This window comes from Nothoprocta perdicaria, unplaced genomic scaffold (genome assembly GCF_003342845.1).
Source record: "Nothoprocta perdicaria isolate Ctin4 unplaced genomic scaffold, notPer1 scaffold_78, whole genome shotgun sequence".
Classification (NCBI taxonomy): domain Eukaryota; kingdom Metazoa; phylum Chordata; class Aves; order Tinamiformes; family Tinamidae; genus Nothoprocta; species Nothoprocta perdicaria.
The window spans coordinates 844,788-916,876 of record NW_020456065.1 but is presented as its reverse complement, the minus strand read 5'-3'; the positions used below and the strand labels follow the sequence as shown (position 1 = coordinate 916,876).

The 72,089-nt window shown below is 39.6% G+C and overlaps 1 protein-coding gene across 1 annotated transcript; it reads right to left on the bottom strand.

Moving 5' to 3' along the window:
- Window positions 1–27,821: 27,821 nt before the first annotated feature.
- On the bottom strand, window positions 27,822–71,545 carry LOC112957877 (roundabout homolog 1-like). Its single transcript, XM_026051637.1, has 3 exons — window positions 71,420–71,545; window positions 32,178–32,504; window positions 27,822–28,153 (listed from the first exon to the last, which is right to left on the bottom strand). Exons 1-3 carry the CDS (start codon window positions 71,472–71,474, stop codon window positions 27,822–27,824), a joined length of 714 nt encoding a protein of 237 aa, XP_025907422.1. The 5' UTR covers window positions 71,475–71,545.
- Between the last annotated feature and the right edge of the window lie 544 nt (window positions 71,546–72,089).

Sequence of the window (72,089 nt, the reverse complement as noted above, 5' to 3'; positions counted from 1 at the left end):
GGAATCAGAAGGGCCTGGACCTGTCGAGGGTGAGAGCATGAGCCAGTAACGCTGTGCTCATGTGAGAAAATACAGACAAGAAGGGAGCTCTTGACAAGTATTTCATATTCCATCCTCTCGGTAAAAATACTTCCAGCCTTAGTCCAGCCAGAACCAGGTTTCACATGCACAGTGACAACTTCCTAACCTGATCTCTACTTTCCATACTAACCCACAGCTCCTAAGTGGTAACTTCTACCATTGGACTGAGTCACCCAAGTCTCTTCTCACTCACTCAGCTGTAAAAATCTAAAACAACTCTGCAGAGGTTCTAGCCTTATATCCTGTTCCATTTCCCCCGCTAAAGTAATTTCTACTCAGACAATCTGAGCAAAAACTCTAAAACTATAACCCTGGACAACATATTACATGGTTTTGTCAATAAATTATATATTATATACATTTTATTTAAGAGCTCTATAGAGTAGATGAAAACATGCAATACAGTCACCAGACGTATATTTACTTTTCCTCAGATATAACAGTGATTAAATTAGTATTTTTAAATTAATTTTAACAACATCAAAATTAATAGTAAGAGATATTTTATGATAGATTAGTGAGCAGAAAAATCAAATTTATTTCTGTTCTAATTTCTTTTCTAATCTCACTTTAATTATGTTTGTAACCTCACAGCTTATGCAAGCCTTCTCTAAATGCTGTTTTATTCAACTGTATTTCCTCTCAGTTATGCGGCAGTGCTCATGCTGGTTATTAGACATCTGCAAATCAGCCAGGCTGTCTGTCTTTCCCAGTACTTACTGACCAGAAGGCATCGCCCAAAAGCTAATGAGCTGCTAAACATTGCTGCCATTGGAGAGAGATGTATTGTGAATTTGCAATTTTGCAGAATACCATCCACATATCTGACGATTCCTGTCACTAGGTGCTGCGTGAGACTACGATTGACTCCTAGATAACAATTAAAATGGAATACATTAAATAACTGGTTATGGATAGGAGAACCATAAAGCCCGTCACTGACTGTGGCTACATTTCCCCCACACACACACTTCATGAAAACGTTAATGACTTGTCAGGTATCATAGATGATGAATTCACAAATAAAACATATTTGGAATATGCTATAGCTTTGTTCTACTTCAGCAAATCACTAATCTGACTTACTCTGAAATATAATCTTCTTTGGTCAGATGCATAAGTAGAAGAAATTGTAGAAGTAGAAGTGATTTCAAAGAAAAGTATTGCCAGGCCATCATTTCACTCAGTCTTGTACTCATGCAAAATTAAATATTTAATTTGCAATATTTTTAACACAATTTTTAGTGTACTCAGATTTCAAAATGGATTTCTTTGTCCTAAGCTTTCCATTATTTTGCTTCCCATTCCACCAAGGAAAAGAAAGAGCCAGCTCAGATCAGATTCACACCAAAGGAACTGTGCTCTTCGACTTCAGCTGTGCTCACACTGATGCTGTTTTCTGAATCTGGACTATCTATTTGCTAAAACTTCCACGGCAAAAGGAGGTCACTGAAAATAGAAAATGTTGTACAGGGTTTATGTGAAATCTCATCCTTTTAGTAACTTATGCAGATGACACACCAGTGAAATCATAGACCAAAACCATTTAGATTTAGGTAATGAAGGTTTCTCTTTAAAAAAGAAAGTGGGGATTCTCCCCAAATACAGCAACATTTGGAAATGTAGCTTTTTTGCATTCAACAGTTCAGCAGTCAAAGTTCTTGCCCATGTACTATCACATCCTTAGGGACCACCCCCATAGCCATCTGCACTGTTTTCAGGTGGTTGGAAGTGGGTTCAGTGATGAGTTATCTTATGTATTTATTACAAAATCCAGTTAACTCTTAGCTGGTGACCAAATGAAAAAGACATCTCACTTTGTTCCCTTTCACTGCATCTGCTTTTGTCACCTTTGAACTCTCCTCCACTTTCCTGACTATATCATTTCTAGGAGAAAATTGTTTATATTTTAGGTTTGTGAAAGTAAACACAGGTATTTCTGTTAACTCCCTGAATGAATGTGACTGTTGTTCGGTTACTGCCATGTTCCTTTACCAATAACAGTGGAGTAAGTTTTCACTGCCTGTGCTTTAAGTGGATACAGATTTGTGCACACTGACCAACTGAAATATAAGAATTAAAATAGCAGTAGCCTTGCATGTTCTTAAAATACACGAAGGAAACCTCTTCACTAAAGTACAATGATCACGATGTTCAGCAAAGCCAACCATCCTTTCAGCTAATTTTAAAAGTGAGCTACTACTCAAGTTTGCACTTCCAGCAGTGCAGGCCAAGCAATCCTATAACCAAAAATGCAGTAAGAAAAGCCCAGGACTATATGATCTTGTCACTGCAGATTATAGATTTCAATGTTTTATTCTAGTTATAACCTTCCATCTCTGTGATTTCTGAGTAGAGAACCATAAACTGAAGATAAAGTTGAATTAGTCAAAAGTTTAAGGTCCTCTGGAATAGATCAAATAAGGATGCTAGGCTAAAGGACAAATGAAAGCAAAAGCAAGACAGCATTGAAACTGGCCACATTCTAAACCACAATCGGAACATAAATACAGCAAAAGCTCTTTATACATTTTAGATTTCTGATGTCTTATTATATTCCTTACAATGGAACTGATAGGACTGGAGGCCTTCAAATTGTATTGTATTTTTGTTACTAGTTTGATAGGATTTGTCAGAAAAATTCCAACCTTGCTTTTCGCAACTAGCAAAGCATAAAGGACTAAATCTATCAATTACTGTTTTCGCTTTGTTCTCTCTTCTAAGGCCAAACCCTAGCTTTCCAGCAGCACTGAACATTATTAGCATCTAAGTGCAGTGGCTCATGGAATATTGGACATTAAAATCAATCAGAATTTATCTCAGGAGCCTAGACAAGAAAGATGTTTCTTTTTAAAAAAAGAAAAAAGGAGAGGAATTTCTGTCCTGATAGCTCATCATATACAGTAGAAACATGGACAGAGCAGTATAGATATTTTCACGCCAAGTGAAAAAAGCTGAAAAATGTGGATCTGGGAACAATAACCACGTGGGGAAGAAAGAAACAAAACAAAACAAAAATCCAGGAATTGCCCTGAAAGTTCTCCAAGAAAACATATGACTAACAAACTGGACCCAATTAAAGTGAAGTGAAATCCATTCGACCAGGAGATTCTCATGCCTCTACGCAGCCACAGACATGGCTGGATAGGACAATCACAATTAAAAAGACACCTAAACACTCTTATATCTGAGAAAGGATTGTGTAAGATAATTTATTTCCAAAAGTTTTAGAAGAATAGTCAATGCAATGTATCACTAAATTACACATCAAGCAGGTTGAAACTTAGGTTTAAAATTATTTATCACCTGAAAAACAGTGATACTACAAAAAGAAGTATATCATAAGTATATGCAGACACATTTTTAGTATGTTTAAAACCCCCAAATCTCTCTTTTGAGATATAGAAAAGGCCTGTATTTTCATTTATTTAATCAAACTAATTATAGTTATTATTTGAGGTAGACTCATGTTAAAGATGACAAGATAATATTTTTCAAATATTGAAAAACTGGAATCCATTCCTGATCTTGAAAACGATGTTGACATTTTCTAATTTAATTTATTCTGAAACCCATTCTGGAGAAAACTGTATGTACAATCATTTTCTTGAGTGAAAGTTAGTTTCAGTAGCTCTTTGCACTTAGGTTTCTTCAAACTCTAATTTATAAGAAAAAAACCCTACCTATTGGCAATTAACCAGGGAAAATGTTAGCAAAACTGTTAATTCTGTTGAGTAATTTAATTTTATCTCCTCCATTACAGATCTCCCTAGGTAATCGTTTTATTCCAAGTGAGGCCATTAGAGCACGTGTTTCAATTCTTTTATAAGAGATTACATTTGCCTGTTATTGAGAACTTCCAAAGCTGAGGCCACTTTCTTGATTAATATGGAAGCTTCCAGTCCTAAGGTTAATTCATCAAAATTTCTGAAGAATTTCTCCTTTTACTCTTCAAAGCTTTATTAGAAATTTAAGTCTTGATGAGCACTCTGCTTGTCAAGAGTCTGCTAGAATCTCCCAAAGTTAACGCTCCTATTCTATATTGAATTATTTTAAGTCCAGATCTAGTTTATAACAGTTAGCTATAGTATATAAAGTGACAACGCTCTGCAACTTTATGCACACTTCATCCTAAATACTACCATATAGTCAAGATGATATTCTATGGTTGGGAATGAACCAAGAATCTTTATGTATTTAGAAGTCTGTGTACTTATTTATTTACCAAAAAGAAAAAAAGTTTATGCCTTTATAGCTGTCTTTTTTTCTTAGTAATAAAAACTTGCATCTCTTGCAACTTGTTTCATCTTTGTATAGATCCTTCTCTTTCTCCTCCTTTCTCCACAGCTGCTGCTAGTTGCCTTTATTAATACAGTTCTAATATAACTGTAGTGATGATAGAAGTTGTACAAGCCTCTGACTGTGTGGCTCAATAAAAGCAAAGTTTCAGATCACCTTTATTGCATTTTGTGCATCTACTTCCTGCTTTTTCCAAATTACACGGACAAGAGAATTGTCACCAGGCATCCAAAAAAAGTCAAAATCCAAAAAAAAAGAAATAAAATAAAATTTTACCCTACATCTAAGCTAAATCTCAACACACCAATTAATGTAACGAGGTCATTAAGACAAGATGCGTGCAGCCCTGTACTGCCACAAGCACACTAAGGATAAATCACTTTACGTACAGGCAAGCAACCTGGCACTTCCCCCTTTGGGCAGTGCACAGGAGTGGATCTAAGGGTTAATGCACACTTTGCATTGCCCTGACAAGCAAGATATCAGCTGGTAGGTGAGAGCGTGCAGAAAAGCCCCGCTGAAGCGCAAGGAAAACAGCAGCTGTCTCCGCTCAGGGAAGACAGATTACCACCTGCCCCGTTATCTTCCACACACAATACAAGGCACGTTGGCCACTTTAACAGGGATAACTGTACCCATATGCTGTTTAATTTTGCGCGGCACTCTGCCTACTTGTAAATATTCGTGATGGATCGGTGTAAATTGTAGATTAGCTCGGCGGCGGTGTTTAGCTAGAGGCTAAGCCCACGCTTACTTCAGCTCCCCGAGGCCTGCATCTAGGGCACGCTGCGCCGGCACCAGCGCCACGCAAACAGGCCTGCGCCTGCTTGCGCTAAACGGGACCAGAAGTCCTCAAGATTTTAAGGGAGAATGGTTTTAAGCCACCATCTGGTGAAAAAGCACCGTCAAGCTTTGCTTTATATAGACTATATATACTTGCTGACATTTTAGGAGCTCACCCAGCGACATGGGTGTTCAAGACCATGCCTACTGGTGTAGCTTTAAAACAAAAGAAAAACCAGGTAAAAATATTTCTGTGTCCTATACTGCCAGCAAAAAAAAAAAAAAAAAAAAAAAAAAAAAAAAAAAAAAAAAAAAAAAAAAAAAAAAAAAAAAAAAAAAAAGTCCTGTTGCAGCAAGGTTCCCCCTGTTAGCAGAACACTTCAGTTATGATTTAAATACATGGTGAGCATGGTTTAAGAAAAAAAGAAACCATGTAATCAGAAATTCAGCAACAACTTTTTCTTGGTCTAGACACAGTGATTCTGACAAGTTAACTGAGGGATTTTTACATTTAGAATTTGGTTCCAAGCACCTAGCTTATAATACAGTCTGACATATATTAAGAAATATGCAAAAGAATCGTTTATAGCACAACTCTGCCATGTTGACAATCACAGCTCAGCCAAGAAAGCAGACTCAGACCAAATCTTTGCAGCCCAGAGGAACTGCAAATTTTAATATAATATGTTTGCTCTTCACATTGTTTTTTTCCGGACAATCTGTGTATGGAAGATTGGCAAAAAAAAAAAAAAAGGGCATCGCTGGCACCAAGTACAGCCAATTGTTGCCTGCCAGCCAGATGTTACTGGCTAAAAGTGGCCTCATTTGCAGGCAGTATCAAGGATGTCTGAGGAAAAGACAGGAAAACATAAATGAGGAGCAGGATGAAGGATCTCAAATCTTGAGTTTCTCTGAAATGTCAGTTATTTGAGGTAATGTCTAGTCAAGAGTTTGTCCTAGCAGCTGTTCAGATATTCGTTTGAACAAGCATTTTGAGAAATGTTGAAATGATTATTTTGTATGACACTGTTGCATTATGGTCAAAATAGCTTGTTATTGCAAGGCTCGGAGACAATGAGCTGCGGTTTGGACCCGCAACCAAGTACTCACATCTGCTGCTTCTAGTTTGGGGAAAAAAACAAACCAGCAGATTCCAGCTGTAAGAGAGAATTGGACATTTTCGGTGACAGTTCTGGTCACTGTTAGTTCAGGTGTGCCATTTGTGACAGCTGAGCAGAAACATAATACCGCGCTCATACCTAAGTTTAGGCCAAAATGCTGATACAAATGACAAACATACCATCTGGCCTTCTCAGTACTAGTACTGTGAAAGCTTCAAATGAGATATCGGTACATCTTTATTCCTAAAATATGTTAACTCCTTCATTGTTTGTGGTCATTTGACATTAAATTGCTGACTGAGCAGATGAAAAAGAAGAAAAAAACAAACAAACAAACAAAACACAAATCCACAAAAAAAGCATGATTTTCAATATGTAAAACCTTATTTCTTACTAGAAATCCCAAGAACCTATAGATTTTTTCTACACAGTAGAAATCAAAATCCTAATAAAATTAGACCACGGGAACTTTTAATTGTTTGCACATTTTATGGAATGTAGCTCCCTAAACATAAGAGATACACAATTTATTGACTATTCACTTCAAAATTAGCTTTTAGTCTTTTAATTAGCTTCTACTTCATTGAAGCTCCTAAAATTTCTTGTCTAAGGCAAGTCTAGGCTTTTCTTGTCTTGCTCTACATAGAAACAGCGAATCACATGACGCTCAAAAAACCCCTCAAATGCTTAGTAGACTATTACCTTATTTTGTAAAGAAACTTGATTTTAGATCTAAAATAAAACTGGTTGAAAAACAAAGTACAATTTCTCTATATGAACTTCAGATTCACTTTTTACCTTCATTCTTGCATGTGTGCATATTCAACTCGTGCAAAGGATCGTATACGAGCTCATTATATAGCTAGCACTACTCTATGTGTAACTGTTAGAGTTAGTTGTGCAGCTAACTTGGTCCCCAGCAGTACAACTGGGATGACATAGACAATATCAGTTCTCACACAGACCTAGAGCATACATGTGAATTTAAACACCTCTCCATTTTTTCATTTCTCCATTTTTTTAAACTGGTCACATCTAATGGTCCTGTCTGTTTCAAAAAAAAAAAAAACATCGTTTATTTAGGCAGTCATTTGCAGCAATGAGTTTCACCAATTCCATGAAGCATTTTTAAAATGATTTTTCTTTTCCCTCATTTTAACTTCCTGTAATTAATATTTACTTTTGTTTTCTTCAGGTGATGACTAACAAGATTGCAAACTATTGCATATTTCAGGATTTTGATAGGAAAAAAAGGACCTTCCTCTCTGTCTGGTTTTGCTTTGTGCAATTCTTTACCCTCTTGGCATCTCTGCTCTTAAATAAGCCAGCTAAGACCTAATTGCCAATATAAGGCCTGGCAAACATACTGTAAATAGAACACTGTGAACTTATTCTGAGTTGTTTCTCTTCTATGTTCTCCAAAAGAAATGTCTAACTTGGTTAATAAAGTATAACTTTGAGTTTTTACAACATGAATTTTTTAACTAACACTATTTCGTGCAGTATGTCACCCTGTCCATGTTCCCAGCCACATCTGCCTTGGAGTTAACACTTGGGTGTCAAAGACACACCTGCGCTTCAGCATCAACATGCCAACTTTTGCAGCTCCAACCAAGCAGAACCACAACAGCCCATTCAATGTTACCTGTAATACTTAACTGCACTCAGGTAGTGTTATAAACAAACCAAGAACACAGAAAACAGAAATAAACAGGACTCTTCAGGACTTTTTTTTTCAGAAATCAAGGAATGCATATTGATCCTTTACACATATGAATTCTTCTCGAGAACAAAAACATTCGGTTGACCTTTAGAATGTTATATTAATTGACAAGTGTTGTACATAGTAAGACCTTATTCCTTATAAAACAGGCTAATATTTTATCTAAAACCCTGTAGTAAGATGATATTTTATTGTATTAAGCTCTAAATAAAGTAAACATAAATTAAATGGGTCCGATATTAAATTAAATATTGAAGTTTTCTTAACAGAGTCAATTCAAATAAACTAACTTTCTAGGAAATCTCCTTAAAAATAAATTATTTTTAGTTTAGAAACTCTGACAGAATAAAGCTTCCATGCTGTCAGAATTGGATTTCTGATATTTGATCAGACCTTTCGTTCAAATTGCATAAACCAGCTAAGAGACAGAGACTCTTACTAGATACCTCTTCACTTAAACTGAGCATGAGCTGAAAATACTGAAATTTAAAAGTTCAATTGATTATTAGGTTAAAGGAAGTCAAAGAAAGAGAAAAAAATTAAAGACACAGATATGCTATATGAATGCGAAAGTAAGGAAAAGATGACAGAATCCTTCATATCTTCACCAAATACACACTTAGGAGATTGCCACCATCCTTCCCAAAGACTATGGTGGCTTTAGATCTGTGAGCAGGCCTAGTGCGAGCTACAGCAGAGCTGCTCCCTAAGGTAGTTCTGTGAGGTGAACTCTGCATGGTTTAAACTGCGCAGCTCAGCCGAGTGTTGCTCGAAATTCATTTCTGAATAAGGTGGCAGTATCTGCACCGGAGGAGAGGGCTGAAACCTCTCAGGCTGGAGTAGCTGCAGGCACATGGGCACAACTGAACGCGTTTGGCAGAAAACGGCCGCTTCACCCCAAGGTGGCTCCAACCTCTGGCGGCCGCGTGAAGGGACAAGAGGAGCTCTCAGGCCCTGCTGTCTGAGCCACTCAGCGACAACCTCACTCCACTGCCTGCCATAACAGTCATGGACTTTAGCAGCTGGCATCTGGACAAACGTATTCCACCGTATGGGAATGTATCTCCCCAAGCATCCAGAAGAGCCTGTGCTTGCTGCTCTCCTGGCTTCCCAGTTGGACACCTTTTCCCTGCAGAAGACTTCATCCAAAGAAGGAGCAAGCATATGAGAAAGAACAGTCATGTGTGTGTTGTTTTCATCCCAGTGTGTATATAATAACCTAAGCATCTAATTATCTCTTACTCTATGCAACTATTATATGGATTACCCTATTTTGTGGTTTCTACACCTTTGGGATGGATGTAGCAACTCAGAGCTATAAGAGGCTGGAGATTCTCCTCTATTAAAGGCAGGTTCTCTCAGCAGCGTTAACCTAGTGAGGAAACATCCAGATTGAGCTGCTGCAAATATAACTGGTCAGATGGTTGAGGTTTCTGGAGACATTCAGTCATACAAACATCCACGATGTCATCTTCTCATTTGTAAGAGTGTTGGTTAAATGTCCTTAGTAAAGCAGTAAACTACATGGTCACATGGCTTTATTTCCCTTGGGAAATTCTGTGAGCGCTTGCTTATCTGTGCGTGACTGAAAGGAGCTGTGGCGTAACCCCACCGCATCTGCAACCGTGGTTCACTCTGCATGTGCCCAGAGCTCTGGAGCATGACTGTGACCCAGTGTCAGCTCAGGCCGTTTCAGAGTAGATAACCAAGTACCAAATGCCCAAGTTGGGTAACTGCTCAACGGAGACAACGCCAAAGAGACTCAGCAGCTGGGACTTGCTCCATCAACACGTGGGGAAAGGCCATAGCAGAGCCCTGGTGGGATCCTCTCAGTCCTCCCCACCCTCTTCCTGTGCATTTACTTTTAGGCTGGGGTACAAGCACTTCTGCTCCTCCAAACAGTGGATTTTATTCTAAGATTAGTACAGAAAAGAGGGTGAAAACAAAGCAAGGTTTCTTACTGCCTTTCTGAGATGTATTCTGATTTTACAAAAGTATTACATAAGGTTAGGACAATCCCACTCTAAAAGAGAGGAAAAAAAGATAATAATGTATTGGGAGAAAGTTAGCCACAGTGATTTATATTTTCTTACTGAAGAATTTCCTTACCAAGGAAAGAAGAGAGGAATAACAGAGTTATTTCAGAAATCACTATGTGAAAATAATAAAGTGTATAGATATAAGCCAACAAACTTGAAAGTTTCACTTGCATCACTGAGATGTTATGGATAGAGCAGACTTTTTTTTTTTTTTTTTAAGTCTGTTAGGCTTTTCTTGGAACTCTAAGAAGACTATAAATCAGTTTTTAGCCAAACTTCACTAGAAATTGACTTTTAATGGAAATGGATGTTTAATGGAAAAAAATAATACATCATTTTCATTTGGATTCTTTCAGTACAGAATTTTCTGTGTTGCTTGGAATTGCATAGGCAGAACAAAAATATGTGCATAAATGGTTTAATACTTTCCTCTATTTAATTTCTTTGAACTTCTTATTGCAAGTCCTTGCTTGCGAATACAAAGAGTTCTGTTTAATTAACAGAAATGGCAAAGGGAGCTCATGGTGCCTTTCCTGGATTTTCACTCTCTTCCGCACAAGTGTATTCACAAAGAAACCACTATCAAAAGTCTGATGGAACACAGCTTTAAAAACACTTCTGCTGGATGGACACGGACTTTCCTCAGTGCCCCTCCTGAAATCTCCCTGCGGTAATAAAGTGGTGAAGTAAGAGCTGTACGAGCAGTTAAAAGAGATGCTGTATTTTTCGACTCTATAGCAACCTAAAATCTATTACTTTCCCTTACAACCCGAGACATGGTTAGCTTGGCATGGACATTTTGAACTCCTAGCTTACAAAAGATGGATGACCCCTCCCGACCCTGCTTGGAGCAGAGGGATTGGACTAGACAATCTCCAGATCTCCCGACCAGCCCCATGATTCTGACTGTATTTTGTCAGAGAGTCTGCTAAATTTACATCTCTGAATGGTTTTAAACTTCAGTAATTCAACTACTCTCCTCCTAAAATGAAACTTGTGGCAGCAGAACTTCACGCGCCCTACATGGCAGAATAGGGATAGATATCCAGAAAGGGAACAAACATATAAGGTCAGTGCCCATGGAAGGTAATGCTCACCGGCTCTAATAAACTGCACAAGCAACAAAGCCTCAGCAAGAGCACCTCTTTTATTTCAAGTACAAAACAAACAACTTGGAAATACTATTTCCTTTTATGTACAGCTTATGATGCCATTCATTTTTATTTTAGGTTCTGTATTTTTTGTAAGGCCCTAGGATGTTGCCACTGTATAAATAAACTGATATACTCCCAAGCAGTATCTTTGAATTGTCAAGATCAGGAATGCCATAACCAAGGCAGACCACCTGCCACTGGAGACCCTGCTTTCCTCTTAATAGTGACAGACATCTCAAAAATACTAAAATTTTCCCGAAGTTCCTCATTAAAAATATGAACTGGAAAATAAATGGTTGGAAATGAAAGAAAAATATCAACAACATTTTTCATGAGTCTGTACTTGAAAGTCCTGTTCACACTGGTAAGCCCTAATTACACTGTAGTCAATGAACGTGCAACTTTACTAGGGCTTTAAATTTTAGGAACATAACAGCTCTTGTCAGCACAAATTGTCTTATAAGAAATCTTGTATATTTTAATGTGGTTCAGTGGCTTTTTCACTGGCAGTGAAAGCAATGTTTATCTCTGTGGTCCAAAAGACATTCTTTTACCTTTCAAAATGCAAGCATCCAGATCATGTGAAGTTTAAAATAAGATAAAACAAAATGCTCCATTTTTGCTACATCAAAGTATCAAAAACTTGTTACATCGACATTCTTCTGATGGAGGCAATAATTTATTGTTACAATTCTGACCTAAATCTTACAAGGTTTATTATACTATACCATTTGTAAATAGGGATTTTTTTAATTATCTTGAATCAAAGTGTTAGTCCTTTTTTACCTACAAAAAAAAAAAAAAAAAAAAAAAGAGAGAAAAAAGCTTGAAGAAAATTATTCACAGAAAAATAATGCATTACTTTATTTTTAGTGAATTATTGTGGTTTTGCAAGTTGATCAAACTTGCTGTACTTTTGAAGGCAGAGAACAAACTGTTCACATGAATTTTACAATCTCCTCATCCAAGAATTTCCGAGTAAAATTTGATCCCTATTTCAGGCTCATTTTTGGTATTGCTACTTCACAGTTATTGGAACTACAAGGCATCTGTTGAGCTGACAGCCACCAATAAATAGTAAGTGCCAGAGAGAGACATTCAAAAGATGAATGTTAACTGAACCTGCTACAAGAATATCTAAGTCTGTCTTGAACTTTTCAAGTTACTTGGGTTTCTGTACAGCTCATCTAAATCTGGAACTACATCACTCTGGAAATTAAAATTCTTTCCTACCTTCAACAGTTTTTACCAATTCCAGTGCGAAAAAAATAAGTACATCTCTAAGTAACACACAGTCAGTTCCACTCTCACAGTTTTATTAGAAAACCTCAAGATATAGTAAAGGCTTCATTGATACAGAGCGATCTAAATAATTAAGTAGCTACAACACTCAACTGTAAACCTCTTATTTTTTTTAAATACAAAGAAGTTTGTAATCTTTTAGATAGCAGAGACAAATAACACTTGTTTTATGGTATTACTTTTAATTGGAAGAAATTTAATAACACATCTTTGAGGTTTTCTTTTTTTTTAGTACCATAACTTATACTGTATGCTCATACATGCAAATACTTGGTATGCTAAATTTTGAGTAAATTGTTTTGAGTCATACATATACGTCTTCTAAAATGAATGAAGAACATGTCAGAGAGATTCAGTACGCAGTGCTAAGCCATACTGGATATATGAATTTATTTATACTGCTTCACATTTGTACCAGCTGTTCACAAATCACAGGCTAGACCAGCACTGACCACTCTGACAACATGGAATAATGAGTAGCTGGAAGGATGCTTCTCTTTCTCCCTAGTATCTAAAATGAAGGATGTCATCGTTAGTTGGCCTGTTCAACACTCAATGATTTTATCAAATAATGCACCCACCATGATGTAGACAACCAAGCAAACAAAACAATTTAGCAATGGATTGGGGAAATGGTTTGTCAATATGTCATATAATGGATACAGTTATGGCCCACCCAGAGTAAGAAACAACCCCCAGCTTAGACCCAAGACTACTGTAGCAATTAATATTATCTAAGTGTTGTATTCTATGAAAAAAAAAAAAAAAACTGTAGCAGTTGGATTGAACTTTGGTGTGGGCATGGCATTCAGGTTTAGTTTGTGTATTTTCATTATCTTTAGAGATATTCCAGGTTAAACTAAACTAACAATCTGTACCTTTTGTACCAGTTTACTTATATAGAGTAAATTTAGTTTAGTTCACATAGATTTACCCCAATTTGGGAAGAAAAATCTGTAAAGAAAGAAAAACAGTGAGTGAAAGCAGCTTCAGGGACATGCAAGTTTCTTGAGATAACCAGGCCTTCGGGGGAAATTCAGGAAAAATAAAAGTATCTTAACAGCTCTTTTACTGGAAACTTGCCCAAGGCTGAAGTAAAGGCTGTATACAGAATTCCAGCAAAGACACACAAATATTCTCCTCATCATTAAGATAAATGACAGTCTTTCACATTAGTATTTCCCATCCTTAACTTAAGGAGGGAAAAAAAAAAGACTATATCCGTTCCTGAATACCAGAAAGTAAACAAATAATTGAAAAGCTATTGGATTTCCCAATTAAAAAGAACTTTCTGCCCACTCACTAACAGAAGAGTTAGACAGTATCAGCAGGATATTATGTGCAAATCTCTTTTGTCCTCAATTATCTGCCCTTCCCACTTCAGCTTGAACTCAAATTCAGACATGTCAGAAAACAAAATTCTCTGTATCCTTAACGGTCTTATAACTTTATATGGTTAAATGATAACCAAAGGAGGCTCTTAATATGGTACTTCCTTCAAAATCCTTCTGTGCTTAATAAAAACATCTGTTGAACTGCAGGCAGTTGGATTCTGTTCCACAAATGAACAAGTCTGGGAGCCTACAAAAGATCACATTGTAAAAGAAATCCTAGGACATGCACAGAAATGGACCAGGATGTAAACAGCTAGAGACACAAGATTCACTGATAAATACAAGACTGATTTTTCTTTCCCCCCCACTCAAAAATATGCTATACAACCTTGAAAAGAGAAGTTTGAAAAAAATGTCCCATTCCCAGGACATCAGAAGTTCCTAATTAAAAAAGAGAGAAAATGAGTCCCAACAAAGTCTGAAAGTAAATAAAGTCCTTTTAACCATCAAGGAATTAAAAAACCCTTATGTTCTCCACATGCTACCATTATGTTTATCACTAGTTTTAATTATAAGCTGTATTATAGAGGTTTCTTTATTGAAAGTTTGGTTGACATATCTTTTATTTCACACCACCAATAAATAATCCTTCCTATAAAACAAAGCTGCAAGAGAAATAATAGCACTCTACTGGCTACCTTTTACTGGGACTTAATTAGAACTTAATTGCTGAACTACTGGTTTTCTAAACCAAAGAGTAAAGCATGCTCACAAGACATTCATATATTCTGACCATAGGAATGATCATCAAAGACTGCTTAACACTATTCAGATGAAAGTTTATTATGTTGCCAAAATGAATTATTCTACCTTCTATTTTGTGGTTACCATGAAGAAACAGTTGCGTGACATCAGTATGAAGCTCAGTTCTCTCCCCATTGTAACACAACACAACATGTGTGTTAACCTTTTTTTCCCCCCATGAAAAGAGTGAGGGAGGACAGCATTTTCTAAACTGCTTCGGATAAAATACTCTGGTCCTCTTTTCTCCTAATTAGCCCCAGGAACAGCTCTACTCCTTTCTGATCCTTGTTGCAGATGCTGCCTTTCCAAGCACATCCTGAACTTCCTCAGGAAGGTAATACAGTTGCAAAACTGGGCATAACCTTTTATGGCAGCAATTGCCCCTTTACAGATGATATAGCAAATCTAAGATGAAAAAAAAATTAAAGTGTTCAGGCTCATGAAAGTTCTTTATTGCATGAAATAATTTAAATTACATTTTGTATTATATTTTTGTAGGTGGGCTTTCTGATGTATTAAAACAATATGGCCTTAAACAAGATGCCCAAATACATTTTTTCAGATCTTTTTTTTGAGATAGATACGTAAAATCAATATACTACACATACACATACGGTAAATTAAATATATTTTTAAACAAGATACTAGAATATGTTTTTTTAAAAATCAGTATAAGAACATTAGAGCACATGAAATTACAGCATTTAATACCTAAAAGCTTAAAAAACAGACATGTCTGAAGGTTTCGTTCACTTGTTTTGTTGATGTTTGCAATAAAAAGCATACTTAAAGCATACCTAACTGTATTTCTGAAGTGCGACACTCTGCTACATTTATAAATTGACCTGAAGAACCTATCTGAGATTTACTCCCACTACACATACATGTTTCAAATGTGCTTCCTACTCATCAGCCAAAAGAGTCTCCGATATATCTATAGTACGAATAATCAGATAAAAATAAGCATCAGGCATTAGATTCAGTAAGCCATATGCCTCAACAAATCATCTTACCCAAAGTACTACTGTTCGGAGGAAGTAATTTTATTTCTCTAAATCACTGGAAAAGAAGGACAAAAACTTAAATAATTAAGCACAGGAATAAAGAGATCGCTTCTCTTTAATTTATCTTCCTGTGCTTCAAGTCTCCTCCACAACCCACTGCTGAGCTTCTGATCAAAAGCACTCACCAGCAGCAGCAATTCTCCATTTGCTTTCGCATAAGAAGTATTTACTGCATTTCAGAAAGGCCTTCAACACAGCTCAAAAAAGCATCTTCAGAAATAATGGATGGGCCATGCTTTATCTAGCTCAGTCAGATCTAAAAATAATGGCTTCCCTGTTTTGCTCGGGGTAAACGACCCTATTGCTGGGCCAGCCTGTAGCTGCCTTGGCAAGGGAGCCCTCACACAGGGGCTTCCTCGCTGTATCCTCCTCTGAGGAGCAACTGAATCCCAGGATGGTTGAGGTTGGAAGGGACCTCTAGAGATCATCCAGTCCAACCCCCTGCTCCAGCAGGGACACCCAGAGCACGGGGCACAGGGCGGCATCCAGGCGGGTTTTGAAGACCTCCAGAGTAGGAGACTCCACAACCTCCCTAGGCAGCCTGTTCCAGGGCTCTGTCACCCTCACAGGGAAGAAGTTCCTCCTCATATGGAGATGGAACTGCCTGTGTTTCAACTTGTACCCATTGCCCCTTGTCCTGTCACTGGCCACCAATGGGAAGAGCTTGGCCCCTTCCTCCCTTCATTCCCCCTTCATAGACTTATACATGTTAATCAGATCCCCTCTCAGCCCTCTCTTCTCCAAGCTAAACAGGCCCAGCTCACTCAGTCTCTCGAGGGGAGAGACGGAGGGGCCTGCTTGGCCGCTCGAGCACTGGAGCTGAGGCCCCGGGCCTTCAGCCTGGCCGGAGCACCCCGAGCCGGCCATGCCGCTGCCGCGCAGATCAAGCGTCGCTCCTGACCACGGGCCAGCACTTCACCTACAGGAAGCCAGAAAATAAGTGTAACTATGAAGAATATGGGAAAGAGGAGGTCAAAAATCGGAAGAAGGGCATAAAGGGTGGAAAGACAGCGGGCACTAAGCCCTGAGGGCTGGCACCTCCGGCCGCTGGGCGAAAAGGGCCCGTTTCTCCTTCACAAGCTCTGCTGCAGCTGAGTGCCCAGGGGCAGCCGCGGGCGAGGAAGAAACGGTCTCCTTTTGTGCATGTGTGTGTGTAATATGGACGCATCAAAGCACAAGAGCCTTTAAGGGAAATCTGCTCTGCACGACTGTAGTGTGTAAGCAACCACTTCTAAATGTTTCCTGCTCTTTTGGTGGTCCTTGGATTTACAAGTTGCCATCGGAATGAGTTACAGGCAAAATGACAGTAACTGAAGCCTGGAGAATAGTTAGTGTTTTCAGATGTCCACCTCAGATCAGTTTGCACTTTCTACTCTCCTCTTTATCTGCAACCACAGAGACACTACACGGGGCCTCGTCCAGTCTCGCATATCATCAGTTAAAAGTGTCTCACGTAAATGGGAAAATCAGCTAAAAATGCTCATCTCCTTATCTCATCAAAATGTGACTTAAGCCATTTAGGAAAGAAATGCTTATTAAAAACTATTACTGGTTTCTGAAAAGTTGCACACCTGCAGTTTCAGCAGAAAGTGTTCTCTGCCCCTTCCCCTACTTCTCTGGGATTTATCAGTCTGTGCACTACATGAATAAAGATGTATTTCCTCAAAACAGAAATGTTACCTAGGCTGCACAACCAGTCCAAACAGCAAACTGCACTACCACTTTCTCCTCCTGTGACTAACTTTACTGTGCTCTTAATTGAAGAATAAATGACAGCAATAAAACAAACTTCAGTGGTGATTTATTTGAGCTCCCAGAGCACTATGCAAGTTAAAATGTAGTAAAATTAGCAAGATATTTTACCTGCTGATTTACTTCATAGGTCCAAAACTGTTTAGACATTCTTCAGTGTTGTAACCGTGGTCAAAGTAATGCTATACATATATATATAGCAGACAAGTTCAAAAAAATGTTTCTTACACTGTAGGTTACACTGTTATTTTCATGTAAACACACTACTCATCAGGAAATCATTATAGGATCTGACTTGTAATATTTGATCAAGTTACCTCTTAACGTTTGCTTTGACATAGATTAGGTTTAGCTCAAGTCTCACAGGTGTATCAAGTTTTTCAGAATTGGAATCATTTGTGCAACGGTTTTTTGAACCCACTCTGGCTTTTCCAAGTCCTTTTGTGTGTGTAGTCTCCCTGTTTCTGCGGCGGTCTGACTGACAATCCCCCTCTACTTCACATCCCTACTCCTATTTCCCAGTGTAACATGCACAAAATTTGTTTGACTGATTACCCAACATGATCCCACATCCTTTACAGCACCATTCCCTTACAAAATATGGTCCCATAATGCTAAATTTTAGACATACACCATCTGACTTCAGTCAGATGAGTCACTGCATTAAAGTGCAGTGGAGGCACTTACAGAGCCACTTGGTTCCAAGAGGCACCGTGTACTCACTTACTCTCACCACTACTGCTCTGTCAGCTTCATGTTAACTGCACATTTTTCCAGCTGGGAATAACAATTACCAAGTAAATTGAGTTTGAGCTATGTTCTGCTAATTTAGTGACTATTTCTACCTACATTTATAATTTGATGATTTGTTTTTTAATGTGTTAGGAGGCAAATGGCTCCTTCCTGACTCTACGAATTACAGTCAGATGATGTGAAGGAAAGCAATTTTTTTTTTTGCCATTAATTTATGCTTTTGTTCTATGAACTGGCCCTCATCAGCCCATCTAATCTCCTATGTTAAAGACTGGCTTAAACCAGGTTTCTTTTTTTGCTGTAATTGAAGTCAGGGAACAATTAAACTTTCTCCTTTCTTCCCAGCAACAAAATATTTCCATGCTGGCAGCATACCGAAGAAGTGAACCCAAGGACTGCGACTCCTAATTACTTCTCCCGTTTTCTATCTCCTTAACTTTGAAGTTCGGCATCCCTTCCATGAGATAGAGCAGAAATCTGCCTGAGCTGCGACTCTCCCTCTGGAACAGGGAAAATTAATTGACAGCCCGAAGGCTGAACCCAGCCCTGCGAGAGTCGCGCTTGGCTCCCACAGTGGCCTGCAGCAAGACTGAGCACCATGCGTAGCCCACGGGAGGGCAGGAAAGAAGGAATGGGAGCGGGGAGCTGGGAACAGGGAGACAGGAGCTAGGAACGGGGAGGAGGATGAAGGTGGCAAAGGGAAAACAGAGAGCGTGCGGCCGCTGACAGGCTTGAAGTGGAAGCTCAGCCCTCACAGCATTTGCACCTTCCCAGTCGGTCAGCACGGAGCTAAGCAGAGCTAAGGGCTGCCCGATGGAGGACTGTCCATCAGTGGGGTCTCCGCCAAGCTGGGCTATCCTAGAGGAAAGAGAAGTTGGGGCAGCGAACCAGGGCATGACGCCAGTCTGGAATAGACACCCGATGGCAGCTGCCCACCATCAGGATTTCCCTTCCATGGCCTCCCCTCTCCAGACAGGGAAGGGTTAAGGATACAACCATCGTGACATATTCCTGTGATGTACAAGCAGTTGGCATGCAAAGTTGCTCATAACCATAGGGAATCGTCAATGCAGGGTCTAGAGAGATAAATCCATACAAGGAAAACCCAAAATTACATGTTTGAGAGCTAAATTTATACCCCAGCACCACCCAAAAGGGATAACTTTGGAACATTTCAAAGGACTTGGGAAGTTATTTGCAATTAGTGTTAAAAATAGCCATGAAACATTTCAAATGGTCCTTCAAGCACAGGGAGGAAGAGTAGCCTTGTGAGTGACAAACGTCACCGTCAGATCTCTCCGAGGTTTCAGCACGGCCCCGACAAGCGACTCTGTGGCCCTCCAAGCCCAATACTTCATTTCTTCCTGCCCAAGTTTTGCTGTCTACAGAACTGCTATAGCAAGATCTCCTTCCTACCCAAGTGCAATTACATTTAAACACTTGTAAAATGCCAAAATCTTACTTTATGACTACTTAACAAAGGACAGTCCTTTCCACTGTATTTTAATTTACTGGTTAGTCATAAAATGTACATGGGTAAGTATTCATATTCTTTGAAGAAAATACAGTCAGTGAAAGAGCAGTCCAGAAGACACAGTTTTAAAAAAGACCTTAGTAAAGTCACATTATCAGTGGGGCCTTTCCTGTTTGAAAACCTCGCCACAGACTCTACCAAAGAGCTCATTCCACTAACAAAACTGGAGCCGAACAAATTATCTTCAGATAAAGATGTCTATGAGAGAGACTTGCTAGTGTCTGATGAAAAATTTAAGAGCAGCGTGGTATTCAAGGAATCTGCTTAATTATTGCCATCCTGCTCCTGTGGCATTTTTAGCCTACATGCTCTGTAAACTTTGGGCAGAAAAGATCACTTAGTGTTTAACCTTGGAGAAAAATCTACAAGTTTTAGAAGTTCCTGTGCTTTCTATCTGTAGCACAACCATGGAGAAACGATAAGGCATTGAGCTAAATACCAGACTTTTCACACTTTCTTTCACAATTTCTTCCAGCACAGCTTTTACTAATAGGAACTGAAGAACAAAAGTAACCACGAAGGCTTTTGCATCTGGAAATGGTTACAGAAACCAAAATGGTAACTGTGCATAAAACAGAGCATTCACATATCTGCAAGACTTGACTTTATTGAGGAACGTGGGTTAGAAAAACTATTTAACACTTCTTCTATTACATTTTTTTTTTGTTAAATGAAATATTCTAAAGTTAATAACTTAATAAAATAGTTCACTTCTAGGACTTTTTCTTCAGCTTATTATGAACTTTTAAACTTGAATTGAAGTGCATGTACATAAGTAAAATATTAAATTTCAGTCAAGGCAGACCTAGTGTTAACGTTCCCCACCAATCAGTTTCGATAGGGGCAAAAGCAGCTCAGTTTAGAGAGCCCACATGTGTTTAATCTTTGATTAATTGCACAAAACTAAGAGCCTCCAGACGTATTTTTTTTAATCACAGGAAAGATATCTTTTCGGTTGCTTTGTTGGTAGGGGAGAGCCAGCAGATGTGTGCCTGGTCTGGGGGGAATTTCTCCTTCTCAGGAGAAAACAGTTTAAATAGGAGAGGAGCAGCCATATGCTGACTGTGCACTGCTTAACAGATGACGTAGAGAAGCTTCTACCACCACAGGGAGAGGAGCCGGGCAGTTTTCAAATTAAATTCCTTTCAAATTCAAAGCAATCAGCTGAAATCAATTTACACACAGGATCCAAGTTGGGGCAGGCAGTTCTCATCAAAACAGTTTGCAGACACTAAAATGTAAATCCATCTGTACTACAAGAAATGCTGTAACTTGATGATAGCGAAATCAATTTATTTACATTTTTAAAGGCAGCAAATATTTCCCCACTCCCTCCAGGGGAAAGGTGATTTAAAATATTAATAAAATATCTCACCCTTATAAGCCGTTTGGCAAAAGCTCTGTGTTCACACACAAAAGGTCACTGGTACAATGCAAATGTATCCCTAAATTTAGCTCACAAGCAGATGCTTCAGGACTTCAGGGAAATATGTGTTAGATGGAGAATTGGAAAAAGGAAAAAAAAAGAAAAAAAAAGGCACCAGAACAGCCAAGGCTGGAGCTGGTTACTCAGCACTCTCCCTCTCTGGCTTTCCGCTATTCTTTTGCCTAAGCTCCTATTCTTTTTCAAACATATTTTTTATCTAGAAAATGTAAACACTAGTAGAAGGCCGCAAATTATCTCCCTTGCTTCAACCAGCTTTATCAAGACTTCTTCCAGTGGGGAGGGGGAGAGGGGAGAAAGCGCAAACAATTTGTCTTTGGGATTTTAGAGCATTTCTTTTGAAAACAAAAGAAATACTAGGCTTACTTGAAAAATGCACACAGAATTCATCAAGCAGCTCATCACCCCGAAGCAGGACAAGACCCTTTAAGGTCCTCGCTGTCCATTGCAGCCCGGGCTCCCCCTGGCCTCTGCTCCCGGCTCCATCCTCCCCGTCCGCTCCCTCCTGCCCAGCAGGGCAGCAAGGCTAGGAGTCTGACTCCGATACTTCCAGGCTGGGCAGGGAATCCTCCCGTTCCTTCCTCACGGACCTGGCATTTCTGCCCTTCCTGATATTTCTAGCTGGTGTTCCAAGTCCAAACACAGTCCAAATGGTTTCCCCCTGGCTTCTGCACAGCAGCTATTTAGAATTTGGGTAGCAAGTCACTGCGTTGGGCCGATTCAGGCTAAGGACTTCTGTACCTCTCGGGCTCAGGCTTGGGAAGTTAGATCCCTTTAAACTCAGCCATTGCAATCCAAATGATTTGCTGTAGAAACCAACGGCTGATGAGCCTACATGTACAAGGCATTGCACTCTCTTCATTCTAGGAACTGACTTCTCATTTTTGGCTTGAGGTTTCACATAGTCCTTTGACCCAGCACAGTTTTTGCCCACAGAAAAACTGCCACCACATTCCTGCACTTATGAATCTGCTCAGACGCGTTGCAATTTCTGGCAAGACTACAGAACACGTAACTTATCTGATCATCCATCAAACCATACTCACCGTAACATCCCAAATTATGCATCAATTTAAGAGCAGTAACAGTATCATAATCTAGCGAAAGCTTTCTAGGTTAAAAACTCTTCTGCCTAACACAATTCCTGGCAAGATATAAAGCCACAGGAGGAGCTTTCATGGGTCAGATAAAGGGTCCATCTATCCTATTATTTTGCCCTAATATTGGCATAAAAAGGTAACAGCAGACAGCAAATATAGTGAAGTACAGAGTAATGCAAGGACATCTCATGTAATAACATACTTCATTCTTGCTCATCATTAAAATTCTGCCTGCTAGTTTTATGAAATACACTCACTGCCTGTTACAAGCAATAGTGGATTCTGCTATTCATCTTCCAAATGCCATATATAAGGACTAATACAGCTACCACGCCTCATATCAGTCTCTTTCACAGCTGGAAGCCTTAGTCTATTCAATGTCTCTTCAGAAAGAAACTATTCTAAAATGCTCTTCCTTCTTGACACCCCGCACGCCTTAGGTCACCAAGGCCATAGGTCTTTTTGCCTGGAATATACAAGATGTGAAAAAATTACAAATTTATACCCTGCATGACATATTTCTTAACTGTAAAAAATAAACAAACCAAGAAATACTTCAGAATTTCCTGCCTTAACAGAAAGTAAGTGTGATTACTCAGACACTATAGAAATTAAACAACATCCTTAAGGCACTATACAGACTAAGACTTACCACATCCATCTTATATGGATGCGCTTCTCCTACTCCTATTCCCATAAATCAAAGTGAGACTATTCAAACAGCGTTTGCTTAGAAATATGTAGGTGGGAAAAGAGCTACAATATTCACATCTGTATCACAGAATGAGCAACTTGCCTCGTCTTTGCTATTAAAAGGATACACGTAATAAATGTGGCCAATAATCCAAGCCCGTTTTCATCTGTCCTGCTTTTCACATAATTTCTACTTTACCAACAAATTCAGTCTGGCTTATACTGGTAAAGAACTAAATGCACAGACATCACCTAAGCCAGATGCATCTTCTAGCCTGGATATTGTCTGCATTTCTGTCAGCAATAGTGGGAATTTTATCCATTTTAATTTCCTTGGTGACAAACCAGTATGCGCTTCTAATTCCTGGCATGAATAGCAGTCTTTCATTAGAAATGGTCTGTTTTCCAAGAGGTTTTAAATCTCAAATGCATGACCATCTAGAAAGTGCTCTCATTTCTTGCATCTGTATCGTTTTTATCTACTACCTGTGAACTTCCATGGCTATGGAATTAGTTATAGATCAAATATTACACTGACACAGAGCATCAATAAAGATCCTCTTACTCAGATTCTGAAACGCAACAAATCTCAGCATTTCAGATCTAACAGGAGAGACAGAAATACCATGGGCTTTGAATCATCTCCATGGAATAATAAAAAGTCATGAAACACTAATTTTAAGTAAGCAGATTATATAACGTTCAGGTCTTCTCTTACGCATTTCCAAAAATATACAAGTTGTATTCTAGACAATTTTCCTTTAAGAATAGATTTACACATTAATGCTCCACCACGCCAAAGGCATTTCCAATAAAGCTTTCTTTTTTCAAATCTGCACACCACTTCATCCCTCACTGCAAAAGTTACCTCGATAGTGCTCCGCATAGCACGAGCATCCCGTAAGTCTGATAAACCACCTTCCTTTACAAAGATTGTTTATTTCTTGAGTATGAGCCAGACTAACTCAATCAAATCCTTCCCAACCATCAGTTAAAAAAACCCCCAAACTGGTTTTATTCTCCCTCCCTTAATGTCCAAGTGGCATTAAAAAAACACATCTTTCGACAAAATATAAAATGAAAAGCTCAAAACCACCCTAAATCATTTGTGATATCCAGAAGCTATGCTGTTATACTGAATTGCACATTTGAAACAAAAATCACGTGCACGATTTCCACATGAGGCCGTGTCCCACAAAACCCAACAACACAATGTTTGCAATACAGGGTCCTTCCCCCCGTCAGCCTGCAAAGCACCGTGCGTAGCCACAGCCCTCATGCAGCTCCACCAGGCAGGGTCTGGACAATCCTGCAGGCCAACGGAGCTGGGGCAGCCTCTTCCCCTTCACTGTGAGGGTGACGGAGCCCTGGCACAGGCTGCCCAGGGAGGCTGTGGAGTCTCCTTCTCCAAATGGTAGTGGCTGCACATTAGGGATCGTTTAAAATATAAAACATTTACAAAAACTGAGTGGTCTGAATTTTGAAATTCTTGCACCATTTGCAGCTAGTAATGCTAATAGTTACTCACGGAGACCCTACCTTGCCTAAGATTAATGAAAAAAGAGAATGAAATCTCCAGCTAACTGAACAGCTCATATTCTGCATAACACAGGAAAATGAACTACAGATAACTCATCACTGATCCTGAAGATTCTGCAGCACCCTTTTCTTCATCTGCCAAAAGAATTTCAGAACAACGGGGGATATTTCTTTCTATCAACATTAATTAATGCTAATGCTGATGAAACCATCCTCTCCACAGGATGGTTATCTCTATTCCTGGAAATTCAAAGGAGCTTGAAGTGTTTTTAATGATAAGAAGGCACCTGCATTGACTGTATGCCATTTTTATTCCTTTTAAAATCATATTAAAAGCTTTTGATGATACGTTTTTAAAACTCAAACAATGAACCTAATAAATACTGAAGACTAGGTTAGAGTGAAGAGTAACCTATACAAAAGAACCATGACAAATTCTCTGGCCATAAATACATTCCTTCCAAAACTTGTTATGACATGTCATGGAACGGAAATAATAGGAAAGGGTCTAATTTAGTGGGAAACACTGGATTTCTTATCTTGATTTCATCAAACAAAATCTTCTTAAATTGATTCAGCCACCTTCTCTGAAACTTGACACAGGGCATATGTGGATTTCTTGCATAAAGATAAAACTCTGCTCACTGGCAAAATGACACAGAGATTTAACACACAGCCCTGACATGTCAGGACCCTTCTACTTGAAAATGGTTAAAAAATATGCACTATTTCCATCCAGCAAAGAAAATCTTGTTCGCACTTGGAATTTGCTGAAACGCTTTTTTTTTTTTTTCCATTTGCACCATGCTATGAGTTTCAAACACTTAAAGCTTTTTAAACATTGTTATTTTATCTTTGAACCAGGTTATATGACAGTCATGAAGGTCAATTTTTTAACTATGAACTAGGATTACCAATGTAAGAGCAATATCATTAAATCTCAGTACCATGATAGCCATAATAATTAAGGATTCCCCCTTGCTGCAATATCAGATTTCTGTGCATACACATTCCCTTACCGTTTCGTTTTTTTTTGTTTCACATTAGAAATTTAAATGAGCTGTGCATATTAAAAGCATAAAATAGAAATATAAGGCCAGTACTGTATTAGAGAGGTTGAATTAGACCAAGAAATAAGAAATTTCTTGCCTTTCATCCTACATTTTACAAGCAAAAGTAAATAAAAATGGTAAAAATGGGTAAGGATTTTTTTTAAATGGAATTTGTAAAGCATCTACTGTTTTCATTAGGCCTGAGTATGTGATAGCACCATTTTTGTTTAATGAGGAAAATTTGGATTTTACTATTTTTATTTAAGTTCTTATATTTAAGGGTAGACCAAAATAAGCACATAGGACAGAGCATGGCAGCTGTTTAGAACTTTTTCCCTTCCAGCAATTTTTAATGTAACAAAGAGCAAGTTTCACTTCTCAGCCTTTCAGGAATGCAACATCTCTACATCTTTTCTGGGTGTTTACTATATATATATACAGAGAGACAAAGATAGAGAAAGAAAAACGGACACATTTTCTCATTTCGACACTTTTTTTTTTCATTCACTCTCAAGGCTCTTTTGGCTTCGCAGACAAAGGTTTCGCAGCAGTGACATTTAAGCAGGAGTTTCTAATGGTGCTAACAAACGCCTCCAGTTCTGCACATGTCAGGAGGCTTGTAAAGGAAGCACAATAACTAAAGAGAAAAGAAATGAGCCTCTACATTTAAAAATTAAGCAGATGCCTTAAAGGATTATGTTGACATTCAAACTCTCGCTGTTCTTTAACTGATTGTAATGGCAGAGGCAATTAATACACCTAAGTTAATATGAAGGAGCTAAATAATTGCTTCTACTTTCCTATCCCACAGGTGACTAGATTAGGAAGAGCAGCACATTTACAAGCCAGGTTGGTATCACAGTTGTGCAGAGATTTCTCCTCGGTTACGTTACACTGTTTTTTACAACATGATCCAGAGGCCGTTTTCAGTAAGCTGGGCTCTCAGTTGTTGTCACAGCTGCAGGCTAAAAGTTAGGTTCAAGGCAAACCTACCACTGATAAATGTTTTCAGAGGCATTACCACCAGCATTACTATGAAGCCTTTATTGACTCAAGCAACTTTTGTTAACGCCATTACTCATGGGCACAGCTTCACTTTTTATGTACTTTGTCCTTTGAAACGTCAGGAGGAGAGCAGGCAAACAACCCAATCTTTCCATTTAAATGTCTGCCTTTCAAGTGAAACCACTTTGGCAGCCTGCTTTGGAAAGTGATACAGCAGTGACACTGACATTTGCTTTTTAATTTGGGATGAAAGAATAGATAGACGGTTTTGAAGGAACAATTTGATGACTCACTGCCCTAAAGAAGCAGGTTGCAGACTCCATCATGGTGCAGCAGCCCAATAAGAAAGAACACAGGAGCTTGGTAAGAGTTTCCTAAACATGAGAGTGGTCTTCACTATAAATAAAAGAATGAATAAGCTTTTGATGGAGCACTGACCATCAGCGAAAAGTCACAGCTCAGGTAACAAAATTAGTGATTTATTCATTAATTTCAGCTAGTTTTAAAGAACGATGCTGCACAGCAGTTACCAGGAGGGCATGCTCACTAACACAGTACATATAGCAGTACTATGTACATTCAGTACATACAGAACATAGCATAACTCTTTGAAAGCAACATCCAAAAAATATGCCTTTGTGAGAAGGATATTAGTGTTTCAGAATCACTGAAGAGATGGGACTGTTTTCCACAGGAATTAACATAGAGAGTACTTGGAGTGCTGGCCATGGCAAATTGCAAACAGCCAACCTCTATCTCCTCCAGCTTACTCAGGGTGAGGTACCCTTAGGGCACCCTGTTCCTGAGGATAGGGGTAGCATACATATACTTGCAAAAGCAAGCCTCTTGAAAAGAAAATCAATGGAAAATAAAGTTGTTTTCATAAAAGTTATCCTACAAATTTCATAGCAAAACTGAAAGCTATCCTCTCAAAGTAACATAATCTGCACTAAGGATTCATGAAGTCAGTGACCAGCAGCCATGACTGATTTCATTCCCACTTGACTTTTGTTTCATCTCCCAAATCTTTAGGGAGACAAGCAGGAACGAAGAATATGAGCATATAGCTGCAGCTCTTGATTACTAAATTCTACATGACACTACCTAACAGATACCTGCAAGATCAAGATGTTCCTCACTTCCCTCAAAAAAGAGTTCTTGTGGGGTAAGAGACAAAGTTAAATCCCGAAGCAGTCTATGGCATGGCCAGAACTGAATGTGGTCTTGATCAGGAGCCTCTGTTCATCAGACAGTGTGCAGCAACTCAAGCACCTGAAGCAGCCGCTTTCCAGTCTGTTCCTGGATAACACTTCTGCTTTTCCGAAACTGCTTTTGCTTCTTCTGCCGAGTGAAAGATGACTGTTGGACTTTGGCTTCCCAGTTGTTTATGTGATGGCCAGATCGCTGTCTCCAGCGCTTACTGGGAGAAGCAGGAGTAGCTCCGTCTTGTGCTCCTGCCCCTAAGAGCTGACATTTACAGCGAGACCTGCCCAGCTGCCCTCTCTCAGGGACAGGCCCTTTATCACGATCTTTAGGACCTTTCACCACCGGGGAATGTGTCACTCGTAGGGAGGAACCTGAAACCAGCTACATTCCTCCAAAACAAAGCACGGCGCTAACTTAAGGAGTCTCCCGTGATCAAAAGGCTGAGTTCAGGAAGTCAAGAAGAGGGAGGCAAACAGCCTTGCAGTGGTATAAGGCTGTGAGGGGTGATTACAGCCTTATCTGATTATCCTGCCGCGCACGGGTGCTGGACTACTGCGCTGGAGCTCCCATCTACTGCAAATTACATTTGAGGATAAAGCCGGAGGTTCCGTTTCAGAAATTCACTGGGATTAACGTTTCAGATAAAGATGAAACCAGTTGGCTAAAAAGAGCGAGAAAAAAAAAAATCCCCAAACTGAGCAGGAGTTATGTCTCCTTCTTTATTTAATTGTCTTGTAATTCAGCTTTCCGCTGGGTTCCTATTTATGCAAATTTATATCCTTCCCTATTTATGAAAATCTTACAGATCTCAATTATACAGCAAATGTCATGCAATATTCAATTACGCAGCTACATCTCACAAGGCTGTGTAGCTCAGCATAGTTTTACTAGTCTCTAAAGTGTCTGGGAGATGTTAATTCTTGAAATACCAAGTGGCTGGCTATTTGATTAGGGAAAGCTACAGTCCCAGGAACACAACCGAGCAGGCTGCAGACAGCGTGTGTTTAAGTGACGCTCTGGCAGATTTAAGAATATCTTTCTTACTTTCTATCTTTCTACTGTGCCAACCAGAAGGTTCATCTTGTTTTTTCAGGCCTTTTTTCTTGTTAAGGGGGGATGGAGTAAGGCTTCTAGGAAATAACCATGGAAACTATAGGAAATACACCTGGAAAAAACATTTTGCTGGGGCAAAAACCATCATGGGGAGGATATAACAAATCCACAGTATCCTAAGTGGACACATGGGATCTTCTAGCTTTTTGGAAGGGCCATAAGAGGCAGAATAAGAAAAAGATGTCTCTAATTCAGTTTGCTGAAAATAAGTAACATTTATATCTTGTCCAATGGTATTCAGCCTGGATTACAGTGTCACAACAAAGATACACATCTGGGGAAGAAAATGCAGCATGTTTTGGAGTAGACGGGCACGCACACCATAGCCCATTCACCAAAGTAAGGGTGACGGACAGAAATAAAGAGAGGAAGGAACACTTCTTCCTCCCATTGTGTTCCACAGTCACTGAGCATTTTAGTCTCCTCAGCTGTAGATACCACATCTAAAGCTTTTAAAACACACATATATTTAAGAAGACAAAACCTACTTGTAATATTTATGCATTTCAAAAGCTTTTATAGCTTTCTGAGATTCCTCTTCAATTCTCTGTTTGCAACTAGACAACCCACACACAGTATAAAGAAAAGACTTATGTCCAGCTTACTCCATAGACAATAATTTTTTTTTTTTTTGTGGCTGTCTCAAAGGTTGACACTGGAGCTGCTTGGAAGATAAACTCTCTGAAGAAATAACAGCCGTGAAAATTTATTTGTAGTATTTCTCTGAATCTGAAGTCATATCTGCACATGCACCAAGCAGCAAAAGAACTGAAGTCATCTCAGTGAAGTGGCTGCAACAATGGGCAACGAAAACGAAGTGATGAATTCCTTACAACACTACAAAGCATGAAGAGCAGGCCCAGTGCATGGAAAGCTTTTCCTTCTTACTTTTCATGATTTTCAGCTTTCTGGTTATTCTCACAGTATCAAAGCACAATCAAAGCAATGTTTGGTTGTGCTTTGACACTAAGCAATCTCTTGTATTTCCTAGCGGACATCAATTAAAGGCCATTTTACTGGATAAACACATAAAGATTAAACTTGCATACAGTATTTCTGAAGCGGCAACTGTATATGACAACACTGAGGCATTCAAAAAAGGGTGTGCTGGGAAACTAGTCAAAATGGTTGCATGATTTGTTGCACACCACTAGCATGTAACTAGAGCTTAATAATATGATAGTATTAGATCTATGTTCCACAGATTTTGAATTTAATGTAAATTTATTCCACTAGCCTTCAATTATTTCCTTGTTCCTCACCTCTTCTGTGCTATTTAAAATATTTTTGTGCTTTTGCACTGTCACATCATTACCTTTTCTTTTAAAATTCTTTGACTATAATCTGCTGGGATACAATTAAAGCTGTATAATATTACACTGCTACAGACTTAGAAACCTCATTTCCAAACACAGACAGTGATTCTTTTCCCTTACAACAATGTGACTATTTTCAAAATGAAAAAACCCTTGCAAATTTTGACTGCATTTCAAGTTTCTGAGACTATCCTTCAATATGAGGGTCGCTTTGAAGTGGATTAGCAATTTATTGCTATTCTACTGATTAGGTGGTAAACATTTGAAGCCCGGGTAGGAGATACTCATCTTTTGTTTTTCCCCTAAGTCTTGGCAGAGGCACTTAAGAAGCCTTCTGTTGATACTGGTGTTTCACACCCAGACCTTGGCAGTGGGACTCGTACTGTAATCACATCACGATGACTCACGACACGGGTCGCAAACACATTTAGACACTAACAGGTGAACTGACACCAGCAGCTGGGGCCCACCTCGTGTTTCTGGGTTTGGGCACAAAAAACACGCAAAATGCAGCAACACTACACACACTTCAAAGACTTTTCATATACTGATGAACATAAATGAGCATGGACAGAACCTTAAATCTCATTTAAAGGCTCAGTGAGGAGTACTAGAAGGAAATAACAGCAGTAAGGTAAAATCTGATTCTCTTCACCATCAATGCCCGCTCAAAACTACACCTATAGGACATGGTACCCAACATTTCTAGGTAACCAATCAACAAAAGTCCTTAAAAGAATTGAATTAAACAGCTTATGCACTTACTGGATAAGTATATTTTCAATTAGCACCAACCACTCTTATCAATAAAAAAACAGTAACAAGGAAACTCTGTGGCCACAGATCTTAATGGAATGTGTTTACTGTGCTGCATGCGATGCTTGAGGTCTTTTTGGTACATGCATTAAGAAAGTACTTGGGATCTTCTGGGAGCGCAGCTGCAGCTGGGCAAAGGGCTCAAACAGACACCCAGCAGCCCAGTCTTTGTCCGTAGCCTCCTGCAAGAGTTAGGAAAATCGAGCTCCTCCAATCAATCTTTTTCTAAAAGTAAATGAAGTTTCACCCCTGGTGTCTACCATTACTTGTGTATCGTTGGGAGTCTAATTAGAGCTGGTTTCCAACAGATGCTTTGTTCAGGCGGGTGGAGAGTGACCAGGATTCTGAGAGGGTGATTCCTCCAGCTCTGAGTAAGTTCTCCAAGACAGCACCTGATGAGCTGCCATAGATCACAGAGGAAAGCTATAAAGCCTAACTTTTAGTTAGTTAGATCCCCTAACTTTTGGATAGGAAGAATTCCTCTCATATTTAAGTATTCAAAACTGATTTTTTTTAACCTAGTCACAGCCTATGAATGCTTGAAACCCTTTCATGCACACTCTCTTCCTCTAAAATGAATAGAGTTGGAAAGGGATACAGAAAGAGATAAGCCTAACAAAGTGACGTGACAACATACTTGACTGTTCCTTCCTTCAGCCAAATACTTATAACTAGACAGATAATTTGTAGGCCACTTCTTTCTGGGGCTAAAAAGGTCATTCTGTGTTTGTACACCTGCCATTAATTTTTTCTAGTGCTTATCCTTGCAACAGCAATTCCAAATGTACCCTGATAGATCAGACCGTAGTTTTCTTGTCTCCTACAATGGATTCAGTTTAGCATGGATATTTGGTCAGTTTAAGTAGACACTATCTAACAGACACTACATAATCATAACTGCATGGAAGCATAAAAGATATACGTGAGAATGCACAAACACATCTAGATTTGCATGGTGACATGATACCTCTTCTATTTTCCTACTTCCTTCCTTTCCTACTTATTAAAAGGCATGTATCAAATCTATGTGCATAGTTCATTCCTTGCTTTTAACTCAGTATCTCATACAAGAGGTGCCCCGCGTTTCATTTTCCATCTTCGAATAGCGTCGCGCCCGGGGTGTCGCTCGAGCGCCAAGGCCGGCACTTACTTGCGACCTCCAGCGAGGCGTTGTGGCTCACGGCCTCCCCCAGGTAGTTCCTCGCCACGCACACATAGACGCCCTCGTCCGGCCGGCTCTTGCGCCCGTGCACGATGCGCAGGAAGAAGAGGGAGCCGCTGGGCAGCAGCATGCGGTGCGAGCGCGGGTCATCCTTGTCGGTCTCCACGCGCTCGCCGCCCTTGTACCACTCGATGGTGGGCGTGGGGCGCCCCTCTGCCTTGCAGTTCAGCGTCGCGGGTTCCCCTTTGGAAACTATTAAATCGGAAGGGTGCTCGACAATTCGAGGCGGGAAGTCTTCCTGCCGAAGGCGGGAGCCTGCAACATATAAAAGTGCAGGGTTTTGTATTAGAACAGGGCTGTCATAAACTCGTGTAACGTAACAACTTACGCTGCCCTGTAGCCCGGGATTTAATAAGAATGGCTCTTAGTATCTTTGTTAAGGCGGGAAACAATCTCCGAACATCTTTATGCACTTCACTGGGTACAAGATTCTCCCCAGTGAATAAATTTGAAAGCATTTTTTCAAAAGTCAACATATATTAAGATTATCATGGCTAAGATGCCATGTTCCTAAATGACATCAATTCTTATAATTCCTGTGTTCCCACATATGAACAACGGAATACCTATACACATGGATGCATTCTACACACGCAGACACAGCATTATGGAAAAAACTCTACAGTTATTAGGCCGTATTTGTCAAAGCTACTACTTCTCGGATGTGCAACACCAAGTCACAGCCAACTCCATCTGACCTTTTGGAGAGTCCATGAACTCACACAGTGCTTGTCGAGTCAGTCCAACCTCTCTAGTGCTAAAAAAGTTACTCTATTATCCCTGTATTCTCAGTTCCCTTTAGTGACTTTGTTAAGCAGTACTGAAGAGGCAGAAATAAATGGATTGCCAGAGGGCTTCTTACAGCTTGTGTCAGAGAAAACTAGAGTAACTTGTTGCGTTATAATTGTTTCACTCTCTCCTTCTATCCTTTTATCTAATCTGGATAAAAACTAACCTGAGAGGAAAGTATCAGGGATAAAGGAAAATTTACAGGCCCTCAAGTTGCTTGTCTAGAAAAGCATTCATATTCAAATTGAATCTAATTCTAGCTGATGGCAAGGAAGACCTCTAATGATGGCCTGGATAGCTATATGCCACAGAGCATACAGCAGCAAAGCGGATGCCCCAAAAATCTAAATTACATATAAGCAGCTACGGAGGCTTTTGAGTTTTTAAATCATTGACTCCATTTCCATTTACTATTTTCCTTATTTTTCTCTTTCTTGACATACAATTTTACCATGGAGAAAATTAGTCTCTTGGGTCAATAATTCCTGATTATTAAAAATTTAAATGCCACATTTTTTTTTATTGGTATTAATAATATGGGTTTTGAACAGCTGTGTAGCAGTACGAAGAAATTTGAGATCTATTCACTGAAGGTTAGAAGACTGTAAATTGGTCAAGAGAAAGGGAAGGAGGCAAGGAGAGGATGGTCCCAGGGAGAGTTCTGTTTTCAATATATACACCGAAAACATTGTGAAATGTAGAACTTGCATGTAAAGTGTATTCCACATTTCCTTCACCTCAAGATAATCAGTGCAAATTAAATTTCACACTAATCAGCTAGCATTAACTGCACAATCCCAAATCTCCAGCAGTATGGCTTGACTACAATAAAATATGCTGTTATTCTTTAGGTGGCCCAGTAAGATTTATACAAATGTTAATACTTATTAAGTATGCAACAACTCAACCAGCAAAGCAGCCACTCCTCAGTCCTCTGAGAAAAAGACAATATAAGCAGTACTGTATTTGGGACTGTATTTCTCACCTATAGGAAACATTTTGTCAGTTGTCTATCTACTTTGATGATTTCTGTTCAGATACCTAAAATCTTGCAAGGCTCTAAGTGGCAATTTAAGTAAACAAGTACCTTTCACATTCCCTTTTACCCACAGCAACTGCCTGAGAGATGAAAATCAGAGCAAGAGCAAGCAGACCAGGAGCTAGGAACCCCCCTGAACTTTTGCATCATCCCACTGCCGCTCCACGTGAGCCTCTGAGGGGGGAATTGAGCTGCCCCTGTGGGACTAGGCAGTTGTGCCATCCCACCTTGCTGCACACATCATTAAGGAAGAATGCAAATATGATTTGTAGGGAAAATGCTTAAGAACTGTGTCAAAAGTCCAAGTCTGTCTCTAAATTAAGTGTGCTTTATGCATATGTTCTCATGGATTATGCTATGCAAAATAAGTGAAAAAGTGAAATGCAATGTAAATGAAAGCAAATTAAATATTATTTTCAGATTACTTTTGTATGCTCATCCTCCCTCCTGGCAAATCTGTAAGCTTGCTTGAAACTGGAGGCTCAAAATTCTTGAGGGGGGAAAAGCCCATGTACAAGGTCAAGTTCTCAGGATACTTCAGGAATGCTCCTATTCTTTTAAGATTTCTTTGGCGGGCAACATTACAGGAATTAAAATGACAGAACTGTCCATTAACAGATTTTTATCCTAGCATTTTATGAAGCAACCTTTCTCTAGAAAATTTCATTAAATTGCTTGAAGCAGAAGGGGACAAAAGTTGCTGAATTGGTTGACTGGCACCCAGCAAGCATTAACAGCAAATTCAGTGACAACTGCTGGAGGGGATATAATGGCCTTAACAACCAAGTTATAATCTTTCTCCATATCTACATGTTATTTTTTTTTAATCTTTCTTTCCTTTTAGCCCAGTTATTTAAGCTCCATTTATGTTTTATTGAGAAGCAGCAGCTTCAATTACCAACATAAATCTTATACTGGGCACCAATCCTATAATTTTCTTGTCAAAAATCCATCCCACAGGGGATATTTGGTAAAAAATAGAAGCAGAGCACCTATTATACACTGGATCTGCCATTCAATATACAATTGAGCTGCATTTTTCCCTCTGCCAAGACGACAGCACTGTGTTATAGGAACTAACCAACTTGTGTTCCCTGCTCTTACTAGAATTCAAGTCTTTCATAAGAAATCGACAGGATGCCACCAATTAAAGTGTGCCACATTCATTATTTCATGCTGCTACTTAAAAGAACAACTATATAAAATGATGTTTGCTGTTTCTTTGATGGTGCCATAGCTATTTTTTCAGGAATTCTAACGCTAAAAGGAATAAAGTGAAGGTTTGACGAAAGCTCCTAACATTAGATGAATGCTATATTTCTAAAGAAAAGAATTGCCTGATTTTCTCCTTAAAGCTTCTTCTTGGTATAATAAACAAATATAAAGCACTAAAAAATAGAACAGCAGGGAATATATGCTTAAATTGGAGAACTGCTGTTATCAGGGCTACAAATACCACACTAGTCTCCTCTAATCCTCTAACAACAATAACAACAAAACACAAGGTAGCTGGAGACAGAAATCAGGGCCATATTTTGGTAAAGTGTTGAAATTTCAGCTGAGATGGATAAGAAAAACCTGGTTTCCTAAGGTCCATATAATGAAAACAATGATTTACCCTAAATCCAATAAAAGTGCTGCAGGACTCGCCAAGCCACCAGCCACGTGGCAAAACGAGAGAACACTGTTGGCTCTTTTCATTTCCATTTCACATAGGCAGCCTTCAATATATTTAATGCCGATTTTGAGAGAAGATCTCAGTCCTTTTTTTCCTATTGGAACTCTATGTTGTGACACAAGCTCTGAATAACTGAATCTTCAAATGCTGAGATCAGACACACGTGTGAGTAGACAGCACCCAACCATGAGCAATAAATGCCTCATTTTTCCTGTGCTTGAGCTGCTCTTTAATTCAAACCTCCGCACATGCTCCCTGCTTCTGCATCCTTAGACACTGCTAACAGGCTGCAATCATCCACCTCTTCCTTTCTTACCACTCTCTTTGATGTGGGGGGAGTTGTTCCCATCAGAATCAACTAACTCACCTCATCTGGTTTCCTCTCGGAAGGTTTGCTCACCATTCCCTTGTCTCCAAGCCTAGATTTAGCTCATCCTTTTGGAACACAGAAGTCCTGAGCTTTGAAGGCAGAAAGATTTAAAAATGTATTTTAAAAGCAGCATCATGTTATGGTAGAGCAGTAACTACAGGGAAATGAAAGCGGATGGAAAAGCACCCCACAGTTTGCCCTTATTTGCACTGCACACTCCTGGTGCCAGACGTGCCATTCCATGCAAGGGCCTAGTTTGCTTGTCCCCAGGGGAAAATCTAGCCTCAGTCTAAGGATGGTACTTCAGAAACACCTTTTTATCTGTGATTTTTTTCTGAAAGTGCGCTTTTTTTTTTTTTTTATCTGTTCAAAGTCATACAGGTAACTTTACCTATCAGCTTATTTGTGCTTATAGACAGTAAATAACTGTCAATGAAAAATCAACAGGAAAACTGTGATTCACAGATTTTGTCTTATTCACTTTCTTTCTCTCAAATTCCCTTTGCCTTTCCAATTTCCTAAATGCTTTCAACTCTTCACATGATAAAGTAACAACCCTTGTTCAGCCTAAATGGAACATTTGATTTCCTGGGCTTTGTAGCCTGCAAAAATACTACATTTTTAAAAGCAGCTATTGCAAAATTTCCTTGCCAGTCTTTCATCCATAAACAAAGACATAAAATAGTTACTTAACCAGATAATGTTGAGGCTATGCTTCCTGTTTTTTTCCAAAATGGTCAAATCTCTAAGAATTTTGGAACTGGCATAAGGCACAACAGCCAAAACTGCATGACACTGATATTTCTGAAATATTTTCCTTTGAGAATAGCTTATGTGGCTGTATCACTTCAGAGTGGTAATGTAGGGTTTTTTTGCAGTGACAGTTTTATTCACTACATCTATTGATATATAACATTTGAGTTCTGAAAAAATACTCTAGAAAAAGAAACACAAACTGTCCCTTTAACCTAAACCCTGCCATACATTTGCACACTCACAACTGCAATCACTTCCATAAATCAAAGGATGCCACCTTGCCGAACAGTAGCCAGGCAGCTGAGATGCCGTCTTCCTGCAAGTGGTATCTGGATATTGCAGGGAAAGGGAGTAACTGGAATGCAGCAGTGCTATCAGTTGTTTCACGTCCACCTAGGCCTGCACAAATTTATTGAAATGCACTGTAAGATGTGTTCAGTAGTCTCAAATATTGAGCTGGGAATAGGTCCAATTCCTCCCAACGCCCTAAAACACGACAAGCCTCCCATAGCTGGATGAGCAGAACCTGCCGTTCCTCTATGTGCTCCCAAGCATCATCTCCATTTCTTTTTGTATGTTTAGAAGACCTCCAGAGAAGGAGACTCCACAGCCTTCCTGGGCAGCCTGTGCCAAGGCTCTGTCACCCTCACAGGGAAGAAGTTCCTCCTCACATGGAGATGGAACTGACTGGGTTTCAGCTTCTACCCATTGCCCCTTGTCCTGTCACTGGCCACCACTGAGACGACTTTGGCCCCTTCCTCCCTATATTTATCCATTTTGATAGCTCCTCTTTCTTATCAGAGAGGAACTGATAAATAAATACTCGTTTTCATTATTTCTCATTATTACAAACAAGTAAGTTGCAGTTTAAATACACGGTGGGCCTATAAAATATAAAAAGAAAATCTGTGGGTCATGGCTTTTGGACTTGGATGTAAGCATCCACAAAATATTTTTTCCAGTTAGAAAAATAACCCTGAAGTATTCAAAGTTGCTAAGACACCACGAATTATAATTACATTTCTGTCCTGGATTCTACACTATCAGAAGATGTCAGAAGACAATAATTTACTGTATAATTAAGGTTGAAAAAATCTACAGAATAACCACAAACAGCCTGGAGTTTTAAGCTCTGTCCATCCCTTTCCCCAAAGCAAAAGATTAAATAGAAGCAGTTCTGAAAATGCCTCAAATTAAAGCTAATCCTGTGCCTGTCAAAAGATAAAAAAGAAAAGATAAAAACAAATATTTGTAGCAACAGAAATTCAGTTTACATAATATCATAGTAATAAGTTAGCCAAACAGGAGCTAAAGAAGTACAGCAATAAGGTATGTAAATAGGGGAGAGAAAAATAAAATCAATTAACACATTCTGTCAGTTTGCCTGACTTTTTCTGTCCCATATAGAATGAGCACATCCCACATCCTATTTCTCTGATTTCAGATGTCTTGCCTCCATACTATGCCAAGACTTCAGAAGCCTCAAACCCATCTCTGCTTGTAAGGGCTGTCTTCCCACTCATTTCCAGCTCCAGATTGATTCCAATATTGATCCCCCGCCCGTTCGAATGTCTATGAGCTGCTGAGGGAAGAGAAAAAGGATCTCACATCCTCGAGACTCTAAGGAAGCCAAAGACAGAGCAGTTCTTGCAAGGGCCAAGGGCTTCCTCTCGGCAGCTCCACAAGGCAATAATCCTTCACTCCGAGGTAACACAGAATTTCAAAGCTTCTCCCTATGCTAGTTTTGATGCATTCTACACAACTAGTATTGCCCTTTATTCTTCTCTTCAAAACAAATCTAGAAAGAAATCTAGGGAGTCAAAATATCTATGAGAACTCCTTTAAGTCAACTAATAATTTTTTTTATCAGTGTGGGTGAATGGAATATCAGAATTGCTCTGATGAACCCAAATTTTAGGTATTCACAGGAAGATTAAGGCAGCTAAGAAATAAGGTTGAATTACATACGGTGCTTGTAATTTATAAAAAGTTAATAATACATTAAAAAGCATCACTATTAACTAGGTTTTGTTGTTGTTTTACTTCTGTCATCAATATTTTAATGTGTTAAAATTTCAGATTCAAACTAATTAATTTAATTCCTTTTCAACCAATTTGACAATTTGCACAACATAAAGTTTGGCAATTGCAAAAAGGCCGGGCATTTTCCCTTACAAGCTGTCCTTGCAATAACACATCTCTGCCATCTTTTAGCAGCCCATGTGAGAATGGTTAAGTCAATTCAAAAGGAAAACTGTTTTCAGTAAGTTATTTAAAAGGACATAAAATTCATATAAAACTATACCAATTCATTAAAAAATCTTTTTTTTATATAAGCACAAGTAGAATACTCATTTCCACACAAAATTAAACAAGCATATATTTAAAATGGTCTGTTCATATCCTCTTTCCGAAACGTATTCTTATTCAAATAAGAAGCTAAGTAAATTAATTTGAAGCATTAAAGATAACATGCTCTTAGTTGAAAGCAATAAATTTATCCTCCCTAGAGGAAGGGGAAAAGTACCTCTGATCCCACAGGTTTGGAAATGAACCATCTGTTGAACTCGCCTCAATACTGCTATTCAAATCAGAATAAACTGCTAGACAATGAAATTGAGTGAGATGATCCTATTTATACTAATACAGAGTTTTCTGAAAACTTCTGGAATGCTTTATATTTCCCAATAAATTAGAGCCCCTCACTTACTTGCTTTCACAGTCTAATTTGGAGTGCTTACATGTGAAAAAGCCACAAGTTATTTGGCATAGCAATGTACATGATATATATTTTATCACTACATGATGACTGAAGATCTCAATCTTCCTACCGCTATTTTTCACCATTACAAAGCTGTGTCAAAACAGCAACCATGAACTTTCACCACCAGTGAAATTCCATCCATCATTGCCATCATAATCATCTCTTTGTAATTGACGATCTTTTCCCATTGACTTGAAGGTGTCTAATTTTCTCATTTATCAGCAAACCAGAAAATCCAGTTTGGTTTATTTTTTTTTTAGACTTCTTTGCTTCCAAAATTTATACTGAAAGGCAGAAATCTTATCTATTATTTTTACAAACAATTGTTTCTACTTCTTGGAGTTTTTTTGCATAATGCAGAGCTTCACAGTGCTAGCACTGCATGCTACTACAGATGATCAATATTACATGAAGAAAGTTACATCCTAAGGCTTAAACATACGGCAGCATGGGCACAAAAGTCTCTGGAAGTTTTCTACTCTGAAGGCAGAGGAACCAGAGCTACCAATAGTATCTCTTTTCCCTATTTCAGAGCACAGTTGCTCAAAACCTAATGCAAAATCAGCACTGATTTCAACCATCGTCTCTGCCCATGCTACACCCTCCCCAACCACATTTCACTTTCGGCTGTAGCAAAAACACAAGTGACTTGGAAATAACCACACTGAATACTTGAGCATCATTCCATGGGCACCTCAAAGCTGCCTAAAAGCAGGGCCTGGAAATGCCCTTAATCAGGCTGGTGCGTTGACTCTTGTGCAACCCTTAAAGTCACTTTGGTCACATACACCTGGGCATGCAGAGTTGCCACGTGTCAAGCTCTGAAGCACCGTATGAACAACACTCTTTGGAAGAGCCTAAGTAACCAAGTGGCTTGGGAAATCGTCCAGCTCCGTATACTCCCTCTTGGCCTTGCACACTGCAAAATTTCTCAGGTAACCAAAGGCTACAGTAAGATCTTGGTAGAAGAAACAGAAGAAAAGGAGGTTCACTGTAAATAAGAACTGTCTCAAAGTGATCACGACCCTTTTATCTTGGGACTGGAGATGATATCAACAAAACCCATGGACCAGCAGGTCACTGGAAGGTCTCCGTGATCCCTTCGGTGGGAAGAGAGACGTCCTCCAGTTGCCACCTTGAATCAGGATGAAGAAGAGCAGTGAAAGGTGCCCCCAGGCAGCCATTTGCTACCCTGCCAGGGAAACCTAGGGGTGTAGCTGGGCAGGGACAAGAAGCCTTTCCGTTTTCCTTCACAGTCTCCAGAAGCCGCTCACCTGAGGGCACTCAGTGCCAGGGCAGACCCAGCTTCCGCAATGGCATCATCAGGCTTTGACCCAACGGCATCCTGAGCTCTTTCCAAATGCCCCATATCACTGCTGAACTCCCCCCTCTATTTTCCATCAGGGCTGCCCACCTTCCTTATCAAAGCAGACTCTACTGTTTGCTCACAGGCAGGTATATCTAAAATGCCATCAGAAAGGTGACTTTTAGTTAACTGCATCTTACTTTATTAACAGCTCTTCTTGTACTATAAAGGAAAAACGCACAAAGGAACCAGCTCCAAATCAAAGTCTCAAGGCACTCTCTGTACAGTCTTCAAGCATGCAAATGATATTTAACATCTGTCTACACAAAATTAAGAGGAGAAGAAAGCAAATGAAAAGCGCAGTAACGAGTGAAGTTCCTACTTACAAAAAGAGACAGTAAAAAGAAATGTTTACAGACTGCTTTCCTGAATGCTCATCGTGTATTTTTCAGAAAATCTGTAGCTAATAGCCTGAGTGTTCAGCAGGCTGAAGTCTATTTAAACATTTAAAACAAAGCTTTTGAGATGTCCCATACGAAAGGTACATTCAGGGAAGATATTTAAATAGCACTGGTTTTGGGTGAGTTATTAACTTGTACAAGAAAAAGTACTGAACCACAATTTTAAGGATAATTGTCTGGAGTCATTTATACTTTTCAGAAAACAAAATATTTGAAATGGCCTTTTAAAGGATTAGTAACAAATCCCTGGAGGAATGCAGCTCACCTCAGTCAATTTTCAACCTTAAAAGCAAATTCTGACATATCCAGAACATTAATGAAGGCAATGTTTATAGCTTGACACAGCACGCTGAATGTGAGAATTTTACAGATAAACCAAATGCCATCAACTCTGCCTATTGAACCTTATAATGGAATGGAAAAAAAAAAAGACAAAAAGATGTTGGTCAGTATGGTAGTTGAGGAAGAGTCTGAAGGGGTATAAACATTATTAACAGTATGAGTTAAGAAGTTAGGGAAATACAACTATGTGACCAAAAACTCAGGAATGTGATTTTATGCCGGATATTTTTGTTGTTGTTCAAGTGCTATTCCTTTAATAGTATTTCCTTTCTTCCTCCTGTTCAGCTGCCAGCTTGTGAGCTACTTTTATAAGGGTGAAGGGATTAGAGCACTGCTGAGATCAAGATCAGGTGTCCGAAAGGGCAAAGGAAGGAGACAGGAGAGGTCTGAGAAAGACGCATGGTCACCTCATCGCGAGGCTCTAGGACCAAAGGAGCAGCCACCGATGTGAGCGGCAGATGGGCAGAGAACTGGAGCTCAGAGGGGCTCCACAGAGCTGCACAACAAGGGCACACAAAGCTTCACCTTAAAAGACAAAATTACATGAATAACAAAGCTATTTAATGTGAGAAGATGATAACACATAATGCAACAACAGTATGGGCAGGCCTGAGGTTTATACGGTTTATATATATAAGTGTGAATTAGGAAGAAGCCTCAAAGTGATTAAGGAGAAGAGCTGCTTGGAAGGAAAGAGAAGACAGAAAATATAAGGTGGGGGGAAGGAATCATTATGCTATTTCTCAGAGTATTTGACAGATGGGTTCAAATGTTAAAGAAAATAGGTTTAGCCAGGAATTAAAAAACTGTAGAGGAGCTTCTGCAATGCCCCAAACTGCCTGTCTATTGTCTCTCTTTTTGCAACTTTATCAATTCATCTCATAAAAGGGGTTTCTCCTCCTCACAAGCCTTGTTTCACAACGTGATGGTAGACAAGTATAGAGAGGCAAGGGGAAGAAGAACAGTGACCACCTATAAAAATGGGCAGCCCGATGTAGGGAACGTGCCTCTAAACTAAGCATGCTCCTTTGGCAGGGAAAAGCCGGTTTGCTCTCGAGTCTATAAGACTCTAAAATATTACCAGAGATCTCATTCCAAAAAAATAAACTGCTTTTTACAAGGACATAGACATGCTTAGGGGAAAAGAAAGTGAATAAAAAAGAAAAGAGGCCACCTCTATTCATGTCATGAATTCAGATGTCATCTCAGGCACAAATACCCCATCATCTCCTACTCGGGATTATGGCAGTATTTCCTGTCAGGTCCCAGCGCTACCTGCTCGCTGTGTTTGCATTTTCCCTCCAGTTTCTTACGAAGTGGCCACAAACTGGCCACTTACAAAGAAAGTGGCCAGTTTCTTACAAAGTTTTAATTCCCGCCTCCCTCCCCCATTCCTGCCAGGAATGGGGCTCCTCATGGCAGAAGCAGTCCGATCCCTCCAGAAAGATGAAAGGAGAGTGGAATCTTTACTGCCAACACCTAACATTAATCTCACTGGAAACTTAGGCTTTTGAAGCAGCTACATCCATCTCTGCTGGAGCAAGGGTAGGCTATCAGCTATGGCTTCACAGGCAGATACAATCTACTGTAAGCTCTGTTTGCCTTCCTCCTTGCGAAGGACTATCCAGGGTTTTAAGCAGACTTTTGTTTTTTCCTGCAAGAGGCTTTCCAAGGCTAAACTACTTCCCTGCACCAGGAGCATAAGCAGGGCGCATTTTCTGCTCTCTAAAAGGCAATCAATACACCGGCTTCTCCCACTTTAGGTAAACAGCCATTTGAAACAAAACCTCTCCGGCTCAAGTAAGCCCCGCTGAATAGGCTGAAAGCCTTCGGAGGGACTAATTAGGTAGAAGCACTAGGCCTTGAGGCTCCCAGCTGCTCACGGGGCCCTGCGCAAACGCTGCAAATTAAATGCATGGTTAGGGGCTTTAAATTGATTAGCGGAGATCGGCTGGCCCTTCGCTACAGGTAGACCTCTAATCTCATTCTTTCCACTTATCTAATATAGCATTATATGGCTAATTAGTGAGCTTTATGGCACACAGCAATTTGAGGGCATTTTCTAAATGACAACTCATCTGCCCTTATTTTAAAGTCTTCTTTTAAATGAATAGGAAATTCTCCTTCATTGTTGTGATTAAAAGCAAAAATCAAGTAGTGCTAAAAAATCTATTAAAAAGGAGGGGATCTTAAGTTGAGAGACTGCAGTGCAAACTGTGAGCCCTCTCTACTTCCAGCCTATATGCTCTACTTAAGAATTCTGCTCTAGTTCTTCTATAATTTGTGGTTTCTGTAAGTATTTTTAAGCTGACTTATCTGCATTTGGAACCCCATATTGTCATAGCTACAGGACCTTATATAGAGAAATGGATTATAAATAGTCAAGTTTCATAGGGCAGATTCAGCACTATCTGATTCTTCCTTAGGAAAGTGGCACCCGGCTCATTTTCAAGATTGCTGGGGAAGAATCACCGGGGAAAGCCTGAGAAGTCTCAGCTCTTAACATAGCACATCATCATCACCGGAAAACGCTACCATCAAAAAGCAAATGGGTTCATTCATCGACTTTAAAAATGATAATATAATGATAAGTAAATGAAAAAGAGAGTGCTATGTAAGATTTAGAAGCAGAAGACAAGAAAATGGTCTCTTAAATATTTCACCCAAGATCTCAGGATCTTCATAGAAAGTTCAAAGCTCTCAGCAAAGAGACAGGGACCGTATATTTTTCGCTCAGCCTTAGTCGTAGCGTGGTAGAAGCCACTGAAGGTCTTCTGTGCATTTACTCTTAAGGGAAACCACAGAGGAAAGATAAATTAATTCAGAAGAGAATGCTAAAAAATGCTATGTTGAGTTGAAAATGGCCTAGAAAAAGTTGCTTGGTGGAACTGCCTAAACCAAGCCAAAGCCAAAGCCAAATCCCTCATTTCTTCATGCCTTAATTAATTTATTTTTACCAGAGTAGTACCTATTTCCACCTGGAACGAGCAGTCCACAGACCTATGCTCACCAAGGCAGGTGTTTCAAAATGTTTCTGCCCTTTCTTTCAAAACCCTGTAAGAACATTTTTTTTTTTTTTGATAAAGTCTGATGAAGGGATTGAGGCACCCTACTTGCAGCAACAATTAAAGACATTGAAAAAGACAGGAGAGCTGTCTTTGCTCTCAAGTTTGCTCTCTGCTCCATGGGCTGCTCAACAGTTCTTCTTGAAGCAATTAAAAACCTACTGTCCCAATCTGAGAAAAAAAGTTATTGCAATATTGCTTATGAAACCAAATCTATTAGGTCTAAGATTATTACTATTACTGTGCTAATGGATTGAGTCCCTTACTGGGTAAGGAAGAGTCTTCCCATGCACAGGATTCTTCCTGAATTCAGTGCTAAACCCCATGCGAGAAGAGCACACTGTCAAATAAATAAATAAATCCTACAATTGAGAAAGAGATGAAGGAGATTTCAGAATGGCAACTTTAGACATAAATCCCCTTTCGATACCTAAGTGTGCCTGGGATCTTCCCTTTAACCTGCGTGCTTACTTCAACTTTTAAAGACAAGCAGATATTTATCCACCTTTTCATAGGACGTGCTAGCAGACTTAGCTATGCACACATGGGGAGCACCATTTCAATAGTGGTATAAATAACGGTGAACAGAATCCCCTCTTTCATGAAGACCTTGACAGTAGTATTTTAAAATGCTAAAACCAACCAATACACTCAAAACACTTTTTTTTTCTATCTCAAACAGAGGTTTTGAGGCAATAAAAAGATCCTGAGAAGCACTTTAAAAATTAACAAGACATCTCAAGTCCTAGCAGTAGCATTTAAACTGACAACACAGATTAGCAGAGCAATAAACATGATTTGTTTGTTTTAATATTGCCATTTACTTATCAGTAAAAGAAAAAAAAAATCAAACAACAAAGCTTTAATCTCTGCAATTAAACAACTGTTCTTACAAGCTAGTATTGCAAGTGCACAATTGCTTCATTAGGTAGCATTATGTCCTGTACAAAAATATATATGCAGGCTTTCCTCAAATAACGTGATACAATATTGCTTCTAAAAACAGAAGTGGAACGTTCAGCTTTGCTATATCTGGCTAAAAAGAAAGCCTGACGAAGTAGCAACGATGCTGTAAGAGTCTATTCAAAACAAAGAGTCTATTCTGTGCAAAAGGATTGAAGAGCCAAAGCTGAAGACTTCTTTTATTCACTTGCTTTTATACATACCTGTAAGCATGGAAATAAAACTGCTGCTTCTTTGCTATTGGAAGATCTTCGTCTAAGTGCCCTGCTTGTCCTTAGCTGCCCACGCAACACTACGGACAAGCTAGGAAAGCCTGAGGGTTGGACATGCAGTTTCTGCAGGAGCCCTGTGCTAGCAGGTTATGAAAGGCCAGCGGGGTTAGAGCCTGGTTAGTCAAGCTCTGAGGTTACCGACATCAGTAAAGACCAACTTTGGTGCAAGAGTTTAACTACCAGGAACTTCCACTTTGAAGAGGTTCCTGCTTGGAGATGGATATCCGTCTATCCATCTAGCTTAGGATAAAATGTTGTAAGTGACTCGGAGCAGGGGGGGCCTAAATTATCCAGGTACTTTGAAAAACCTACCGGATAAAAGAAAAAAAAAAAAAGAAAAAAAGATCCACAGCTTGTAACAAAAAAAGGATACATTTAAATTGTCACTCTGTATACTTCATATACACTGCGGAAAGAGTTTCATGTGTTACCCTGCCTCTTCCACAGGTCTCAGAATGCAGGTAATGTTAAAAATGCAACAGACCAGCAAGGCTGTTCTTACCAATTTCTCTTTTCACTGCCCAGGCCTTTGTAATCACATTAAAATATATTTTTCTGAAAATAAAATTAAAGGAGCTCACAGAGCAATTCTTAAACTGTCAATTTATTGATTTGAGTTGACAAAAGGGTCTAAGGATCACTAAGTGCCAGTGAATTTCAACGGGTTTTGAGTGCCTAGTTCTTTAGAGCTGATTTGAAATTTGGCAAATAGTGTTGAGGAGAAGTCTGTGCACGGTTTTAATTTATCTGCTTTTCTTTACTTTAATCCCTGACTGCTAAGCTCTACTCCTATATGTGCTCACACATGATGGTGGAAATGTGTTTGCCCAGCAAGCATTTAGCAACCCTTGCACAAGTGTCATGAAAACTAGAAGCAATAAAGTTAAGCAGAAAGCTGTTCATCAGCTGTACATCAACACTGTATACATGTTTAATTAAACACTGCCTTTCCACTGTGGAAGAAGAAGAGGAGACACTGTAGTTTCACACGTCATGTGCATTTTCATCCTGATACCAACTTCCCAATAGCCTCACAGTATCAATCTTTACACAAGACTTGCCAAAAGAAGCCAAAATATGAAGTATATAATTTTGTATTTCCCTTTTATTAAATGGAGATCTGTTTTTCCTTGACCTTGATCAAATACCAGCCTGCAACTCTTTGAAAGTACACTTCTTTCTCATAAAAAAGAACATCCAAACACACACTACAAGCATATAATGGCAAGTTCTTTAGCCTCATTAGATCATATTCCCTAACTACATTATTTTCTTCCACAAAAAGCCACGAAAGCATGATGGGCTAACACAGATTGCATTATCTCCCTCACATCCCCAGAATATAACTCTGAAACAAACCAGAAATGTAACCTCTATTTTCAAATAAAACAACAGAACCTCAAAATATCCTTCATCCTCATTTAAGTATATATCCTTACTCATTAATTGCAAAATTCATACTCATAAAAATTTGGGATCAACCACAGTAGTGATCACGCCTATCACTGAAGAAAAACCTTTCTTCACATATTTCTGCAGGAAAAATCCCCAATTTCCTGCTAATGCTGTCTGCCATAAAGCCCTGAAAGAAAATTCTTACTTTTAGGTTAAAAGCTCCCACAAACACAGGAATCCCTTGACAGGGGAAAGAGTAAAAAGGCAAGTAAGGCTGAAGAGGCCCTCTGCACAACGCCCGGCTGCGAATGCAGGTGCCCCGAGCCCTGCACACGGGGCAGTGTGTACGCCTGCACACAAGGCAGTCCCTCCCTGGAATAATTCACCTGCTCTGCTTCACTAATGTACAATCTCCCTTCTTTTTCGTTTCCATTAAGAAGATTTCTTTCCTTTACGGATATCTATTGCTTACAACTTGTTGACTTTACACTGAAACTGAACACTACTTATTAACTTTCGGGCAAGAAGAAAAACTGAGAGGCTAGACAAAATCGTAGTCACAGGCAGCGCATGTTTCCAAAATAAATAGGAGAGCACACTATTACAGATAATTACCCGGAGGCACTGAACTTCAAATACTGCAGAAAGGAATCTGCTCCCAAGGATTATGCACTTCCATTGACATGCAAAGGAAAAAAAGGCAAATTCTAGCAACTGAAAAAAGACACCATTAAAATATTTAAAGCAATTTAGCTCCCTTCTGAAGTGAAGAGTTTGTGAAGAAGTTTGTATCTTTACTCGTTTGTAAAGAAACGCTACTGCAGACAGTGTGACTGTATGCATTGATTAGAAACTATCCTATACCGCATGTTAATTTATGTAGTTTATCAGTACTGTAAACCATTAAACACTACATACCATAACATGTGAACAGGAAAGCTGGCTTGCCCACTTCCAGCACACCAATGTGAGCTGTACTTGGGTGCCTTATCTATTTGAGCACAGTACGGTTCCTTCCCTCCTGCCCTTCCAACCAAGCAGGGAAAATCCATCCCACCAGCTCATACAGAAATCAGCTGGTCATCCAACCCCCTGGGGCAGCAGAATGTGAATCCAGGGATATTTCAGTCTCAGAATGAGCAAGACCAGGAGGGGAATTTTAGAAAGTATTTATAATTTGGCTCTTTCATAGTGGCCTCTGAAGTAATTCAGGAGATGGAAATCACACATATTTTCAACCATTACACAACTCACTGAAAATGACATTCATATGAGTAGAAAGTATTTGTTGAGTAGAGCTCCACATGATACTCATTACTTTTTGTTAAACTTGGATTTTATGGTAAGATAAAAAATACAGTATTGCAAAAAGTGTAGGATAACAGACCATTAAATTACATGCAGTGGTTTCCCTCCTCTCTTAGTTGATAAAAGAAGAAAGAAACAACTACTATGAGTCATTTATGAGTACTTACATTAATAAGTATTTAAACACACCCTATAATGCTATTTTGGAGACTTTTAAAACATAAATGGCACAACAAATATGGACATATGCTGCTTACATAATCGTACTTATGGAAATACCGATAACCAAGTGGATTTTAGCAATAGCTTACTTGTTTCTTTCAATTATATTTTAAATCTATAGCTCAATAAAGTCTTTTCCTGCATCTAAGGAAAATTTTTCAGTTCATTGATTCAAATAAAATACATAAATATTTTCTCCTATCACACATGGCTTGGTTTAAATGTGAAAATCTCTACATGAGCACACCTTTACAACTTAAAGACATAAAATTGCTCAATATTAACTCAAATTAAACATTCAAAAAGCCTGAAATAAACACCAACACCAACTGAGCAGAAGAATCTTTTTCATCATAAACAACTAACTGTAAAGCAACACTTAGAAGAACAGGTCAAGGCCACTTCTCAGAGTCTCTAAAACTTGGCAGTGGCAACTTATGGACCCTGCTTTTGCTCACAGATGGCCCATTTTTAAGCTTTTTTTTTTTTTTTTTTTTTTTTTTTTTTTTTTTTTAATGAAAATCCTTAGATCAACTCGTTTAAAACTGTCCTCTGCTCTTTTGAGTAGACATCCATTTACATACTGTAGATTTTGCTTTGATTTGGTAGCTCTTTTGGTAATCACTCTTGACAAAGAGCTTGAATTTACTAATTTCACATTATGGATATTGGTGAAAGGTTCGGTGAGATGTAAGCCGAACATCATTCGGCTTTCAGAAAGTCTTTTTATCATTCTTCAGAAAGTCTTTTTTTCATATGAGCTGTACTTTTATTGGATATTATTGTCCCTCCAAACGATCAACAGAATTGCCCAACAGTATCAAGCTGCTTCTTAAAACCAGTCATAAATGACCAGACTGCAGCTTTAGTTCACTGCAACATTACATCTCTACAGAGTTCTTCTGCTCTCAGAAACATTTTAGTACTACCCAAAAAGAATTATTTTTAAATAAGTTGTATATTCTGTTAAGCACAATTTGACTTCCCTTTGCAGAAACAGGTAGCAAATAGGAGCGCTTGAGAAGATACCCTGCTATATCTGGCTAACACACCACCATCCCTACAACCAGATCTGTGTATACCAAATAGTTTCCCGAAAGAACAAGGCAATTTAAGAGGAACACCTGTAAAAGAAGCTACTGAGGTTTGACTGTTGTCTAGATTGCCCTATGTTTTGTGTACTGCAGCACAACATGGCAAAACGCCCTATAACTGTGTGGAATCAGTGCTTGCAACTCTCCTGATTGCTACAGGATGGATTTGAAGCGTCAGGGGAAGGCGGGAGCTGGAGGCAATTCCAGCATGAATCACCACCGAGCATCCCGGGGAGGGGAAGAGGTCAAGGGAGGAGAAAAGGAAGGAAGGAGGAACACAGGGAAGTGATTCCTCCTACAAAAGAGGCTTTTCCATGGAAATCTCAAGCAGACATTAAAGAATGGCTGTGGATTCCTTAGACAGATGGTGTCAATAGAGCAGTCTATTAGTTTGACAGCAGGAAAATTAAGACGGGCGGGATTTGTAAAATGCCACCAAAACTCAAAATACAGACAAGAAAAGTACATTAGGAAGTTAATTCTATTTTCTGATACACACCTCTCTTTTTCCACCAATCTTGTAAAACTATTGTTAGTGTCAATTCCTCTGTAGACTGCAGTGGAAATGGACTTAAACCAAAAGACGAATCCCACAAGGGACAGCTGGGCTTAACAGGTGAAAAGATCAGATCTAATGGTTTTCCTATCAAAGTCTTTCGGTTTGTTTGTCTTTGTTCTCTTGTAGGAACTGACACCACGTACTGCTATTTCCTCCTTGACATGCCATTCAAACTGAACTCACAATTAAGTACAAAACAGAGCCTACTAACGTGACGTCAGGTGAACTCTTAATTTTTAAATAACTCAATTTTCAATACTTCTCATTTAATACTCTAAATTTCCTTTGCAGGATTTCTTAATGCTAATGGATACAAACAAAGGCGTCTTAAATGAAAACATATGAATTTTACATGCTTGAAACCAACCTGATTAGTTCTACTGGGAGGAAACCTTGAACTGGGATATTTGAAGGTGGAGGTAGGTGCTTAACATAAAACAGGTACCCGGAGTGAGGACGAATATGCAGTTCTAATAATCTTGGTCATTACTCACGTGAAAAAGAAAGCACAGTGCAATCAAAGAGAAGGTTGGTCTTATCACAGGAAATGCATATGGTGGGAAACATTGTTGGAAAATAGTCAAGATCTAAAAGTAGAAGAACTGTAATTTAATTAGCCACAACAAAGCATTCCATCTGTCTCGCACAAAATCTGCGTCATATAGTTGATGTTTTCATTACAAAAGATTCATTGGTTAGAATGATGCTTGCCATGGCCTGGTGAATGCACCTTCATGAACTTTTCCCCTTGCTTTGTACGTGTGTAAGAAATGTGAGTGTTTCTGAAATAATATCCTGCAAGCATCTGAAGACAGGCCCCTGGATGCAAGAACGTGGTCATATTTGGATCAAGGAAGACAACATATGAGACCTTTATAGTGCTTTCAATTAGATTTCATTTGAATAAAGTGTATACACATATAATAATGCATGAGATATTTTTAGGCTTTACATAGTATTTTAATTCTCCAAAGGTGGGAACTGCTTATTACACTATATTCAGGACTATTCTATAAAACAATTTGTATAACAGTACTCTGTGCCTTTCACCATTCCTTTTATGCTAACAATTTTGGACCTTTTCTGGAGCCAACTACCTTTTCCTTGAAAGAAAACATGTTTTTTTTCTGTAATGTACGTGGTGCACTTGCCCAAGACAGAGAGATAGTTTCTGGCATTTCATCTCTATTTGTAAAAAAAGGCCTTGGCAGCTCTACTCCATGACTAGCATATTATGTACAACACAAATCCATTCACATATAGCTCTGTTCCAGGGGCTGGCATTTGCTTTATGAGCAAAGGAAAGAGATAGGACAGGAGCTGTGGCTTCGTGCTCACGGGGCAGAATGAAGCAAGGCAAAGATAGGCAGGGGAAGGCTGGGGAACAGTGGGGTCTTTGGCCAGAAGCTCTAACATCCCCATAATGATGGGGGAGCAGCTGCAGAAGGAATCGCAAGAATGTTTGCAAAACTGTGGAGGTGAGGGACAATGAATTGCTTGTCGTTTTATATATAAAAGGCATTTATCATTCCACTGGAAACCCAAAATATTTCATAAACTTTTTCTTTTTCCTCCCCAAAGTTTTCCACAGAATTATAATAAAGAATCTACGGGTTTTTTTTTTTTTTTGAAAATGATATAAGTTTCTTGATTTTAATAACATTCTAGCACACCTAGTTTTTGTTTAAGGATGGATATTTTCTTAGAGAAAACATCCCTCCTCCTTCTCCATTTCTCCGGCATGCCTATACTTGTACTAATAATAATGGAGACAGGCAGGAGCAGAAGATTAAAGGGCTGTCTAAAACGAGTTGCAGAAAATTGTTAAAGCTACTGGCTATGCATGCAATGAATGACTGTGCTACAGAAGCAAAACAAACAAGACAACAACGTTCCAATATCAATACGTGTTAGACAAGAATAAATCTACTTCAAACTCTGCAACTAGGAAGACTAACTGTAAAAAATGGTAGCTTCTGGTGTGGGAAAACAAAACAAAGCAAAACACAACAACAAACTGATCCTTTCACCTGCATCAGCAAAGAAATGTGGGCTGTGACAACGATTTTGAAAGGAAGGAAGAGACACTGTTACCTCATAGTGCAGTGAATTGTCTTCAAGCTTGGCTTTTAATAAGCCAATAACTAACGAGTCCATCAGAGCTAAGCTATGGCTACAGCTACAACCAAACTACAAAATTCCCTGTTGTCTTCAAGTAACATGCCATATCACCTAGCAAATCCAGCTAGGTAAGTGCATTGCACCTGTTGATATTTAGGATACATTACAATTCAGTAGGAATCTTTATATGAACCTTTGGAGGAAAGATAATCTAAATGAAGTTCTTTAAGGCTCAAAACTGTCTGCATTCAAACATGAAAACAGAGGGAGATAAAAATAAATAAAGATTTTGAACCAGCAATCAGCCAATATCTGATTGTTCGTGTATTTGCTCATGAATGCTAAAAAAATAAAATCAGCTGTTTACCTTGAACTTTGTTGGCACTGAAAACTCCTAGTGTGCTAGATTAATCATGTTACCTCTCCCACATCCAATTCTTTCTCCATTCTGGTGCCTACTGAAATATGACCAAGCCCAAACTACTCCTACATTTTTGGATATACGGAGCCTCTGATCCAACTGTTCTAGCAAGTACTTAATGACATTTTTTGCGTAAGTTTATTTATCAGTCCTACTGACTTAGCTTTGACGTATATTCCCATGACAAATTTCCTAGAAAGCAAGGAGGGAGAAAGAGTTGTTATCTCTAGAAACTAGTATAATGTTGTTTACAAAGTTTATTCTTTAAGATTGTTCAAAGTGAAAAATTAAGACAAAAATATAATCAGAATTCTTCAGATTTTATCAATTTTATCAGATTTTATCAGATTTTATCAGATTTTATCTGTGATCAGAAGATTTTCATCCAATGAGAATAAAACCAACATTGTTATGTCTTGAGCATTGTTCACTTCAAGAAGCTCCTAAAATTCAAAAAGAACACATGATTTCTTCAAGCTATATTATACCTACCATTCCTGACTTGACAAAAAAATTATAAGTGGTATAAGTGGTATTAAAAGTGGTATGGTTAATACTAACACATTTCAAGCAGGAGGGACACATCCTGAGCTACGTTTCCCTTCAGTAGAAACATGAATTGACACAGAAGAAAACAGTGATTTGGTTCCTTAGCCATACTTCTGCCTGTGATAAACCTAGATAAAAGCAGCAAGACAGTATTTCTGCGATAGCCTGGCAAATGCTGCTCATATTCCATACAATTTGTCATAAGGGGACCTTATCCTGGGAAGGAAACCTGGAACACTTTAACAATTCAGTGCCATTAGATCAGTGAAGCAACCACCCAACACAGCTCAGTACTCTGTGTGGAGGGATAAAGAATTTAACTCTTTTCCATTCACGTGAGCGAGAAAAGTGAGTGATTCAAGCGTACATACGCACACAAAGCCAATGAACAAACCCATAGCTTCCTGTATATATTCCACCTGTATTCCTAACAGGATATTCCTACAACTGTAGGATTACATGCACTTCCTTATGAGGGCAAAAGAACAATATGGATATGGTATGAATTTTTCCATTTGTTGTGAGAAATGCAGTCTCTTCCTATGGCAAAGAGAAAAAAAATCCCAAGGAACAAGAATGAGAGTGATTTCAAAACTCACTCTGTAGTTATTTATAACTGTCTACTGTTTAGACTCTCTATCAACCTTCATGCTAAAGATATTTCTTTAAACAATATAGACATCTTGAGTGGCATCTATTTTTTACTGAATTTAAGTAATTAAAGTTGGCGAAAGCATCACCAGTCTAATTCACAGAGGCACTAATTGGTCCAAGAGATGAAGAGCTGTCCAGACTGCTCTTGTTTCTGATGGCTGGGTGCTCTGCTCTAGCTATCCTCTCCCATGGCTTTCATTGCTTTCTAATTAGCGTTTTCTTAATCCCCTTCAAAAAATAACTTGAAGCTAAACACTGCAGGGACATAAATGGATGATCACTTACTCCAGGCAAACCAAATCAACTCAAAATCTCTTTAATCAGTCAAAGTGAAAAAAAGGGGAGAGAAAAATCCTATTTTTTTTTTAATCTTTCTGGATTCCAGCCAATTAAAAGGTATGGAGTCCACACATTTCAGCCCTGAAGATACTCTGAGCACCGATAAGCTAACACAAAGCAGTGGTGGTTATGAACTGAACAACTGTTGAAATGTACAGTTTCTACAAGAAACCACTTAACGTTTTTGATTCTCTAGTCAGATTCCAATTCAGAAAGAAAATACAACTCACTCCTCATACTTTTCCCCACAATTATTGCTTATTTACTCAGTATTTTAACTTAGCATGTCTGTAAGCCAGGCTTATTAATTTCAGGAACTGAGGCACATCCATGCCAATTTAAATACCATATAGGCAATCTGCATCCGTGTGTGCTCACCCTTGCATGCTCTGTTTACAGACGCACAGAGCAGTTCAGGTCGGGAGGCACCTTCAGGGAACCTGGGGTCCAAACCTCCTGCTCAAGCACGGTCACCCAGAGCACGTTGGCTGGGACTTCGTCTGGACTTCCTGACGCTCTTCCCAATGAAGTTGTTGAGCTGCTGTGGCCTTCCTTGAGTTGAACTAAACCTCCAGATACAAAGGGTCTGCAATGATTTTGGGGCACTGGTATGATTCATAGAAAGCTTAAAGTTGAGGAGGACAGGGTGTCTCATAGCTGTCTCCAAACTTGTTTTTAGCCCTCAAGAACACTAAATCACTTCACTGGATATAAATATTAAGATAATTACTACCTTAAAACTGACAATATTTAAATTAACTTCTCAAATAGAAGCCTTCTCAATAGGCTTTTGATCCTACTTTATCCCCAAAGGCATTGTTTCATATTAAAATTTAAAAAAAGGGTATGTAACTTAAGAGTAAAATAATAATTTCCTACACTTCCACATCTGTAAGGATATATACTTTTGTTTAACAGTTACCAGGAAACTATGCACATTCCAAAACATACGAGATATACATGTGTACTTTGGAGACATAGTTTAACAAGTTCAAAGAAAAGTTCACTCAAACTGTAATTAAAAGGAAAATAAATCCCCACAAGCAGGCAGGGCAGGGAAGGCGTCTGGACAGACTGTTACAAATGTAAGTGAAGTATAAGTGATGGAGCAACCAGACAAGCAAACAGTTAAATCAATAATTTTTTTGTTGCATTCTCCCATGACAGCACCGATGTTAAGTACTTTCAAATCAGGAAGGAAGGGATTGCTAGGGAAGTCCTGTGTATGAGGCTATTTTCTAAACTAATAGAGCTCACGGAGTGCTGAGAATCCACAGCTCCCTAACCCACCATCCCCATCACCTTTACTGTCATGCTTGCTATTTTAAATCTGGATTCCCAAGCTTCCCAGGCCTTTGTATCCTGCCCTCCTGGGGCTAGAAAAGGACTTCTGCACCAGCAGGCCCCCAGCTCTGCACAGGCCGCCCAACTACTCCCACTCTTCTAATGACAGATCCTGTTACAGGGCCCTGTACAGACACGCACACCAGAGACAAACGGAATAAATACTTGATGTAACCGTCTCTTAAATTCTAAAATCTAAAATTCTTTAGAATTTAAGAAGATCATTCAATAAATAATACATAGTATGCTACAGAAATAAGTTTTCTTCTTACTTGAAAGTTTTTAAGCAGTGCACAAAAAATGCAGCAAATGCAGCAGCAAAACTCTCCTTTCTGGGGCTAACACTACTTTCAATAGCCTTCATATTTCTGCCAGTATTACCTGCTAAAAATGAATGAAGAAACTCTAATGTCTAGATACTCTGCCACAGTTTTGAAGTAAGCAGCTTTGCCATCTAGCAACTTTACCATCTGGGGACAACAATTTTCAGGTGACCTGCAAGGCTCTTCCTTTTGAACTAAATTTTAAGTGTTACCACTTGGGCAATCCCTTGTGCCACACAGTTGCACCCACAGGGACTAGGCTGAGCAAAGCCTGTCTTTCAGGAGGTAGTCTTGAATGGGCAGAACACACATCCTCATGAATATCACCAAGGTCATAACTAACATACCCTGCTCATTGTCTTAAGAATATCTTGTAAATACCAAAGATAACACAGGAAAGTTGAAGAAAAAGGAATACTAGTTCTTTTTGGAAGAACACATGTTGTGTATTTTATTTTCACTGGATGCATCGAAAACCCTGGAATAGATGTAAATGGGATAGGGCAAGAGGAAAGTTAGGCTCCACTGAAAGGCTTCCTCTGGCTGCTGACTGGAGGCTGCTCATTACGTCAGTCATGCTGAATGAGGAGTGACCGGTTGGTGATCTCAGCCTTTGTTAAGCTGCACTGAGTTCAGCCACTCAATCATTAGTAAGAGAGGCTTTCAAATGAAAAGCAAAAACAGCTATTATTTCTTTATTTGCAAAACAGCAACAGCTCAGGAATGAGCTTTCTAAGAGTTACCAAACCTTTCATGGGTGAATACAATTTTACTTGCAATTATCACCGTCAGGATGCAGGAATGGGAACATCTTCCACAAAAGAGAAGCGGGGTTGGACTAGATGATCTCTAAAGGTCCCTTCCAACCTTAAGGATTCTGTGATTCTAAGAGGAGGAAAAGAAAGCAAACACAAAGCACCAAACGGATTCGAACTTCTCTCGTGGGACGAGTGTTTGCTCTTGAATCGGCCAGTTGCTCCTCTACTTGGGCAGATTCTCAAGTGTAGTAAATAAACAGCGATTCGGTGGCTTGAGCAGCACTACACTCACTCACAGCCCTCCAAGGGACCTATATTAAAGTACCTAAAGAGACAACAAGCACCGTGTGTTTCTCCTGCACACCTCATTGCTACACTGAGCATCCGGCATCCCTCTCCGAGGGGCCTGCGATCTCGGCAGGCAGCACTGGCAAAACCAAGATGACTGCTTAGAGAACCAGATATCTTTAACTTCAGAGCTAACGGGATGCCCCCCAATGCAGTCCACAGCCTTGGGAGGACTAGACAAAGCCTGTGGGAGCCTGAACAACTGCTCTTGAAGCTTCTCTCACAGGGTGTGGTGTCTGTGGCTGCCAGACCTCACATTAGAGAACCCCATTTCAACAGAATTGTGATGGATTTTGCCAGGGTTTCTTCTTTTAGCCGTCAGAGCATGTTCTGTCTGGAGCTGGAGGTGCCTTCTCACTGCCCATGGACTGGCACTGGAATGAAAGCAGGCCTGACACACAAAGAGCTGAAAATGAGGCATGGAAAAAGAGAGAAAATCTGTGCAACTCAGAACGAGAACTGTTAGGAAACACCTTTGAATTTATTTTCTACCAAGTATAAATGTAGGTCCAAATACACAACCCAAACCACTAATGAAAGAAGAAAACCACTAGAACTAAGATTAGCACTCTTAGGAAAAATTGAGCACTACTCAACAGGGCTAGAAGAATAAGCACATGAGCTCAACAGCAAAAGAGAGCAATACTTATTAAATGAAACTAAAAAGTACTCTGAAAAACAAGTCTCATTTTAAGCTGGAAACACAACAAAAAAAGAGCAACTGTCTAGAAACTGTTTCTGCTTGCACATTACATGAGACAGGTCCTGGGAAAAATACAGAAAAGACATTGTGCAAATTCTGACACCATGGGAGAATCACTGTAGCTACAGGCACCCACAAGCAAGCACAAAATAAAAGCTGATCCTTCTCACTCGTGATCTTTCTTACTTTGGTGTCTCTCTTCACATTTCCCTGCTACTGAAGACATTGTGGCTGCACTCTGACTTTGATATGAAGTAAGCACATTTTTTCTTTTTTTTTTTCTTTTTTTTTTAAATTAGCTTAACCTTGTTAAATCAATTCTTATACTTACCAGGGCATGACACTGTTTACACTAGACTAAGTGCAAAACCCTGACCTCTGTATTTGCATCATGACCTTAGAGAATAGAGCCCACTCACCCAACCCCAATCCTTACAACTTTAATTATGTCCAGCAAGGCTGTTGTGCTTTTAATAGTATCGTTTACCAAGCCTCCGAATTGTTTATTTGTGTCAGTCACTCCTATTCTGTTTTATTCCACTTATATACCCCAGCATTGAAACTGGGATTGCTAAGAGACTGGGTCACAGCGCTGGCCACAGCTGAACACACTTTCCAGCTTCTTCCATTAGTCCATGGTGTAACAAAAAGACAGACTGTTTGGCTTCTATCTGATGTAAACAGAACAGATCACAGAAATTAAACTTCCAAATTGCTTATCTCTTTAAGAATTTTTTTAAGAGGTTGGAGTGTACAAAGGGATTAGAAAAGTGTTCTACCTGTCTCATTACTCCTAATATTAACATGGTTAATCAGGTTGGTATCTTTAAAAGAAATTCCAGGCTTTCTGTCTAACTTCCCTGTCACTCAAACATGCATCCATTAACCCATTTCCTTCCCACGTAGCTAATTCCAATATATTTAAGTTCAAAATCTAGTCAGAGAATTGAGTGGAGAGTCAAATTACAAACGCAATTTTAGAGCTATCTAGAAGAAAAGCTTAAATACACTGGGGGAGTTTTACTGGGGCTTTATCTCAATAAGGTCTTCAAGTTATTTAATGGCATATGAGGAAATCTAAAATGCCTTACTGTCTAAAAGTTAAACTAAAATAGACATCGCTTAGTTTAAAGCCATTATCATTTCACTTCACATTTAAGAGATGAACAATCTAAAACAAGGTTGTGTTAGATTTAGCTTATTTAATGGAACTACTAAATTGAAATCAGAGGATGTAGTTTGAACTTTATGGCAAACTGTGCAATCCTCACATTTTATTTTCTGTAGCACATTAGTGTGCTTGCTCACTAGACATATAATGGGTAGAAAACAAGAGTGTCTTTGTTTGCGTACATTAGTGTAAAGCTGTAAAACTCATTCAGCCAAACTTTCACCTTTAATCCTTAACCTGACTTGTAACAACATTTGTAGCCTCTAAAATTACACTGCATGCACCCACACAGAGTTAATCACCCTTCACTTTTGATGCGCTGAGTAACGATCCAACACTTAGGCTTGAGCCTTTAAAAGCCTAAAGAAAAATATGTACATATCTTAAATCAGGAGTGAAATAGTAAAATTCTATCCAGTATTACAATTTAGAAAAACAGGTATACAAAACAGAAGCATAATTCTATTTGTTACACCTTGCTCACAACCCTGGCTAAATGTCATAGGGAAAATAAAAAGATGTTATACAACACAATAAAATTCAACGCCCAAAATGCTTTGAAAAAGTCATTAGGCAAGCAAGCAAAAATAAACATGAGAAGTTAATACAAAAACAGTCTGCATGGTAAGGAAGCAGAGGAGTCAATGAGCACTGCGATAGACACACCAAATGCATGGACACAATATGCTATAAAACCACTCTTGCAATGAGTGACAAAAAGTAAATCCTAAACTGGCGAGCTTGATGAGTGAGTCTTGAAGCTCTCTGCAGTTTTTAACTTTTGAAGTGAGATTATAAATCCTCTTTTCTCCCTTATTACACATTTCTATGTAATTTTGCACAGTGGCAAAGTGACATTCAGCTTGAGCTTTGCAATACAAGCAAAAATCAAAAAGAGCAGTGAGACTCCTATTAAGCATCTGAGAATTCATCCAGGTCTTCTGTTCTGCCTCCTCAGTTTACAGAAAAGATTAAGTTGCTTTTTCTCTTTCCTTTATGGCAATACAATCAATGGACTAATTTTATCTTGTCTTTATTACAGCCTTTTTCAAAAAAATAAAAAAGGAAACCTTACTTGAAAGCCAGTTTTAACAAGTGCGTTACCGTGTGCGCATCTATTGGGCTCCGCAGCCCCATGTACGGAGCCAACGAAGGGCTTGTTGTCAACACCCTCTGATTTCATAAGGAGCAGAAGGAAAATGAACACCACGTTCAGTTCATGGCAAAGAAAAAGATTCAAAGAAAAGGATTCATTAAACTCATGTGGCTTTTTATTTGGCTAGCATAAGGTAAGCAAAATCGAATGTAGTTTTATGAGATTCAAAATGATCCTCTGCAAGCCTACAGGAGCTCTGATGAAATGACCAACTCAAATGACTAACTTGGTTTAATTTTAATTATTGCTGGGCTGTAGCACAGGATGATTTTTTAGATGAGGGTTGTTGCTTTCCTCCTTGCAGCAAGGTAATAGGCAAATTTTTTTTTTGTAAATTTATGTAAATAAAATGTAAATTCCTGTCAAAGACAGAAAGATCAATGCTGATGATATGATAATCAAAGTGCAGACATTAAGCCAATCTTTTTAAAATAATAACCATTGATGTCATTCACATTTAAATAGTGATTTTCCCAAATTCATAGCTGTTAGTCAAAATTAAATGCTCAAAGTATCAATAAACTTTACAGAAAAGGGGAGGGGGGACAAAAGAGAGGTTACTGGTATAAAGAACACTCACTACCATTGGCTACATCATAAATTCACTGGGTCAGCCTAAGTCTGTGAAATGTCCTTAATTGGTTCTCACAGAAAATTTAGAGGAAAAATACTTCCCCCCTCAGATGGACTCTGTGTGTTTGTGTGTGTGTTTGTGTGCACGCACTTGTATGCGTGTGTGTGCAGGGAATTAAATGTTCTCATTGCATGCTGTGCTAATGGCCGCTGTACAAGTGCCATCTTTAAAGATGGTTTGGTTTCTCCTTGAGTGAAAAAAAAATAAAATAAAAATATTAAAAAGAAAATTTGAAAGACAATGAAGGCAGACATGAAGCGAGAGAGCTAACTGGCAATTCAAAAGCCAAAAAATGTTGTGAGCAAAGGATTTTTTTCAGCAGTAGGATTTGGGAAAGCTAATTGGTGGAGACTGAAGACAAATGCTATTTGGTATTTGTGGTGCTAAGCTTCCAAAGGATCATCTCTTACTCGAGCAGGGCCCGGCTCACCGCCTCTGCCACTAGGTCCTTACTGCATAGAGCCCACCCATTTTAAGCAGTAATATCTTAAGTGATGCCTTTGTTTGTGTCTTTGTACAGTTCTAAAAAATTAGTACTCAAACACATGCTACAATGTTGTCTTTACTTCCCCCACTAAAATTGGGAAGTAAACAGACGTGTATTTACACTGGCACTCTAATCCTCCTGTGGAAGAAAAGCCTTACAAACAGTTGGAACATTATCCTTCATACATTACCAAGCTACATTACTGTCTAGCACTGTAAACTGCCAGAACCAAACCATACTGGAGGGAAGTTACACTCAGTACTCTCTGTGTCTCTAATCTTGCTTCATTTTCTGCTTTTAAATATTTTGCTCTCCCCATAGGCAACAGATATTCACATTCACAATGAAAAGTTGCAGATTCAAAATAACTGTTTCCTGAAGTTTTCTAAAGCACAAAGTACTCACCAGCTACAAAATCCCTGCTGTATGTTATTCCTCAGTGCAAGGTTCCAATTACTGCATATATATTTTAAAAGTCACAAAGTGTTCCTGAGATTAGCTGTTAAAAGAAAAAATCCTGTTTTCTAAACTTAACAGTAGTGCCTAGATTCCTCCTTAGATCAACATGCAGGAAGGCTTTCTTCCTCTTCTATATGCCAGAAGTGAAGCAACATTTCTTTTTCCCTAATTTTCATATGGTTTGAAATCATTCCTTTTAATTTTTAAAGGCTGTATAACCTAAGCATTGAGTCCCATCGAACGCTATTGAACGACTCAAACCAGCCATTCAACTCGGTGCCAGCCACCCCTCAGTGCCAGTGAGATGCTGATCCCTTGTGAGCTTTACCTCCTTTCGCATCGTTTTCCAGGCTGGTGGAGCCAGGATTTCCTTCCCTGCGCAGGGCCTCCTGTCAGTCACTTCCATGTTGTTACAGTGCGCCTGCCCTTTGCAGTTGCAGGAGAAGGTTGCACCGCCACATGCTAGGTCCCCTCACTATTACCTCCTGCTGCTCCCTCAGGCCCAAAAGCTGCCCTCTACACCAACTATTCCTATTTTGGATAGCAAAAGGTAAGATACATTATTGCTATCCTAACCTTGTTTTCTTCTCCCCTTGTTTCCTCACAGCTACTTCTTTCTTGCACTTTAACACTTCCTACCTAAACACTTTTGTTGTGAAATAGTTGCCAACTGCGGCACCTCGGCCACCAGCTATATTCAGAAAGAGAAAGCAGCACTGCCAGAGCTGTTTCATGAGTAGGAGGTGAGGGGGAATGCTGAGAGTATGTTCAGAAGTTGCAAATCCCAGCTCTACGCCTGCCATCATCCAAAGATCGCCCGGCATAAACCTGGAGCAAATGCTGAGGCTTCTACCAAGTGCCAAGAGGTTCTGACAGGAGAGGCAGTGACACTGTTGTGAGGGGGCAGTAACACCGACAGTCCGTTTTGGATTTGGGGGCTGGTGTCCTCGGGGCTCACATGTTCAGCCTTACCTGGCCAACAGAATTTTTTCCAGGTAAATGACTCCTTAGGAAATGCTCACCATGATGTCCTTTTTAGATGTGCTGAGAGAACTCAACAGTGATCCATAAACATTTGCAGTTGAAGTTAAAAGTCAAACATTTCATGCAATTTAATTTAAACACTAGAATCAAGAGTTTCGAAAAGTTCTTCTGATTTTAAGTGTCTCAACTTAGGTTGTAGCTTCTGAACTTCACACACACAAAATGGACTGGAGTACAAAAATCTGAGTGGTTACTGAAAATCAAGTCCCTCTAAAGCATGTCCACCTGGGTCACTGACAGAAAAACACTTCTCTCCTCATTGTCTTGCTTCCAGAAGAAATGACCTGTCATCCTGCACAAATCTTTAGGTCTAGGGCACATACTATACAGTAACTTCTAAGATGAAACATCATTTTTCCTTACTCTGCCTCTACAGAAGTCAATGGTAAAATCGAAATCTTTTTGTACGAGTTTGAATTGGTTCTATGTCTAATCTTCAATGTAAAGGCAGTTAAGTAATGAGATAAGAGGCAGTTTAACTAACTTAGAATGAAAAATAAATACCTTACCCAGGACATGCAAATCTAAGAAGGTACAAAAGTGCTCATAACCAAGCAGGCGGGCATGCAACACGAGCACGCTCGCTCATGGGACACTTGAACAACACTAAAGCCATCTGACACGCACGAGACAGAGGAGCAGAATACAAAGACTACTAAACTGAGCTACATCAACACCAAGTTCACTGATCGTGCAGGTCACTCAGGCTGCTTTTAAGCAGACTGATGGGATTTCACTGCTTGGAAACCGCCAGCATCTTCTGTAGTCGGTGTCTGAGAAGACAGGTCATTCAAACCTGAGCTTATTTGACTACTGATTCACTACTGTGCAAGATGAAGAAAATATTAAGATTTTAAATCCACGGCTTAGTACAGATTAAGGTTTGTCAGTTTTAAGAATCTTTAATCTACAGTAAGGGGTGTTCACATTATATTAATCATTCCCTATATTAGCATAAGACTGAAGGTAATATAACACCATATTAAGCACATACTTGCCAATGGAAAAGAGTAACTTCACCCATTTTAAAGAAATATATGGTCAGATACTCAGAGAGAGCATGTATTTGAAGAAGGTATGTATGTGGCTGCAGCATCCCAGAAAGAAATCATATTTTCTGATAAGAAATAATAATAGTTTTATGAATATTATATTTATATAATTTTATTAATATTATACGCCCAGTTACTTTGGTCTACACTAAATCCATAGTAAGTTATATTTAAAGTGAGTGCTCTATTTATTTAAATTATAGTGATTTACTTAAATGTAATTAAATATAAACATTTAATGTAATACAGAAAGCCCTATGCCCCTCTGGAGGTATGGAGGCTGGTAGCAGAAAATGCATGGGAGCACATTTTGGCATTTACCTCTACCATCAGTCAACAAATCCATACAGGAACTCTCTCATTAGTTAGATACAGAATCCAATGGTTTGTTTTGCAATTTATTTGAAAGTCAAGTGAGAGGGAAATGTTCACCAACATACTTACTATTTTAGGAAAGTATATGTGCCAATAAAAGCATACCATCTACGTCACAACTGAAAAGCTGAATACATAAGACAGCTTTATTTAAAAAAATATATATTTTAATGCACTAACCATGTAGAATTTATATACAAGAAGTAATAAAATAAAAACCAAATGATTTAGAGATGAGAGTGAAAACAGAAAGATGCTATTACCACTCTGATCCGCCCTGTATTGAACATCATGTCCGGAAGAGAAGGGCATGCCCACAGCTCCTCCCGCAACAACTGCCTGACCTCACCTCATTCACAGCCAAGTCACCAGGCCGGCTGTAGTGCAGTGGAGAGGGATGATGATAGCAACCGTGAATGAGTTTGAAGACCTGAAAGACCACCCTAGAGAAGTATGAAGCTGCTTGTAAAAGTTAACTTTTTAAGCAAGTTTACCTTTCATTTAGCTCTACAGTTGTGTTCTCTGGTAAGCAGCAAATCTTCCTGTCTAGGCATCCAAGTTTCTGCTTCTGAAAACCAAATTAGCACTATCTCTCTTCAAGAAAGTGAAGGCAGAAGGTTTTCTATTTGCCTTGTCAGCAAAGAGTTGAACTTTTTCAGGGGCAGAGAGCCCAAAGCGGTGCAGTTCACAAGACCATCTCGTCTCCCCCAGCAGCCCTTGCAAGGGAGGATGAGGATGACTTCTTCGTTTGTGGCTTCTGGCCGCACCCTGCCCTTGCCCAAGGCTGCTCACACTAGGGCCAGGGCTCTGCATTAGGAAACTGCCTACGACAGCTGCCAAAACCACATTATTTCCAATGTATCTAGTTTGTTACAATCAATCATGTGCAGGCACATACATACACTCTTCAATCTAGTTCATTTTCATGGCTCTGAAGCTTATAAAAATCTCTGGGCAAAACAGGCAATGAAGAACTCGACAGTTCTGAGTCAGAGCACCCTGCAACAGTTCTCACTATGTCAGAGCATTTAACTTCATTAGTTGCTTATACATCCCTCCACTTTCCTATTGAAATCACTTATTTTCACTGACATGGAAAGAATTAGAACATATTTTCTTTACCTTCCATACATCGTTTTCTCGAAGTATAAGACACCCTCCATTACACCTGAGGGGCATACGGACAGTAAGGGACTGAGAATAAACACCTGCTACCTCTTCCTCTGGCTGACTTTAGGTTGCTGTTTTAACACGCAAATTAAAGCACACGTATTCCTCGCCAGAGAAGCCTCTCCTCTCACCTCTTAACAAATGTTCCAGAACCAAATACCATATTTTTGGTGAGTAAATACACGTTTTTTATAATGATTCCCAAATCATTGTTTAAACTCCTAGAGAAGCTCTGGCAGCCAAATTAAATTCAGGGAAGCTTAGAGTCATTTTCAGGAAAAGGTAATTACAGAACACGACTTCAGTCTTTCAATGTCTTATTAACTTAGATCCTTAAAAAGAAAAGAAAAAGGAGAAAAAATAAATTAGCACATCTGGTTACAAAAAAAAAAAAAAAAAAAGCGTAATTTGGTGCCAGCCACTTGGCTATCCCTCTTCTTGTACCTGTTCAGGTTTCCCCCAGCACCAATCTCAGCTGCAAGAGTTCAGCGTGGCTGGCTGCTACCTGCGGCCGTTCAAAACATTTGGCCTTGTAGGACATTTCCTTCCTTCCTGGGCAAAGCCCCTCTATCCCTGCCCATTAGGTGAGCATTTAGAGCCAATGTGCTAACCAGCCAAGAGGCTTCAGCATTCCCAGTGCACAGCATTAGACTTGCATATTCAAACATCAACGTCAGGAACTATGTCCGTAATGCTGAGGAGCTGGAGCGGAAGGTATGAGCTGGTAAATGACCTGCCTCTTAACAGAACCTCTTCACCTTTCAAGATCCTGCAGAAGCTCAGCTCTCACCAGGTCAAGACTCTGGTGGCTAAGAGGAAAACACTCTGATTTCCCCTGTTTACACAGTTTATTGGACTCAAAACACACCTTGGTCACAACTTCAGTTATTTCACTGTTTACTTGACAGCTTTATGAAGAGGTACTCAGGTGAAAAGTTGAGGAAGGTTATCATCGTCAAACGAGGCTATGTAGCAGAATACACAAATAAAACATGTCAGAACCTCAGCATATAAAAAAATTTAAGTACCCCTTAGTAAGCTTGGAAAGAGCGAAGTTCCTACTATCTTCCTGACCCCAAAATAACCTTAAAATATTAACAGAGAAATGCCTCATTCCTGGCCATTCAAGTACACACATACACACACAAAATCTCATCAATGGTAACTTACATGAATGAACACTGACAATACTCACTTCCACAGTGAGTGGAAGAGAGAAAGAGAAATAGTTTGAAAAAAATCAAAATCTAAAATAGCCACTGCAATAATGAGCCAGGTGACTGTTATTCACAGAACATATTTAATGATGACAAAAATAATAAATTGCAGAAGCTGAACAAGTGATTGGACTTGCTAGCTTCAGCATATTTTTACATGAATTAGAGAAAACTCACCGCTAATGAAACCCAATATTATGCTTGCTTCGGATTGCGAAACAAAAGCTATTTCAGTTATTCAGGCAAGTAAGGTGCCAAACCAAAAACAATGCTGGGTTTGGGACAGGGAATGGGTTCTTAAATTCAGCTTCAAATTACCCTGTGCAGAGCACCTAAAAAGAATTATGTTTTCTCTGCTAGAGTATAGAACTATGAAAAAGGGGATTGTTTTTAATGTCCTATCAAAGTCTTTGGCAATCACTTCTGAAGCGTTTTATTTTAAAACCGCACTTGGAATGGATACTACACATGAATATTTGACATTAAATAACACTGTTAGCTAGTTCTCCCTAGTTTCTGCCAATATTCTTAATGTTTCCTCTTCATTTGTAGATTGAATCAGAACCTTTAGGCTTTGGGCAGTAGTTTTAAGGACATCCTTCACATGAATTTATGTTTTCTAATCAAATTTTATGGATGGTACCAGTTAACCTCTGAAATTCAGAACCCTGAACTTTGGAGATGATCCCTTCAGCGAGATACAACTGACAGAGCTGCTAATGAAAACACAGGGTGACTTTGGGGATAACAGTAAGGAACCACACATCACAGAAGGAAGGAAATCTTCAGCAAGCAAAAGAAAATCAGTCTGAACATTCTCTTACTCCTTTAAATAGGTGTCCAAATTCATTTTGGGGCTATATTAAAAAAAAAAAAAAAAAAAAAAAAAAGGAAAGGAAAAAAAAAAAAGCGTGTCTTTGGTCTAATTGAAACATAGCCAAAGCAGGGTGGGAGGACTAATCTCCACAGATACCACCAGTACTCTCATGGATAAGTGATTTTTAATTAGTTAAACACCTGGATATTTGGAGAATATTCCATCACTAATAAGGAATTTCATAGCACATGGTTGCTTCCATGCAAACATGGCCAGTTTCTTCAATGGCAAACAGCTAACTATCTTTCTTAAATGCTTTCACAGGAAAATGACTTAGGACCCAATGCATACATGGTTGGCGCTTTTCTTATTTTCTTAAATGATTTGCATACTCTACAAAGACACACTCGGGCATTCATAATACATCAAATTTGTGTAATATTGTGCAATATTTTAAAAATCGTTTCTTATTATTATTAGGTAGAGAATATGGAAATGGAACAGGAACAATTCCTCAAGTGCTGTTACAGAAGTTCATGAAGCCGATGGGTCTCTTCCTTATCGTGCAGGTGAAACATCCTCCTATACGCACAAACTGATGAAGCAAAAACAACAAAAAATAGAAGAAATTGCTGACTTATTTAATGCAATAGGCAGGTTAACCAACTGTAATGGACTCTGGGGACTTTCCGTGGACACGTTGTATCATATTAATCCTTGGGAGATGACTTCCATGTAATGGAATATGAGAGCCAATTTTGCCCTCCGCTGGCTAGAACTATCAACAGAAGCCACGACTGCACCGATCCGGTCATTCAGAGTCGCCTGTTTCATACAACATAATATTCCAACTTTCTCAGATTTATCAGTCCAATTTGAAGATTTGAAGGACAGTAACTAGGGTGTGATATCGTGAACTGGAAACAGTAGAAAACATGTTGACTAGGAGGGAATCAACTAAAAAACTATACAGTTAAACACATGGTAGAAACATAAAGATTTCTGGTGTGGGATCAGATTCTGATGTGCAATCAGAAAATCCACCACTGACATTCCTGCCCTTGGAGACTGCTAGAGGATTGGACATACAGTAAAAAAGCACACAAACAGATCAAAATCCCCAATACTTTGAAGCCTCCATTCCCAGCAAAAACGCTCTACTTCCCACATAGCTGAAAATTTTTATTTTCTGACCAAATCATTTTGATTCTGCTGTTCTTTCTTGAGGGACATGAGACCTCTACAGATTATAAACAGCCTCAAAATGGAGGAGAAAGATCAGAGTGCAGGTAAACACTCAAGGAAACAGGGATCCTGGAGAAGAGGCGCTCCTTAAAGCCATTTTTCCTCTTTATGCAAAGAAGCACTGAAATGACAAGGGAGGAAGCTGTTATATTCCAACACACCAAATGATTCAAAATTTAAATATATTCAACATCTATTAACCACAGGCTTAGATGAAAGAAGGTACTTCAAAGAATAGCACAGAGGCAATATCAGGGTAAAAATTACGGGTTTTATATTCTAAGTGGTTTACCAATTGCTGTTTTCACAAACACTAACCAATTTACCTTTTGATTATTATTAAGATTTTTCCTCCTTCCCATCTCTTAATTCATTCCCATCTCTCAATAAAGGACTCAATTAGAGTGTGGCCACACAAACTGTTGATTCAATATCTGGCATAAGCACGGGAAGTCAAAACCTTTAGTGAATAAGAGGCGAAGGGATCAAGCAACAGCAAGCAGACCAGCTGACAGTGGAAAATTATTTCAATGTTTGACCCTGTTCTAACTGAAAGGCAAAAACACCTCTCTGGTAAAGGAGATGGAATGAGATTCATCTCCGGTGGTTGCTCCTCTAATAGTAACTTTGCTTACAAAACATTTGCTTACAAAATTTACAACTTCCATTAAAAAATAAAAAGACTTCTTTCACTCAACATCTCAGCTGGAGCCAAAATCCTTGGAGAGAAGGTCTTCACGTTGGAGAGAAATAAAAAGTCCATCTTATGCTGTTGGTCCCATGAACAGCACAAGATGGAAGAAGCTCATTTAAGAAAAGAGACAAAAGATGCAAAAAGTGCTGCTTAACTTGGGCCTAAAGATCTGCCACTATAGACCTGGATAATGGAGCACCCTGTTTATGAAGTCAGCTCTTCTATGGTCAGGAAGACTGGCAAAGAAGACTCACAATGAGCAAATTGTTGAAAAGCTTTTCCCACCCCCATTCCAATTGTTTCTTCCACCAGATAAAGAAGAGAATATGGAGGAAAGCAACCTAGGGATAGTGTGACGGGCATTGTTAAGAGGTTAAGAGTGAACGGGGTTAGAGTTACTACTTTAGAAAAAGAGCATTCAAGTCCTTCCACAATTGAAGCCGCAGAAGTAAACCTAAAACCTAACAGCAAAAATGTAATAGTTAAATTTATGATATAATCTAGAAATAGACATAAGTTATTGCACTCAGTGACATAATTAAGACTTAAAGCTTCAGGCAATGTACTTAGCTTAGTCTTTCAAAAACTCCATTCATTCATTCACTGACCAGGTGTCTCCTACTACCATAACTTTAATTACTCATCGGGGTCCTTAGACATCTTATAAAAATCAATTAGGGTAGAAGTCAGTGCCCAAGCTTAACTACAAGACAAAGTTGTACTGGATTCCTGGGACTGAATGTACACTTTCGGCGCACCCTTACCACATGATAAAAGGAGGTGCTGGGCATGGAAGGGAATACTGCAGACAGAGGAGTCTGGGCTCCTAAGAATAATAGGAAGCTTATGCAGAAGGAAAGGAAAACCAAAACATCAAGTACCGTCCCCGTGGCTCCAGTCCAAACGAAAACCACGCGCAGCGCACCCGGGCGGGCAGGGTGCGCACCGGGCACCGCGCGAAGCCCAGGGAAGGCGAGCCCACGTTGGAGCCCCTGCGCCCACTACTTTATCGCATTCCTCCACACCACCCTTTGATGGGGTGCTTAAACTGGGAGAATTCGCAGGCGAACAGAAAAAAAAAAAAAAATGTATCTGCTATCAACAATACCCTATCAGGACGCGCCTATCTTTAATCTACAGGCACGATAAGATGCCCGAACACACATAAACCCCGCTCAAGCAGTGACTAATGACCATTAATCCCCGCTGTCTCCCGGAGGATCTCGCCTCCCCCCATCCATCACGCCGACACCCCACGCCGCGCGCGCGGATCAGCTCGAGCCGCGCGGGGGACGCGGGAGCCGCCTGCGCGGCCGCGCCAGCCTCGACGGGGCAGAGCCCCTAACGGCCCGGGAGCCCCCGGCGCCCCGCGTAACGGCCGCGGGGGCGCCCGGCGGCCGTTGGCCCCGGCGGCGCGCGCCGTTAACGGCTCGCGCGGCGAGCGAGCGAGCGAGGCGGCGCCCACCTGCCCTCCCCGCCGCCCTCTCCCCGCTTGCGGTGGGCACGGGCCGCCGTGCGCTGCGCCGCGGGTGCCGCCGTGCCCGTGTGCCCTCCTCAACGCGCACACACCGGCGAGGGGGCCGCGCCCCGGCCCCCGGCGAGCAGCGAGGCCCGCCCGGGCACCCGCCGGAGCTGGTGCCCGAGGGGGCGAGGGGAGCGGGCAGCCCCTGCCCGCCCGCTCGGCCGTCGGGAGCGTTGCCCGTTACCTGAGGTGAGACATACTAATCCGAAGAGGCAAAAGTGAGCGAACTCCGCGATCATTGTCCTCAGGTGGCGCCTGCAGGCAGTCTCATGCCAGGAGAAACAGGAGGGAAGAAATAAAAAAATAATAACAATTAAAAAAAAAAAAAAAGAAAGGGAAAGCCCCCAACTGTAATTCCACAGAAGCTTAATATAAGCAAGGTTTCTTAATCCTCCGGCACTTCAGCGGCGAGCTCTCCTCCCCGCAGAGGGTCCTGCCGCATCCAGGGCTCGGCTCCGGCTCCGGCTCCTCTCCCTCGGCCCGGCCGCTCCGCGAGGGGCTTTGACACTTCCCAGGACCATCCAGCGCAGGAGCGGGGCGCGCAGAAACAAAAGATCCTCGCTTGCCCGGCGCTGGGATCCGCCGCTCCCAAGTTGCTCCTCCAGCCTTGAGACTTTGTTTGTGGGTTTGTTTTGTTTTTGTTTTTTTTTCTCTTTCTTTCTTTCTTTCAGTGCCCGGGACAGGCGAGTAGCAACAACGCGGAACAAAGAGTACGGGCGGCGTGGGGCGCGCACCGGCGGCGGCTGCTGCGCTCCGCCAGGCAGCGAGAGGGGCGGGCGAGGCGAGCAAACAAACCGAAAAGAAGGAGGGGAGGGAAAAAAAAATAAAATAAAACGAAGGGAGGGAGGGAGCAA

What these genes read in the sequence shown, in the direction of transcription:
- LOC112957877 (XM_026051637.1), bottom strand. Translation starts at nt 71,474, where the DNA reads ATGATCGCGGAGTTCGCTCACTTTTGCCTCTTCGGATTAGTATGTCTC. An exon ending in ATTAGTATGTCTCACCTCAG is followed by an intron (nt 32,505 to 71,419) that starts GTAACGGGCAAC and finishes TATATGTTGCAG; the next exon opens with GCTCCCGCCTTCGGCAGGAA. An exon ending in CGCCTCGCTGGAGGTCGCAA is followed by an intron (nt 28,154 to 32,177) that starts GTAAGTGCCGGC and finishes AGCTGGTTTCAG; the next exon opens with GTTCCTCCCTACGAGTGACA.